Source organism: Oncorhynchus gorbuscha, linkage group LG25 (genome assembly GCF_021184085.1).
Source record: "Oncorhynchus gorbuscha isolate QuinsamMale2020 ecotype Even-year linkage group LG25, OgorEven_v1.0, whole genome shotgun sequence".
In the NCBI taxonomy this organism is placed as follows: Eukaryota; Metazoa; Chordata; class Actinopteri; order Salmoniformes; family Salmonidae; genus Oncorhynchus; species Oncorhynchus gorbuscha.
The window spans coordinates 12481159-12542106 of record NC_060197.1 but is presented as its reverse complement, the minus strand read 5'-3'; the positions used below and the strand labels follow the sequence as shown (position 1 = coordinate 12542106).

Here is a 60948-nt window from a genome sequence, read left to right as displayed (position 1 = left end):
CAGTACATTATAGTTGTGATTCTCTTAAACACGTGCATACATGGATCTGTGTATCAAGATTTTGATTGTATGACTTAATTGGCCTTTTTCTTATTTATTTCTTATTTTGATTGTATGACTTAATTCGATTGTAATGCAAAAAAATGAAAGGGAAAATTAAGTCAATCAAAATGTAACACAATGAGTTCATAAACAACGCCATAAATCTTTGTACATGTCGCAAACCAAAATATTGACCTGCTGTGCACGCCTGCGTTACCGTTTCCATGGTAACTGCGACGCGAAAAGAGTTTACCTATCCCTCCAAGAGAAGATGGTGAGCAGTTTTCAGTTTATTATATAACTAGTGAGTTAGAACATTAATATCTGGTTAGATATTAAGTAGCAAGATACAGATAGTTGCTTTGGCAATGTTAACACATGTTTCCCATGCCAATAAAGCCCTTGAATTGAATTGAATTGAATAGTTGCATAAGTACTTGCTCTGGCAAGTAACAAATTGGCTAACGTTACATAGCTAACGTTAGTTAGCTAGCTAAACCAGAGTTAGCTAAGTAATCAAGCTATCTTGCGAACAAGTCACAGCTTTCTCATTACGGCAAGTGCTACTGCAAGTATGTTGCTGCTGCAAGTCTGTGTTTTTTCAGCCTTATCTTGCTACAGATAAATACTCTATCCCCTAACTTTCTATTCTGTATGTTCTCTCCTTGTTAGCCACCCAAGGATGCAATGGTAACGCTGTTAACTACTGTTATGAACAGCATAATATTGATACATGAGAGATATAACAAGCTAGACCTAGTAGATATAGCTAGCTAGCTAAATTGAATATAATATCATGTTCTCAATTTCCCCCCAGCTTCTCAGTCTTTAGCTTCTCAGTCTTTAGCTTCTCAGTCTTTAGCTTCTCAGTCTTTAGCTTCTCAGTCTTTAGCTTCTCAGTCTTTAGCTTCTCAGTCTTTAGCTTCTCAGTCTAAGTTCTTTAGATAGCTATGTTCTTTACCTTCACACTCACTTCTGTCATGTTTGATGTGCTTTGTAAGTATTTTTGTTGTTGTAGAACTGTTTATTCTAAATGATAGGAACACTGTGGACAATTTTCAGCAAGTTGCAACATTGAATGCCCACATCTTGCAAGAATTCAGTAGTTTGCAAATGTGTCTATGATCACAATTGATTGCATTTACATCTGTTTATTAAGTACAAAGCCATTTTGGGTTTACTACCTTTTTTATTTGGGCATTTTTATTGTTCAGAAATGTGGTGGGTACTCTCTTCGTTCACTGGACTTTATCCTGCTAACTGTTCCAAATGTCCTAACTGAATTTGGTAAAGGGCTTTTATGTACTCTGCGCCATACAAAATACTTTTACACTGGAAAACTTGTCCCGATTGGTATTTTTAAATCACTGATGGATGATCTTGAGACTGATTCCCTGACATGTCGATGTTTTTAATTTGCTGTCTTTGATTTTGTTATACTCTTGTGAATTCTATGGTTTTTACTAGATTACTTGTAGTTTGTCTGTAATTTTTTGTAATAACTTGGTGCTGCATATCTTGGCCAGGACACTCTTGAAAAAGAGATTTTAAATCTCAATGAGCCCTTCCTGGTTAAATTAAAACAATTCAATAAATTGAATTGTTGATTTGGTTCAAGTCTGCCCAAAAGAAAGGAGTCAAGCTCAGTATGGCTGAAAAGGAGCAACTTCAGAAAGAGGAGGATGAGAGAAGACAAAAGGAACAGTGTACTGGTCATTTCTCATAATTCAATCCATGACAAAACGTCTGTCGTATGCTAATGGTTGTATGTCTGTCTGTGCAGTTGTACCATTTGATATGTGTTATTGAACTGCCATTTGTATTATGAGATGCTTCAATAGTATGCACAGTGATACATCAGTAATAGATACAGTACATGGCTACATGCTATTGAAGTAGCCCCATGAGTGTACGTTTGACCCATGACTCCTTTTCCCCTCTGCTGTGTAGAAGAGGCTCGACTCCTGGCTGAGAAAGAGGATCAAGAGAGGCTGGAGAGAAAGAGGAAGGAGCAGGAGGAGCATCAGAGACTGGAGCTAAAAGTGTTACCATCACTGACCTTTATCGTTCATGGTTATCGGTGTGTTTGTGTACGGAGAGGGCTCTTGAAGTTAAACCTGTTCATAATGTCCTAATGAAAAAGAGTGATCATTGCTGGCTTTCTGTGACAGCACAAAGATCACAGAGAGGACGGGCTGAACGAAGTGCGTCATCTAGTGGAAGAGAACCAGACTGCAGTCACCAAGTGGGTGACTGACTCCAAAGCGAAAGCCAAGGTGTGTGATTGTTCTAAGCTCTAACTCTGGAGTTTTGTGTAGTTACTGAAGACTAGCCATTCTAGTCTTGTTATGGTTTTACCAGACACCGTGTCCAAGAGACTACCATAATGGCAGGCCTTGGTAGACATAGATAAATAAATCAGATGTGCCCCATTTGACATAGTTAAACACTGCTTGTTTTGTGAGACAGGTACATGCGTTGTGACGGGAGTCCAGACCCGTCAGTCCAGCAGGAGATCAACACCTTCATCAACCTGTGGTGGGAGGACCCAGAAGTCCAGATCAAACCGGGTTCTAAAGGAGTGTGCCCTGGCTCTACGGGTAGGTTTGCTATTAAACACCAGGGTCACATTATGGAGACATGAAACAGGAGAAGGGGGTTCTACCGGTTCTGTATGTGTCCGATAAGAACGCTCATTTTTTGCATTTGAAAACACTTGTTCCTGTTTAAGCCCACTTAACGCGACTCTGTCAAGAGCACTTCTATTTGAGACCGGTATTGATCTGTATAAGGATTCTACCAAATGAATGATGAACATAAACACGGCTGCACTTTATCTCTGCCTGCAGCTGCTAGAGGAGCTGGAGGGTATGCTGAGGGACCAGCCTGAACCAACTGATGCCCTGAGGTACCAGGAGACACTGCTCTCCATCCAGACTCTCATCCAATCCAAACATGACCACAGCACTGAGGAGATACTCAAGGTAGGGTTACTGATGATGTTTAAGACATGCACAAAACATGTCTGCCAGTTTGTTTAGGAAATATCTGTGTTTAAGTTTTGTAATGTGAGATGAGCATGTTTTGCTGATGTCTGTTTGTTTCTCTCTGGCCACAGTGGGCTCACTCAGATGTTGAGATGAGGAACATGCAGACAGTGGTCCAGGATGACATCATCGCACTGTGTCTGTGGGACAACCTTAACAAGGCACGGCACAGACGTATGTCTGACTTTCGTTCTATTCACTTCACACAAATAGACTTTCTATCTAGTCTCCTTGCTAACAGTCTTGTTTCTACTCAAAGCCATTCTCGTGGATGTGTTAGGTGAAGTGAAAACAGAACAATTTAGTATTTTCAATTTGTAACGGTGTTTCTCTCTTTGTGGCTCTCCAGGCTGAAAGGGTTCCAGTTCGAGGAGGTGGGGCTGGGCTTTGAGCTGCCCAAACAGCTGGCTGTCAGTGATATCGCTGTGAGAATCCTCCACACCTACTACAACCACTTGTCTCACCTGGCCAACCTGAAAGCCAGACTCCCAGCAGGATGTCCCTGGGCCAGTGAGGAGCCCCTTCTGGAGAGAGCAACCCCTGCGGGGGAGCGTGGAGAGCCGGTGACAGGAGTGGGAGCACACAGCAGGGAGGTAAAGAGGTGCAGTCTGTCAGAGGGTCCAAAGGCTGGAAGGTAAGCTGGAAACAAGTCATAGGATTAATGGAAAGTTGTTTTAAAAGTGACATAGGCTAACGTCTGTGTGTGTGCATACGTGTGTGCATGTGTTTGTGTCAGAGTGCGGTGAGTGTGAAATCTATAAAGGAGGAGAGGTGTGGTCAGAAGCAGCTGGAGGATGTGAAACAGAAGCTGGAGGAGAAAGGGAGTCAGATAGATACCATGCTAGTCGGAGATGACTCAGGTGAGAGACTACAACTGGCTCAGAGGACAAAGTGGTCAAATATCATTCCCATGATATATTTCACTGTTCTTTTTGGATTATTTTTAGGGTCATGTTTAGGGTTGAAAAATTCCTGGATTCAGTAGGGAATCCGGGAGTCCTCCAAACAAGATTTCTGGCAAAAATTGAATTTTGGGAAAGTTACCAGAATTTTACAACCCTAGCCATGTTACTATAAACACTGCTTGAGAATTAACCAGCCCCTTTCATTCCATATTGTGATTCCCATGTTCACCTGTATGTGTGTCCTGTCCAGGAGAGGTAGACTCCCCTACCCCGATGGACCTAGTGATTGACAGCTATGAGGGTCAGGTGGTTGACCTGCAGCAGTACACACCCCTGGGAGGAGTCTTCTACTGCGATGTGTTCCGCCTGCCGCCACAGTCCCAACAACTCAACGGATGGGAGATGAGAGAGGTGAACCAGAACCACCAAGTACGGCACCTATGCTGAGCAAAAATATAAACGCATCACGTAAAGTGTTGGTCCCATGTTTCATGAGCTGAAATAAAAGATCCCAGAAATGTTCCATACGCACAAAGCTTATTTCTCTCAGATTTTGAGCACAAATTTGTTTACATCCCTGTTAGTAAGCATTTCTCCTTTGCCAAGATAATACATCCACCTGACAGATGTGGCATATCAAGAAGCTGAATAAACAGCATTATCATGATCATTATCATAATAAAAGGCCACTCTAAAATGTGCAGTTTTGTCACACAACACAATGCCAAAGACGTCTCAAGTTGAGGGAGCATGCAATTGGCATTGACTGCAGGAATGTCCACCAGAGCTGTTGGCAGATAATTTAATGTTAATTTCTTTACCATAAGTCGCCTCCAATGTTGTTTTAGAGAATTTGGAAGTACGTCCAAACGGTCTCACAACCGCAGACCACGTGTAACCACGCCAGCCCAGGACCTCCACATCTGGCTTCTTCACCTGCGCGATCGTCTGAGACCAGCCACCCGGATAGCTGATGAAAGAGTATTTCTGTCTGTAATAAAGCCCTTTTGTGGGGAAAAACAAATTCTGACTAGCTGGACCTGGCTCCCCAGTGGGTGGGCCCCTGCCCACCCATAGCTGCGCCCCTGCCCATTCTTGTGGAATCCATAGATTAGGGCCTAATGAATCTATTTAAATGGACTGATTTCCTTATGAACGGTAACTCACTGAACTCGTTGAAATTGTTGCATGTTGGGTTTATATTTATGTTCAGTATAGTTCAGAAAGTGCCCTTTCTGACAGAAGTTTCCCTTCCGACTGCTCAGTGTAATGTACTCCATGGACTGTCACTGGGCACCCCTTCTGTGGGTTACTGAATGTGTAAACTCCTCTTTGCAGTTGTGAGATATGATGCATTAATCAAGGGGACTAGATAACCTTGAGGAAAGTATGAACCACCTCTGCCATTATTTCTCTTAAGTTAACATTAGTGTCTCTCGCCCCAACCCCCAGCTGTTGGACACAGGGCTGCAGCCGTTCCCTTACCCCACGGAGCAGTCCCAGATCCAGGGCTCTGCCTCCATGAAGCTGGAGGAGAGTGGGGTCCTGACCTGTCCCCCTGTAGGGGTCACAGTCACCCTGCCTGACTCTGTACTGTTCCTGGAGGACCCACCGGTGGCCCACTGGGACCCTGAAGGTGAGCGACACCTGGAGAACTGGACGGGCCCCACATCGACTGGGACTGATATACATGTTTTTAACATCTGTAGCTCAGTTGGTAGAGCATGGCGCTTGTAACACCAGGGTAGTGGGTTCGAACTTCTTTCAAATTCTTTAAATAAGTCTACAGAGGGACTTATCTTTAAAAGGTAGAGTCCTAATAACCAAGGCTGAAGGTATCTCTAGACTAACATATGGCGCTCTATCTTTATATCTTCACAGTAAAATAAGCAAGGAGATAGACCAGATGCTTTTCAACTTTCTGTGGAGAAGCCGTACACATTACATTAGGAAAACTGTTGTAATGAACAATTATGAGAATAGTGGGCTTTTAAGATCAATTGGATAAAACAATTCCTAAGAAGACCCACTTCTATGTGGAATTTTATTCCTCGTGTCTTCTCTACTTTTGGTGGCCTTAACTTCATGTTGGTTTGCAATTATAATATTGACAGAGTTCCAGTGAAACTTTTGGCTTTTCATCAGCAGGTTCTCTTGTCATGCTCCTTAATTTATAAGCATCATTTTTCTCCACACAGATATTATATATGGAATAAACGGGATATATTGTATAAAAATACGTTGTTTTTAGAATATTGGTTCAGAAATAATATCCTATTGGTGAGCCAACTGGTAAATGCAGAGGGTATTTTACTTAGTTATAAGGAATTCTTATCACTTTACAAGGTCCCTGTAACACCTAAAGATTTTGCAATTGTTTTAGATGCCATTCCCTCAGGTGTTGCTTTATTATTCAGGAACGTGTCAAGACCTGACCCTCAGAACCTACCTTCTGTTGACCCTGTTGACTCATCAGTAGGAAAGATTTGATACTCTTTTGGTCCATCCATTCTGTTTTGCAAGGAGGAATGGGAAAAAAATTCAGTCTCTCGATGTGCAAAACTGATAGACATACCTAAGGGGGCTGAATAATTTTGCACGCCCAATTTTTCAGTTTTTGATTTGTTAAAAGAGTTTGAAATATCCAATAAATGTCGTTCCACTTCATGATTGTGTCCCACTTGTTGATTCTTCACAAAAAAATACAGTTTTATATCTTTGTTTGAAGCCTGAAATGTGGCAAAAGGTCGCAAAGTTCAAGGGGGCCGAATACTTTCGCAAGGCACTGTACCTACTTGTTAACAAAATTAAGGAAGTTATCTATCATTAAAATGATTCATAAATATTATTCTGCCAACCACTATATGAAGACGTTTCAGGAAAACAACTCAAATGACCCCTTTTGTAATGACCAGCCAGAAACATTGTTGCATATTTTTCGGCATTGTATTCATGCAAGATAACTGTGGCAAGACATCAGTAGATTTATAATTGAACACATTTATGAAGGTCTTACACTATTTTGGAGAGATGTACTGCTTGGATTCTTTACCTACAATACAAATAAGCTGAAACCATTTTTTTGTAATTCATTTCATTATTCTTTTGGCCAAATGTCATATTCACAAATGTAAATTTGCAAACAAAACACCACATTTTCTTACCTTACAAAAATAAATTCAACTGTATTTTAAGACAATTAAATACTCTACTAACAAAAAAGCTGTTGGAATAATAAGTGTGTCCCTTTAAGGTCCTTGTGTAATGTGATGTTGTACCCACTGACTAGCCCAATTGTCTTTTGTATATTATTTATATATACTTGTGTTCCCACATGTACTTCCTGTACTGAGTTTACCAATTGATCTGAGATTTCTGCCCTGTGAGAATTACGACCAAGGGAAGGTCCGAAAACACATTACCGATACTATCATCGGATTTAGAATGTGCCAATGTTTAACGATTCCCTAAATTTGTTTAGAGCGCTTTGAATGGCGGGTAGTTAGAACGCAATTATACTTCTTTTTGCGAGACTGACCTTAAAAGGTCATGTCTCGTTTTGAATTTTCTTAATGGCAGTATTAATCTGACCATTTTTGTACCCCCTCTCCATTAATTTTCTTTGGGTCTCAACCAATATACCATTTCCAAATAATGATGTTAGGAAAGAAAACATGAGAGAATTTAAAATACTCTCCATGTAACCCACATAAAATTAGCATAGTCAGGAGCCATGGGGGATCCCATAGCAGTACCCTTCGTCTGAATGAAGAAATAATTTAGAAACATTAAGTAGTTGTGTGTGAGTAATATTTCAGCCAATGTTATGATGCATGCACTGGAAGGTAGTTCATTAGGGTCACGGAACAGAAGAAAATGTTCCATAGCTTCAATACCGCCCTCTTGTGGAATATTTGTGTATAACGACTCAACATCAAAAGTAACTAACAAAGTATTCTCAGGGAGAGGATCAAGAGATCCAATAATAGAGATCATACTGCTGGTGTCCTTTACAAAGGAGGGGAGCTGTTCTGCTAATAAAAAAACATCAACAAAAGTAGATAGAGGGGCCGTTACTGCGTCAATGCCCACTACAATAGGGGCCGTTACTGCGTCAATGCCCACTACAATAGGGGCCGTTACTGCGTCAATGGCCTCTACAATAGGGGCCGTTACTGCGTGCGTCAATGCCCGCCCGCTACAATAGGGGCCGTTACTGCGTCAATGGCCGCTACAAATAGGGGCCGTTACTGCGTCAATGCCCGCTACAATAGGGGCCGTTACAATAGCGTCAATGCCCGCTAATAGGGGCCGTTACTGCAAATAGGGGCCGTTACTGCGTCAATGCCCGCTACAATAGGGGCCGTTACTGCCAATGCCCGCTACAATAGGGGCCGTTACTGCGTCAATGCCCGCTACAATAGGGGCCGTTACTAGGGGCGTTACTGCAATGGCCTCTACAATAGGGGCCGTTACTAGGGGCCGTTACTGCGTCAATGCGTCAATGCCCGCTACAATAGGGGGGGCCGTTACTGCGTCAATGCCCGCTACAATAGGGGCCGTTACTGCGTCAATGCCCGCTACAATAGGGGCCCGCTACAATAGGGGCCGTTACTGCGTCAATGCCCGCTACAATAGGGGCCGTTACTGCGTCAATGCCCGCTAATGCAATAGGGGCCGTTACTGCGTCAACCCGCCCCGTTACAATAGGGGCCGTTACTGCGTCAACGCCCGCTACAATAGGGGCCGTTACTGCGTCAACGCCCGCTACAATAGGGGCCGTTACTGCGTCAATGCCCGCTACAATAGGGGCCGTTACTGCGTCAATGCCCGCTACAATAGGGGCCGTTACTGCGTCAATGCCCGCTACAATAGGGGCCGTTACTGCGTCAACGCCCGCTACAATAGGGGCCGTTACTGCGTCAATGCCCGCTACAATAGGGGCCGTTACTGCGTCAATGCCCGCTACAATAGGGGCCGTTATTGCGTCAATGCCCGCTACAATAGGGGCCGTTACTGCGTCAATGCCCACTACAATAGGGCGCCTTGGAGGTTTTGTGACATTCTTGTTTAATTTAGGCAAAGTACAGAAAGTGGCAATTTTGAATCGCCAAAAAGTCATGTTCTTTTTTCGTTATCTGATCAGATCGTAAATACCCATCTAGGACAGTAAAGATCATGTTCTGAAATTGGGCAGTGGGGTCAATTCTGAGTTTCTTGTAAAATGTGTTGTCAAACAGTCTATGACACTCATTTACATAAACGGTCCTATCCACGAGTACCACTGACCCACCCTTATCAGCAGGGGGGGGGGGGGGGGGGGGTAAGGCCTGAGGTATTGGATTGTAAATCAAGCAAAGCTGGTTTTTCATCCTTATGTACATTATCGAAAGATATGTACTCAAGTTCGTTCTTAAGGAGATGAGCAACATCTCAACAAGTCTGCAATATGTCTCAATAGAGTGATTGCGATTGGCTGGAGGTACAAAATAAATTGTGCTTCTGAAAGGAGTCGGAGTATGTGCAGGTGAGCAACCTACTTGTTCAGTAGAAATATCACGATTCCCTTAAATGGATGTTTCTAAAAAAAAACATCAAACTCGTTGCAGGCATAAAATATATCCCTTTATTAAGCAAGGAGACATGGGCAGGGCTCAATATCTTGTTTGATAAATTAAAGACACTCAGACCCGTGGGTTCTCTCTGCCTCTGGTAGTCGTTTCTTCTTACCCCGCCCAGTCTCTCGTTGGATAAAAAAATTGGCACTGGAAGTGGATGAAGAGCTGGTTGTAGAGCGTTGGTCAGACAGGGGTGGATAGAAGTGGCATCCCTCCTGCGTCTGTCATGGAGAGGAGGAGCAGGACCTCTTTTGTCAGGGGTTCTCCAGAAGTAGATTTTGTCCTCGGCCTCGTCTTTTTTGTCTTGGTTGAATTTCTTGATTTTTAAGTTCCTATATTTCTGTAGACTCCTTGCGGAGCTGTGTGTTAGGTCAGCGCTGGAAGAGAGACTGCATCAGTGAGACGTACGACGAGGCAGAGCGGAAGATCTCGTTCAAGACTCGTTCTACGCCGTCACACTGCTACAGGACTCGTATGCCAACATGCCGTTCCACAGGTGGGAGCTCAGACCACTGGGCCAGGACTCTTGAGTTCTTGCCGTGATGGTGAACAGGGCAATCTGTCATGCTCCATCTCTTCCATAGACTGGGTGCGTCTCAGTCTAAAACAGCTTCCTTTATTTGTGAACATTCCTCAGTAATTAATATCTGGGGAAACTGTATTGTGGAAATCTAGCCACTGTGGATTAGATGAATGTTGAATGTTAGATGAATGTTACACAAAGCAATGTGGGCACACAATTCATGTTGCTTGTAACATTGTTGAACCCGTTTAGCTTTTTGCAACAAAAACCTATTAGCAACTCATGGGAAACCTACAGTGGATTGCTAGATTGGGGTGTGAAACATCTGATGCAGTAACCTTCTCCCTTGTAAGTTCAATAAATCAACTCTTGGAACAGAAAGTCCTGTTAGGCTTAAATGGTGTCAAGTTGAAAAGCTTGTGTCATAACCTTAGCCTTTTCTCCAGGACCCTCTGATAGAACACGCGGTGTATGAACAGATGGCGCTGCGCTCCTCTGCCTTCACCTTCTCCTGGAGCCAGTGGAACGCACAGTGTGGCCGGAAGCATCTGGTGCTGCAGGTACACACACACCTAGAGATGCATACTGTTTAAACACACTCACATCCTCTGTCACACACACACACACACACAGAATGAGGAAGAGTCCTTGGATAGAGGACCTTCCCAGATAGTAACAGAAGTAGCTTCAGAATCAGGATCAAAGAGCTGCAGTGGGGAAACATTGAGCTGGTTGACTGGACAACTGGATTTGATTGAGGTTCACCTCTGGTACTGACATTAACCTGCATAGTACTTTGTCCGTGCAGATGGAATGGATAGTTACTGTACTATTGGCACCTTCTCTCCAAAGTACGTGAGCACCTAGCAGCCATCCCAGTGTCGTAGTATGTGTACAGTAGGATTAACCTCTCTCCCAGGTGTGTGAGCACCTAGACCCGGTCCAAGAGGACTCGTGGTGTGTGTACCTGCTGGGGGCCCGGAGGTGCCAGAGGCTGATGAGCAAGGAACACAGTGAGGCGTTCTCTCCAGAGCTGGACCCCGGCAGTGAGTTCCACTCCACATGCTCTGAGACGACCTGTCCCGCACCGGACAGGAACAGGTGTGACGCTCTCACCACCTGTTCGTCGATGCCGTGTGCCACATGGCCTCTCAAATACCCCTGACTACAGTAGATACTAGACCCCCAAGCTCTATGTAGGAGTAGCCAACATCCACAGATCTAGGATCAGATTTGACTATTCCCAATCATAACTTTAACCATTAGGGGGAATATGTATATCTGATATCTGATCTTGTGTCAGAGGTTAGACTTCAACCTACTGCTCAGACTTCTCACTGTGAACTTTAACCCTTATAACAGATGGACCCTCAAGTAAAACCACAAAGTTAATTTCTGTTCCTTTATTGTGTAAAGTCCCCCTCTTTGGAACAAACAAAAGTGAATGAATTTCATAAGTGAGCACTTAAAGAAGTAGAGTAAAAACCATGTGTGAGTTTAACAAAACGCTGGTTATAACAAAAACAGATGCAATATAATAGATATTCCTATCCCCACACAGTCTAATGCTGTCAAACAATAAATTAAACATAAAAAAATGGCAGTGTATTACCAAGGTTCATAAATGTAATAAAAAAACAACTATTTCACCTACAACAACTTGGTGGCCTCTTCAGGCAACCGCAAATGCCATAGATTCAGAAGTTTACTATGAAATGTGTTTAAAAAAAAAAAAACGGATAAATCTACTGTCCATAAGCAAGCATGTTGATGGACCAACAAACGCTCAAAAAGGTGTGACGTGATTGGATAGCATGCGTTGAAGTCCATTACATGATTGGACAGCCCAACGCTGGTGTCCTCCTTGACTTGATTGGACAACATTGTGCCCACATATAAAACGGCCAATAACATTACAATCTCCCTTCCGTAATGGTGCGGCAGAATGTCTCCGGGCACAAATAGGAAATCTCCCTTAGCTGTGGTGGTCAGTGTTCAGAAACTTCAGTACCAACACACTGACTGATTCTGTCTTCAAGTGCTCTTTCTTCACACAATAACTAGTCTAATACACGTGATGGTTCAAGTTGCAGAAGACCTTCCAGGGGTTGACCATAGCCAGATGCCTGCCCGTCCATCTCTGTCTGTTGAGGCCACAGCCCCTCTAAACCGGTGGCTGTCCGTTGTGCCTCAGCCCTGTGTAGGGCCACAGGAGCTGCTGGATGGTCACCCAGGAGTCCCCTGTCCCCACGGGCGCTGCGTCCACGGCCGGCTGCAGCACCAGGCTGGCTAGGAGGGCCAGGAGGCCTGCTAGGACCACTACTAGGGCCAGCCACAGCCACAGTCCCCGGGACCCACTGGCTGCAGACACAGGCTGGGAGGAGTAGCCTGAACCCGGGGCTGCTGCGGCCTGCTCTGTCAGGATGGGACTGGAGAGAGAGTGGGAGAGAGGGAAAGAGAAGATTTAGAATGGATGCCAAAATAAGATTTAGCCTGGGTTAGGTGAAGCGAAGTTGATGTCTGGATGAGACAGTCAGTCTGCTTTAGCCAGCTGGTCGTCTGTCCGTATTCCCAAAGCAGTGATGTAGCGATGCAGAAACAGACGGGTGCCTAAGTGGCTAAGTTAGGATGGAGTTAGCAGCGTGGACTGACCACCACTTTTAAAGCACTGTGTAGCAAACACCTGGTACACAGACAATAGAAAAACAGCACTAAAGCACTGCAGCATGTTGAGCGATGCATGTCTCACATACACTCCCCAGGGCACACACACACACACACACACACACACACACACACAAGTTCTCCTGATGGGAATGGATGGAAGAGATTAGAACTGAAGGAGAGTTCGTTTGAAGCAGAAACACTGAACCGAGACCCTCACCACAACCACACATCCAGAGACTGCCCGGGCTCAGAGACCAAGGACCAGATTCATAAAGCGTCCGCTCAAGACCAGGTATATTATTCACACCTGTCTTTCTGCTCAGTCAATCTGGACCAGATGTCTGCTCCCTGGACCTAAAGCAGCACAGCCTGGAAGCCAGATGGGCTTATGATTTAACCAACTGCTTTACATTTGTCAAGCAGTTGGCTGAAGCAGAAAACAGACAGGAATCCAGGCTACAGCATCTAGAACCCTTTTCACACTACTGAGCTAAGCCAAGCTGTACTGCTCTGGCCTCGTTAGGCATCCACGGTAGTTGGCGAAAGAAAAAAAACTATCTGAGCCAGCACAGTACAGTTCAAGTGGGCACAATGGTGTGAAAAGCATATAAGCCTCAGGAGCAGCAGAGAAGCTATGAAGCCTAATCAGCTACGCAGCAGTAAAAAGCAGTGCTGCCTGGCTGTAGAAGGAAGCGAAACACTAGCGGTTGGTTCACTACTAACGTCTTGTTGGGCATAATCAGGGCGGTGATTTTGTTGCCCAGCTCAGTGAGACTGGACTTCCTCTGAACGGGCACTTCCCTCCTCTCCTCATCTGAAGGGGAGTCTGTGTCGTAGGCAGGCCTGTGGGACGGTGTGGGCATGCACGGTTCACACACACACACAAAAATACATACACACATAGACACTCTGTAATGCATGTCTCACACACACACACACTTGTTTAACACAACACACCCTAAGGACCCACATTGTTACATACATGCTCAGGGCATGCACACAAAAGCACACAGATACTCTGCAATCAATGTTCCACATGCGCTTGTTATGTGCACAAATTGTTCTCCTGCTGACTACGTTTAACCACAGACTTGTTACATGCATACAGTACACGGTTGGGCAAATTAAATGGGCACAGCAGACAGAATGTTTGTTTTCAGGTTGAGGTCAAGTGCGACACGCGCGTGTGCTTCTGACACACAGCCGATATCAGCACTTACCCCTTCATCAGCATCACGAGGGAGGGCTCGTCAGTCTCAACCCAAGCCCCGGAGCTAACAAAGCGCTTTAGAGGAGGACGCCCCGAGCTCTTCCCCGTCACATTCCTGTAACCGTGCCACATACATACACAATCCACACGTCACATTCCACACAACACTGGACACAGACTACACAGCCCGCAAGGCATGTTTTAACAAAAGGCCCCTAGATGGAAATTTCTCCTCTCAGAAATCTGAATGGTGTTTACTTTGCAAAACAGGGTCAAGACTGTGTTGAAATATTCTTCAACCACTCCCTATTTCCCCCACGGAGTGCTGTAGTCTACCTACCAGGGAGATCTGCGGGTGAGTCTCTCCGCCTCAGTCTCTGTGGTGTCCTGTGCTTTATTGGGCGCGTCAAAATGCATGGGTCCCCCTCCCCCACCGGATCGGGGGATAGCTGCTATGCTGACCCGTCGGGCTGATGCCTGAGGAAAGGAGGAAGAGAGAAACGAGACCGTGTACAGACAGTGACTAAAACAGCAGCACATCATATACACTGAGCCTAAACTGACCTACCTTATAGTACGTTGATCCAGATTGTTTCTTGCCTCTGAAATCATCTGAAGGAAACATATTCAGTATTAGAAAGAAACATAAGATAGAGGTGTGTGTGTGTGTGTGTGTGTGTGCGTCCCTCACCGGAGTGTGTTCCTCCAGAGTGGGAACCGAAGGACCTCTCGTTCTGCAGCATGTTCTCCCTCAGCTCAGTGAGCTCAGCGTGTTCCTTAGTGTACATCCTCCTCAGGTTCTCTACATGCTGGACCATTATCTCTACTGCCTTGCCTGTACGAGACTCCTGGAGGGGGAGAGAGAGACATCACACAGACGCCGACCTACACAGTCTACCTAGATGACTCCTCAAAAGAGAGGAGGACAAATCACGCAATTCAATTGTACTGTACCTGGTGTATGGCGCCCAGCATCTCGGAGCGACTGGACACTCTGGTCATGGACTGGATGAGGATGTCCAGGTTCTTCTGAAGTCTCTGGATGATCTCCATAGACTGGTTATCATCCTCACACAGAGGGGCCAGGGCCTGGGAAGAGCAGACACGAGGAAGGTAAAAAAGGAAATTGCATACCCCTCTCACCTGTAGCAGGTCCTGACAGCTACATTTGGACACCTCCCTCCTTTGTCTCCCTCTTCATCCTCTCCCTTCTCCCCAGTCCCTCCCTCCCACACATAATCACCTTTCTCTTAAACTTCTTACCTGTAGTAGTCCCTGGCAACTGGACACCTCCCTCCTTTGTCTCCCTCTTCATCCTCTCCCTTCTCCCCAGTCCCTCCCTCTCACACATAATCACCTTTCTCTTAAACCTCTTACCTGTAGTAGTCCCTGGCAACTGGACACCTCCCTCCGGACGTTCTCCTCGGCCAGGTCCCGTGACCTCTCCTCCAGCCTCAGCCTCTTCTCCAGGGTGAACAGGTCACACTTAAAGCCCAGGGACAGGCGCTGGAACTCCGTCTGACAGGTAGACAACACAGCCTTAGCTCTACGATGGTACATACAGAGAGATAGTCAAGAGAAAGAAAATGTTGGAAAGCTTACCACTACCTCAATCTCCTTGTCGTTAGGGGACAGGCTGCAATAAGGAAAACAGAGAGTATCACATTATCGGTCACTAGAAAACAAAGCTATGAGTGTCAGTACCTGAGAGCATTTATATTATTATCTTGCAATGCATCTCTAAAATATGAGGTATTGTACTGTATTGTTGAGTAGCCTACCTGCTTCTGTCACCTACGGTTGAGTCCTCAGAAACAACAGAGGTTTCGACTGGTATGGGACACAGAAACGTAGAGAGAGCAAGAGAAAGAGCTTCATGGTTTAAAACATCCAAACATTTTGTCTGGCTATTCATCTCTGTTTTAGAATAGAAAGAGAGAGATTAGAAAAACTATAAGTCGACCACACAATGTGACAATTGAATTTTTACTTAAGTCAGTAATTGGACTTATACAATCATCAAAATATGAGGAACGTTATCAGCTGAGGTATCTGGGGTTAACTCACGGTCCTTCTCTGTGGTAACACTGGTTTCACTCAGGTCCTCTTGTACCTTCCCTTCCTCGATGATATCCATACTGTGAGACAGCTCCTGGATGATTGTGGTTAACGTTACACACTCCGTACACACACACTCTTCCCAGTTCTCGCTCTTATCCTCCGCCTCAGACACACACGATTCTAACGATCTAACAGACTGTATCCAGGAACCGATTGTCACATTATACAGATCTAGCTAGGTACACTGCAGGACTGTCATTCATTCTGCCCGAGCACTGTGAAGTGCTTCCCTGTGTAGATAAGCACAGAGTTGACTAAAGTGAAAGAATGTTCACTCCCACACAAGGCAGGAAAGACAACATTTTCTCAATAAGTCACAAGGTCATGATACTATTTATGCAAAGTTCTCACTATCACAGAGCTCTCATCTCAAATGATTTGTGCACTAATTTTGATCAGAACCCCTTGTAGTGCACTAGGGATTCGGGTGCTATTTGAGACAGGGCGCCATATATCATTAAATAGACAGCTCACCAGTTCCTTCTTGAACTTGCTCCTGAGAACCAGGGAGTCAATTTTGGCTCCTGAGGGGTCAGGCGTCATAGCATCCCTTGGACCCTGTGATGGGTCAGTGGGTGCAACATTCAGTCCATCCATGGTCTGAGAGCCTACGTCCTCTGCCAGATTGACTGTCCCTGTAGAGACAGTGAAAGGAGTGTTACACACACACACACACTCTCCCTCACACACAATGTTGGCAGGAGGCCATAGAGCTCTTCTATTTCCTCCTACCTGCCAAGTCCACCTCCACTGTAGGCACCTGCACCACTGACTCCTGTATGCCCTCCTCCTCCTCCTCTAGTACTGGTAACAGGCTGGTGCTGGAACACACACACGAGCGCTGCAGCAATTCCACCATGCCAAAACAATTGCACAATTTGCCCTTATCACTACCGTGTGCCTCTATTGAAACTAAAAGCAAGAGTAATGTTCTAAACAATTCCAAACAAAGCCAACATTAACCTAACAGAAAATACATCTCAGCACACAGACAGCATATGTCGGAGGAAAGTACACCACTTCCATCATGTAACTAGGACACAGCCATGTATACACACACACACACACACACACACACACACACACACACACACACACACACTCACCTGTCCTCTGCTAACACTCTCTCAGCCAGCTCGTCCTGGGTTAGCTTCTGAGAAAGAGCGAGAGAGGTGAGAGATAAATGCAGGTGGCCTTGTAACATACTTTCAGCACCATTTGTCAGAGGAAGTTAACGATTAAAAAGAGAAACACGCACACAATTGCATACCGTACCTGTCCCATGGCATCAGAATGTTATCTCTGCTTGGTACAGTGAATATACAAGGATGGAATGGAGAATTCTCATTTCTTACATAATGTGCTGGTTGGTGGAGAGCCCTGCAGCGGAGTGTGCGGTGTGTGTGTATGTGTGTGTGTCGGGGGCTGCGAGTATGAGTGTTGGACAGAGTGTGGACAACGCATTTACACTGGCAGGGCAGTAAGTAGTGGGGGCGGTAGAATACAACACACACACTTCAGCTACGTAAGAGTGGAAGTCACTGACTATATAAAGCTGGACACTTGAGCGCAGGGCTATTATACAACTGGTGGGTCTAATCCTGAATGCTGATTGGTTAAAAAAAAAGGTAAATGGAACGGTGCATAACAATCAAGAGGAGAATGACACCATAAAACCAACCTCAAATCTCACTGCAAAACAGATGAAAGGGATCTGGATCCCTGCTGTTAAACTCTACACAACCCATGTTTATAAACAAAACGGTTATTCAGAAGGGAGGACACGGGACAACCGAAGACCAATTGATTCATGCAACAACCAGTCCCCGACATTGCTTAAGCAAACACGGTGATGAAGTCAAGCAGATTTGGGCAATAACACCAGTCTTCGTTTCCTGCCACTGAATAACTGCCAAAGCTGACGTTACTATGTGTCATGAAGTGTTCACCCAGGGATTATAAAGCTTTAAGTGTGTTCAACCACGACAGTCCCAGGAAATACCACAAAAGTCAGTTGCCAGGGATAGTCATTGCGCCACTAGCCTATGTAAAGACGTCACACCAAGTGAAATTGAGATTTAGCAATGCTAGAGTAACTTTGTTTGCCAATCACATTTTTTGTGAATTGCGAAACAGGCCGCTCATACATCCCAAGCGTTACGTTCCTCAATTCATTCAGCATATTTCAGTAGTAGGCGAGGCCTAGGCTGTCAACACAGAGCGCACTCTTCAGTTTGCAAATCATACAGACTTTGTAACGGCAGTCAAACAAAAGTGAAATGACCAAAGTTGCTAAGCTTGCTAGATAACCTCCAACGAATGACATAATATCTCCTATTTGGCTAAATCGAGTTGATGATTACACAGATAGCAGGTCAGCTCACGAATAACAGAGAAATTAAGAGAGGACATTTGAAGGTATCTTAAGTTAACGGGAAGAAATTGTTAAAAATGAAAAAAATCCCATATCTACTCGCATACCATTTGCTGATCACACGTTCTCTAGCGAAGCTCTCATATGGGCAGCAATAGGAGACAGGGCAGAGAAGCCGGGGAAATGTTCAAACGGTATTTTGACACTTATGAGACGTGCTTTAATAATGAAACCTCTGATGATAACTCTAAACGGCATTCCGTTCACTGTGTGCAGTCCGGCAGTGTCAATTATGTGCGTGACTTGAATTGATGGCGACTTTGTGTTTAGTAAACATGTTTGGCTTCCATGTAACAACCTGCTTTGATAATGTGCCATTTTATTTGTTGCCAATCTGATGCTGCTACATGTATATTTTGTGGAATTGAGTTAGTGCGACATTGTGGGAAAATATTGTCATTTCCTGGTTCTTGTCATATTTTGATTTCTGGAAATGTGAAGAGTGAGACAGTCCTGGGATCCTGGTTACTGTTGTTAACTGGGTTTTAAAAACTCACATAAGTCAAACTGTTGATTACTAGCCTACAAAGAGATACATAATAATAATAATAATTTGGTGGGTGCTTATTTCTCCTGTGTTTTTCTCCCCAAGACACACTCAAGGTCAGGCATCAATGGCTACCCTTCAGCAATTAGGGTTCACTGCCTTGCTCAATGGCACAGACAGATTTTTCACCTGGCTCAGGGATTCAAATTAGCAACCTTTCGGTTCCTGGCCCAATGCTCTAACCGCTAGGCTACCTGTTCTCTCACTACTCTCCAGTCTACCAAACTGATAGACAGATCCAGCTCTAACTGCTAGGCTACCTGTTCTCTCACTACTCTCCAGTCTACCAAACTGACAGACAGATCCAGCTCTAACTGCTAGGCTACCTGTTCTCTCACTACTCTCCAGTCTACCAAACTGACAGACAGATCCAGCTCTAACTGCTAGGCTACCTGTTCTCTCACTACTCTCCAGTCTACCAAACTGACAGACAGATCCAGCTCTAACTGCTAGGCTACCTGTTCTCTCACTACTCTCCAGTCTACCAAACTGATAGACAGATCCAGCTCTAACTGCTAGGCTACCTGCTCTCTCACTACTCTCCAGTCTACCAAACTGATAGACAGATCCAGCTCTAACTGCTAGGCTACCTGCTCTCTCACTACTCTCCAGTCTACCAAACTGACAGACAGATCCAGCTCTAACTGCTAGGCTACCTGTTCTCTCACTACTCTCCATTCTACCAAACTGACAGACAGATCCAGCTCTAACTGCTAGGCTACCTGCTCTCTCACTACTCTCCAGTCTACCAAACCGACAGATAGATCCAGCGCTAACCACACCACAGACAGAAGAAACGTGCACTCTCAACTCGATTGGAAGAAATGTGTTGGCTCCCCCTGGAAACATTTCTCACAGGAGTGCCACTCCGCTGTGCCTACACAGAGCAGGAGACTGAAATAACAGAAATAGCATGCCTGTCTCTGCGGATTGAATCACAGCTAACCCCTGTAACAAGACTGAAACAATCAAACACAAACCGTCTCAGAAAATATAGAGAAAGGTTTACAGTAGACTACACAATGGTATACACGTAAAGATAAAGACTACATTATTACACGGACATAACATATGTGCACAATCTGGAGCTAGGAACCAAAGCCATACTTGCCTCTTTTGGCAAAGTGTACAGTGCAGTGAAGCAATTGGGGCAGAATACTCACACAGGAGTTAGGGACCATGGTCCTCCTCCACCCTAACCCCTTCCTCTCTGGGCACAGCCCTCAGCCGACCAGCCCCTGTCCATACCCCTCCATCCCATCCACAACACCAATGAACAGAGAGAGTAAAAGACAGAGGAGAGGGAAAGAGCAAGCGATAGAAAAGGGGAAGTCAAGAGGAGAGAGATGGTGTCACAGTGGCTGTGACTGTCAATGAAGGAAGTTAGTTTCCCCATCCGTAAAATACTTTCTGTGTATTGTACTGACCTGCGCGTCACTCATATTGGTTGAGGTGATGTTGTCCTCTCCTCCTTTTCCTCTTTCACTGCCATCTGTCTGCTGGGGGCTGACCCAGAGAGAAAGGTGAAAAATCAGTGTCGCTTGGAGCCCAACCAGAGAAATTATAAATGTTTTGGTGGGTGTTTCTCTCTCTCTCTCTCTCTCAGATAGTAGGAAGCAGCTGGGTTCACTGACTGTGACTGAACCAACCTATGAGAGCGGTTACTGCCCCAGCCCCGATTACAGGTGCATCGTGGGTATGCAAAGTATCGCTAAAGGGGCCCAATTACACAGCCAACATTTCCCTCCTCACAGCTTGGAAAATACTAATTTGACTGGCAAATGTGTCCAGAGGAAGAGAAGCGTGCTACAGTGCACTCATACACACCGAAACTACAACTGTACTGTAAAAGCCACTGAGAGCTCTGTTCTCACCTTCCATTCAGTAAAATGGTCTCATCCATCACAGGGTAAGTGCAGCTGGGAGATACCATCTCAGCCAGCCTGGGGGGTGGACTGTTCCCAGCAGTGACAGTCCTGTCATGTTCTGGTGAGCCAGGCTGAGGTGTGTCTTGAAGAAGAGGCACTATGGTGTCAGGGCTCATTGTATCTGGACAAAAGGGTGAGTAGGAGTCATAAGTGAAATGGCATTGGAGAGGGCCATCCAACTGAATGCCTGAAGAGAAATACTAATTTGCTGTAGTTGCAGGCTAGAGTGAGTCAGGGATTGCATGGAGCAGAGAGAGAAAGACTGATCAGAGGGGAGGAAGAGAGGGCGTGATGGAGACAGAGTTGGCCTTACCCAATAGAGAAGAGTGGGAGGGAGGGAGTCGATGCTCCTCGGTGTCAACAGCCTGCTGGTGGGTGTCCTCAGGCCCAAAGCATTCTGGTAGTTTGGCACCCTGAGGCACAACACATACAGATAAGAAAAAAGAAAGAGTATGAATATGAATATGATGAACAGACGAGCATCAATACATAACAGCCACCTGTCCATTCAGTTAATGTGAAAGGATGCAGCGATAGACTGGCAAGCAACAATGCCTTTGCTTAACCCAACAACAAAGCATAAAAAACAACCTCTTATATCACCTCTGTGTCCGTGTGAGTCCCTGTCCATTCCCTATCGATCCGATTAAGTAAGAAAGCTTGACTTCAGAAGATGAGCCATTCTGTTGTGTCTATCTAGAACTAGTGACATTCGCAAATAAGTCCATTTGGTCGTCAAATAAAAGCAAGGTTTTAGGAGCTTTGTCATGTGGGAAGAAAGTAAAAAAGTATGAGAGAGGAAGGTGGAAGGAAAGAGTGTGTTCCAGCCTAGATTGGTCCATGTCCTGTTGTCTACTCACAGAGGTGTGGTTAACACTTCTGCTCCTGTTCCAATACTCTTAAAATGCTTCCTTCCTGTGCTCCTTCCTTGGAGTGGTCACTGATCAGACATGAGAGGACTGGAAAAAGCTACACAAAACCTAAGTGACCAGGATAGATAGGTGATTCATTCAAGGAAGAGGTGAGGGAAGGATACATGTTCAAAGCACTTGAACGGGGCTTATGACCGTTTCCCCTTTTCCTGCCCACCAGCACCAAAGGAAGAAGTGGCCTCTTAAAACTGTCATCGTCATCACATGCACTCCGACGACTACGTAGATCTACATCCCCATTCAAAGCAATGTTCCAAGGTGGGGTTCTACTCAAATGAACACCCATTATTTTTATAATGAAAAACAACCACCAGTCAAACCTTAACAGCGACAGAGCTGTGTTCCGTTCACAAAACGCATGACGAGGGCAACCCCTCAAAAACTTGCCTTTTTGATATGGTTATATAGTTCAGTCTTTTAAGTCTGGAGTGGATAACCACCAAACGAATCCAGAGAATCACTTTAAAGCACACTGACACAGTAAGAGTACATCCACAGTAATAGGTTTTAAAGACTGGCATCTACCTGTGGGGATAGACTGTTCACCCACTGGTCACTGTCTGTTGACGCTGTGGTTTCTGAGAGAAAAAGGCAGAGGGAGGGAGGGGGAGAGAGACAGGAAGGAAGAAGAAAAGCTAATTAGTTAAAGTTGATCAATCATCTCTGTGATATTCAGCTGGGGTCACTGGCAAGGTCAAACTAAGCCCCACCCACTACCATATTGGACCATAATATTAGACCATTAAACTCCCTGTCTGTGTTAGAGTGGGTTTAGAGGCAGTAATAACCACATTCTTTGGGTTCTGGCAGCCAGTGATGCAGGGAGACCACTGGGGATTACTGAACACTTCCACTAGGTTTGGATGACTTTAACACCCGGCCATAGAAGGCTGGGGCCTAGAAGACTTGCCAGCGAACAGCTACACACACACACGCACCAGGCTGGGCCGTCTAGGGGCTTTTAACCAGGACACACACACACAGGTCCCTATCTGGAGACCCTGGCCATCTATGGCTGTCCTTGCCACAAACCCCAGAGGGCTGTGTGGGTGTCTGGGCCTGATTCTTCAAGGGTGGCTGAGTGCTCTGTGACTCCGGGGATTACAGGGGTAATCCACACAAGCTTTTGACGGACTCACTAACCCCTGGTTTACCCAGTGTTTCACCCGGCTCAGTAACCCAGAACCAGAGAAAGACCTTACAGGAACTCCTGTAAACTCACTCAAATACAGCCCAATATGGAGTTATAATACGATATCAATGATCATTACTAATCTGTGGAATCCTACTCACCTCTCAGATCCTCTCCCTCCGCCTGGTCGGGTTCACTTTTTTCCGAGAGAGGAGAGAGAAGGGAGATCCCCCTCAGTCCCCCCTCCTGTCCCTCTCCCCCCACCACGGTCCACCTCTCCCCCACCTCCTCCTCCTCCCCCTCTCCAGGCTGATCCCCTCTCTCCGTCAGTCTGTCCTCGTCCGTCCTCCCGTCCGTTGGGCCAGTCTCCTGACTCTTGAAGTCTCTGTACGTCTCCACCCCCTCGTTCTTCAGGAAGTCTTGGAGGACAAACTCCTCGTCCCAGTCCAGGTCCTCCCCAGCCTGTGTAAATAAGCTGAATTAAAACCTGTTCAGGTAATTAATGTAAGGTCAATCAATCCAATCTATTTCTAAAGCATTTTTCACATCAGAAGTTGTTAGAGGTTTTCCAGTAACTCTGCCTAGACACCAAAGAGCACGTGATGGTAAACTGATCTTAGACCTGTGCCTATGGGCGATAGACAATAAAGGCACTCACAAAATAACATCACAGAATAGGAGAGAGATGAACACAGAACATTTTTTCCTGATCAGAAATTGTGCAAAGTGTCCACACAGCCTCCCACTCCATCCTTCAGCGTCTCTATTAAACAGCCTCTCCATCTGGATGGAAAACGTACTCCAAAGTTACACAACTACTCACCATCTGAATCAGAGTCCTATTCTCTGCTATGTTCCATGGCTCTCAATGCCTGTGTCCCAACAGTAGCCCAATATCCACTATACCCGACATCTTTCTCGCAGACAAGTTGAGTGAAAAGCTCACTTTTTCCTACAACAATATATTCTAGACATTCAAAAGCTACATGTCATCTGTGGCACACAGGGGACACCACCTCTTCCCCCATGTCGCCCCATCTCTCAATAAGTCCTACCTGTGGATCATCAGGGTCAGGGGTTTCACAGCTAGCCTCACTGCTGTCCTGTCTACCTCGTCCCTCCCTCTCCCTCCTACCTGTGGGTCTTCGTCAGGGGTCTGGCAGCTGGCCTCCCTGCTGTCCCCTGGGGTATTTAGCTGGTCCAACTCGTCACGCAGCTGCTGCTTCTGATTCTCCTGCTCCTGAACCCTGCATGGACGGACCCACGTAGATTACACACATATTTACACAAAGACACGTGAAGCAACACCCCCCCCCCCCATCAGTCTACCCTAAAGTCAAAGATAAAATGGTCACTAGCCACAAATACTTCTGAAACCATGGCAATCATGCATCCAGTGCCTACAAAGCAAATTAACAGATTCATCACTCTCACCCAGCCCATTGACAGCATATTGAAGGGTCCATAACATAACATACTGTACCCAATCCGCAGGCCCATGCAGTGTCCCATGCTGCTGTTGCCCAGCCTGTACGAGGATGGCAGGAGCTCTGGAGAGCCCCTAACTCCCAGTATCGGACAGCTCCTAACACCCAGTCCAAGAGTAGACCTGAGTAGTTTAGAGGGCCTGTGCACAGCTGGCTAGCCCAGACAACGTTCCCACAGCCTGGCCTGATAACGGCCCCCCCTCCCCCTTTTATCCTCCAGAGCAGGGCAGCTGTGTGGAACGGGCCCACGTGGCAGTGAGGCAGCTACAGACAGAGAGCCATACTGGGCCAGGACCCAACCATTACTTAGACAGGTTAGAGGTCACCCAGACAAACCCAGAGAAGCAGACAAATATGACCAGATTCCTCCCTAGATCCCTCCTGCCACAGGGTAGTATCTTAGACAATGACAGCCCCTCCCTCCACACTGTAAACCCTCTCTTATACAAGACCCGCAAAACCTACTTGACCAGTGAGAGAAGAGCAGCACCAGTTTCTCTTGACCCTCACTTCCAACAGGCACACACACACACACACTCAACCCCCACTCACCTGACTGACAGGTGTAGTATCTCAGTGCGGGACCTCCTTATGTTGCTGGCCATCTTGATCAGTTCTTTCTCCAGGGAGTCGGTGTACTGGTCCAACTGCTCCAGGCTGAGGCCCCAGTCCGACCTCCTCTGATCCAGCTCAGACTGCACCGCCTGGGGGGGGAGAAAGGGCAGGGAGTCGGCCTCTTTCTGGAGCTGCTGGGTCTCCAGCAGTCAGACCGATAGTCTATCCAGCAGTACTAGACATACAGTAAAGTGTGTCCATCTCTTAGTCACAGTCAGTGACACTACTGCACTCACTCTTTACCCATGAAGAATGTTTACTGTGGACGTGTCTGACGAATGCAGATTGGAGAGAGAAAGGAGGTGGGAGAGAGGAAAGGGAGTGAAGAGAGTGACAGGGAGGGAGAGAGGGGGAATGAAAAAGAGAGACAGAGGGGGGCAGAGGGAGGTGACAAAGAGAGAACGAGAGAGCAGGAAGAGGGGGGAGAGCGTGCGCGTGTGTGTGTTGAGAGAGACTGCATTTACGCTACAGCACACTAAGCCGCACAGCATTAATAGGCATTGATGGGCTAGAGATAGTTATATAACATTGTAGATTAGAGATCTCTGGAGAGAAGACAGCGAGAGACAATGGCCATATTATGTAATCTTATAAAAACTACGAGCAGAGAGAGTCCTATTCAGCTCCAAACTCCTCCCTACATTGAACTCAGTAGGGTGCATCTCAATAGCCTAATTGCTCTTTTCCTCGTCTCATTTCCTGTATCTGCATTCTGCACTGATCTGAAAGAACAGGATAAGTGAAAAGCAATATGATGGAAAACCAAAATGGATTTGCTTTCTTTCTTGCATCTCTGAACCTAGAGAAACACCAACCTCCGCTTTGGCACACATTTTTGACCCCCAGCATGCCTACGCACAGACAAACACCTACACACACAGGAGAATATGGAGAGTTCTCTGGTACAGAGTGACTCAGTAACATCCTCCTCTACCATCGGGCTAGATAGCGGGTTGATACACCCACTCTAATGGCTCTCTAGTGTGTGTGTGCGAACGCACGAGAGAGAAAGAGCTCAAGATAGTGTGTGGGTGGGTGTGGATGCCCCTCACCTGCAGTCTGGGGTCGTTACTAGCCCCTGGTCCTCCATAGTGGTGTATGAGTCCTCTGAGTGTTGACAAGACGGAGAGGCCCTCGTCCCTAAAATCTCTCTTCTGAAAACAAACAGAAAAACATGTGTTTCAGGCGTAACTACTTTAAGTATTATTCAAATTCAGTTTGCTATGGAAGAAAATTAGTAATGTATCTACACCGCATAGTCAAAGAACAATGACATCATAGACGCACAAAAAGTCATTTTCTCCATGCACACTGCTTTTAAAATGTGCTGGTTAGATACCAGTCCCTGCATATATTGAGTGCATAATTAGGACAGTAAGGGCTGAAGATATCTAATGAATTATCAGGACTGCTGTATCTATAGTGTACAATTGGGACAATGTCTGCTGTATCTACTGTATAGAGTACCAGTTTGTTGACGAGGCTCTTGAACTCCAGGGACATCTGGTCAGGTGTGGGGCCCTGCAGGAGCAGTAACACCTCCCTGTCCAGAGTCTCATCTAGCGCAGATGCAAAGCTCAGCGGCGACACACACTCCGCACCCTGGAAATAAAACAACACGACTTGGTCATTAACCCTGAAGGGGATAGGCTGATGGTGTCGGTATACTACAGCCTAATAGGGTCCCTTGAGCTGATGTTTTGGGTGAACACAGTGGGGTTGGTCCTCGAAGGTGTGAGCATACTCAAACAGAGAGAGCGGGTGTTCAACTCACAGGCCGCAAACATGGAACGAGAGGATATATTTAACTGACCTCCGGAGGTGTTTGAGCAAGGGCCAGTTCTGTCTGCAGGGATCCCGAAGTGCTCTGGTTCAACCTGTACGCCACCGACAGGGAGAGACCTGCACTGCAAGAGAGAGATAGAGGGAGCGAGAGCGAGGGAGCGAGAATGCAAAGAGACAGAATGAGAAAGGAGAAAAAAAAGAATGTCATTCCACAGAGAAAAGACTGCTTCACGGCAGAGAGAGCAAACCAAACAGAACAAAATATGAAGACTAAAGGACAACAGAGAGAATACACATCATTCCCCAATCCTGCTACTAGAATAGTCCAAGGCGCCATCTTTAGTACAGTGTACTTACACTGCCAAGTCTGGCTGCATCATGTGCATCTGTCTCTCCAGCTTGGTTTTGTCTGCTCTCAACAGCTGTCAGAGACAACAACAGACATCAAACACGGTTAGATAACAACATTACTGCTGCAGCTAATTCATATTCACTGCAGCTGACAGATAGACATGGATAATCATAGTGCTCTGCTGAGAGAGAGACAGAAATACTTTTAATACCCCCTTTTCACCCCAATTTCGTGGTATCCAATTGGTTGTTACGGTCTTGTCTCATCGCTGAAACTCCCGTATGGAACCGGGAGAGGTGAAGGTCGAGAGCCATGCGTCCTCTGAAACACAACCCAACCGAGCTGCACTGCTTCTTGACACAATGCCCACTTAACCCAGAAGCATCCATGTGTCGGAGGAAACACCGTGCACCTGGCAACCGTGTCAGCATGCACTGCGTCCGGCCCGCCACAGGAGTCGCTAGTGTGCGATGGGACAAGGACATCCCTGCCGGTCAAACCCTCCCCTAACCCAGACTACGCTGGGCTAATTGTGCACCACCCCATGGGTCTCCCTGTCGCGGCCCGGCTGCCACAGAGCCTGGACTCGAACCCACAATCTCTAGTGGCACAGCTAGCACTGCGATGCAGTGTCTTAGACGACTGCGCCACTCGGGAGGCCTGACAAATACTTTTGCAGAGCTCTCTGGTCGGCAGTTCAGAGCAGTGGGTTACAGTGTTGTCGCTTGTACCCATCCACTCCTTTATGATCTGGTGCATGGGAGTAGTGGCTAAGGGGAGATTTGGGATGGGGTAATGATTTCCAGACAGCCTCCTCACCTCTGTGACTGACGAGTACTCCACCACGGCACCCTTCAGCTCCTCAATCTGTCTGCACTTCTGTAGAGGGGCGACAACACGACAGCAATATTCTTGATTTTCATCAACAATATCATATTTCCCCCAGGACAATGTCTCGGAAACGTTCTGAATGTACGGTCATATGAATGAACAGATCAAAAAATGCTAAGATCAGAAGGCTTCCATGCCCTGAAGCCTGGGTTATTACTGATCTCAGGACCCAATCTACAATGCGACTTTCGCTTTGTACAGCCGTGTTACCATGGCGAATGTAGGGGACAGCACAGCTACAATAATGATACAGCTTTATTCATTACTGAACAGATACTGAACAAAAGTACTAGAAAGAAAATATTTCTTTTTTTATTCAGATGATACTGACCTGGAGTATGAGGGATTCCTTTTCACTCACGACCGCATCGAAGGAATGGTTTTGGACCTGTGGATAAGAGAACAGACACTCCACCATGACACCGCTGGCACTCATCCAGGACACAGACAGACCAATCAGAAGCAGGCGTTGGGATCACTTTGATCCTAAAAGGCCAATTACGTACATCCATAGCACTGCACTCCAGGTCTTTTCAGAAGACCATGAAAGGCAAAAACAAACATAAACACAGCCTTTACTTTACTTCTAGGAAGCAGTTGACCAGAAACAGATTGCTAAGAAGCATTCTAAAACGGAGAACCGTAATTGAAAGTGATTTTTGTTGTCGTTGTCGAGAACTAGGCTTAATCTGTTTCCAGGAAACCGCTTTCCAGTTGCCGACCTTGAATGGCTTATTCCCTCGACGGTACAATAGCTTGTACACTTTTGTTCACTGCAGACACACAACAGTTATGTGGACCCACCTGCAGCTCAGCGTTTAGGTCACACAGTTCAATCATCCTCTTCTGGAGGTCATCCATCTCCATGGTGACCTTGATGTTCTAGTCCAAAAGGTAGAGGGGGGGGGGGGGGGGGGGGTAGGAGGAGGGAGAGATGAGTAATTCTACCCAAAAGAGATGGCTTATTTTACCCTACCATGTCACCTAACAGCAGACAAGGTACATAAGACTAGATAGCTATGGAATGGCATTTCCTAAATCGATGTTTCCCAGCCCTGGTCCTCCAGTACTCCCAACAGTACACATTTATATTGTGACACAGAGTCATCTTGTCAACTAATCGTCAAGCCCACAATTAGTTGAATGGGGTGTGTTTGTCAAGGGCTACAACGAAACTGTGTACCGTTGGAGGTACTCGAGGACCAGGGTCGGGAAACACTGTCCTTGATCCTGGGAAAACAGCAGAGGGGGAAGTTCCCAGGGGAAGCAGGTAGTCCTGCTGCTTCGTTGTTGTGTCGCCCTAGTAGCCACTTCACTGATCAATGACACCGATTGGTCGGAAAGCACACTCCTGATGACTTGCCACCAGATCCATCTCTCATTAAAGGAATGACAACCACATGGAAGCACTTGAGGCACCTTCTAGATGCCTCCGATTAAATACATGATAAAGTAATGAAATGACCCAGGATCAATGTAGATCTTGCCGAAAGGGGTTCTGTGTGCAGAGAGAAAGGTATCCAGTACAGTACCTCATCCTGAAGACAGCTTATCTTTGCAATCAGACTCTGGTTCTCTCTCTCCTGTTGGGGAGATGTTGGGTTAGTATATGGCTCTGGACATTGTATAGTTGCATACAGGTAACTGCCAACTGAAACACCATAACGAGCCAGCTTCAGTGCACCTTGGCATAGATTCTACAAGTGTCTGGCACACTATTGGAGGGATGCGACACCCTTCTTCAACGAGAAATTCCATAATTTGGTGTTTTGTTGGTTGTGGTGGAAAATGCCGTCTCAGGCGCTGCTCCAGAATCTCCCTTAAGTGTTCAATTGGGTTGAGATCTGGTAACAGATTTTTTTTTAATTGAACCTTTATTTAATTAGGCAAGTCAGTTAAGAACAAATTCTTGTTTACAATGACGGCCTACCGGGGAACTGCAGATTAACTGCCTTGTTCAGGGGCAGAACGACAGACCGTGTCAGCTCGGGGATTTGATCCAGCAACCTTTCGGTTACCGGCCCAACGCTCTAACCACTAAGCTACCTGCCATGACATATGGTTAAAATCGTTTTCATTCTCATCAAACCATTCAGTGACCACTCGTGCCTTGTGAATGGGGGCATTAGGAACCACACCTGTGTGGAAGCACCTGTTTTCAATATACACTGAACAAAAATATAATGTAAAGTGTTGGTCCCATGTTTTATGAGCTAAAAATAAAAGATCCCATAAAATGTTCCATTCCCATGTATTTGTCAAAAATGGTTTACATCCCTATTAGTGAGCATTTCTCCATTGCCAAGATAATCCGTCCACCTGACAGGTGTGGCATATCAAGAAGCCGATTAAACAGCATGATATTACATAGGTGCACCTTGTGCTGTGGACAATAAAAGGCCGCCACTAAAATGTGCCGTTTTGTCACAACACAATGCCACAGATGTGTCAAGTTGAGAGTGCATGCAACTGGCATGCTGACTGCAGGAATGTCCACCAGAGCTTTTGCCAGAGAATTGAATGTTAATTCCTCTACCATAAGCCGCCTCCATCGTTTTAGAGAATTTGACAGTACGTCCAACCGGCCTCACAACCACAGACCACGTGTAACAATGCCAGCTCAGGACCTCCACATCCGGTATTTTTCACCTGCGGGTCATCTGAGACCAAACACAGACAGCTAATGAAACTGTGGGTTTGCACAACCGAAGAACATCTGCACTAACATTTTCAGGGAAGCTCATCGGAGTGCTCGTAGTCCTCACCAGGGTGTTGACCCGACTGCAGTTCGGTGCCGTAACCAACTTCAGTGGGCAAATTCTCACCTTTTTGATGACCACTGGAACGCTGGAGAAATGTGCTCTTCACGGATGAATCCCTGCTTCAACTGTACCGGGCAGATGGCAGACAGTATGGCTTTGTGTGGGCGGGGTGTTTGCTGACGTCAACATTGTGAACAGAGGGCCCCATGGAGGAGATGGGATTATGCTATGGGCAGGCGTACTGTAAGCTATGGACAACGAACACAATTGCATTTTATCGATGGCAATTTGAATGTACAGAGACACAGTGACGAGATCCTGATGCTCATTGTCATGTCACTCATCAGCCGCCATCACCTCATGTTTCAACATAATGCACGGCCCCATGTCGCAAGGACATGTACACAATTCCGGGAAGCCTAAAATGTCCCAGTTCTTCCATGGCCTGCATACTCAGACATGTCACCCATTGAGCAAGTTCGGGATCCTCTGGATCGACGTATACAACAGCGTGTTCCAGTTCCCGCCAATATTCAGCAACTTCGCACAGCCATTGAAGAGGGGGACAACATTCCACAATCAACAGCCTGATCAACTCTATGCGAAAGAGATGTGTCTCGCCGCATTAATGGTGTCACACTAGACACCGACTGGTTTTCTGATCCACGCCCCTACCTTTTCTTTAAGGTATCTGTGACCAACAGATGCATATCTGCATTCCCAGTCATATGAAATCCATAGATTAGGGCCTAATGAATTTATTTAAAATCAACTGATTTCCTTATATAAACTGTAACTCAGTAAAATCCTTGAAATTGTTGCATGTTGCGTTTTGTTCAGTGTCGATGGTTGAATAGCATAACAGTGGAGATGGTGTGTGTATATATACCATATGTTTGCACTGAGCCGAGGCCCTGGCTCTGCCCTCCTCTGTACAGCTCAGACTCATCTTCATCTCCTCCACCTCATCCTTCAACATCTTTTCCTTCTGGGCCAGCTGCTGGCCTCTACAGGGGGGAGAGGGGGACATTATAATTGGGGATGTGTGTGTGTGTGTGTGTGTGTGTGTGTGTGTGTGTGTGTGTGTGTGTGTGTGTGTGTGTGTGTATGAGGCCTAATAAGAGGTTAAATTAAGGATAATTGAATAGGAAGATAGGCATTTTAAAAAGTGCATGTGTGACCGCGTGTGTGTCTGCATCTGTTGGTGTGTGTGTGTACAATCCTTACAGTCTGGCCTGTGACTTGAGCTCCTCGTTCTCCTCTGCTAGTTTCTGGTTATGGTCCTCCATGGTCTCCACGCTCTGCTTCAGCTTCCTCACCTCCTGCTGAAGCTTCTGGTTACTGAACTGCAGGTCGGACACACAGAACACCAGGTCTGACGTCTCACTGGGGAGGAATACACACAACAACAGGGTAAAACACGGTTAGTCAAATGTAGAAATTGGACAATGTCACGCACGCATACCCGAACGTTACTTACAGATCTGCTCGTGACACCTCCCCTCCGAATGCCTCCAGACTGCCTGAGGTCATGTTCAGCAGGACAGACCTCTTAGCTAATGGAGAGAAGACGAAGAGAGATGAGTGAGAGAAGGAGAGAAATTATCTATGTTTAGAGAACTTGGGGGAGAACTTGCACAATTGGTGGCTGACTAAATACTTTTTTGCCCCACTGTATTTCTTTCATCACATTCCCAGCGGGTCAGAAATTTACATACACTCAATTCGTATTTGGTAGCATTGCCTTTAAATTGTCTAACTTGGGTCAAACATTTCAGGTAGCCTTCCACAAGCTTCCCACAATAAGTTGGGTGAATTTTGGCCGATTCCTCCTGACAGAGCTGGTGTAACTGAGTCAGGTTTGTAAGCCTCCTTGCTCGCACATGCTTTATCAGTTCTGCCCAAATGTTCTATAGGATTGAGGTCAGGGCTTTGTGATGGCCACTCAAATACCTTGACTTTGGTGTCCTTAAGCCATTTTGCCACAACTTTGGAAGTATGGTCATTGTCCATTTGGAAGACCCATTTGCAACCAAGCTTTAACTTCCTGAATGATGTCTTGAGATGTTGCTTCAATATATCCACTTAATTGTCCATCCTCATGACGCCATCTATTTTGTGAAGTGCACCAGTCCCTCCTGCAGCAAGGCACCCACACAACATGACGCTGCCACCACCGTGCTTCACGGTTGGGATGGTGTTCTTCAGCTTGCAAGCGTCCACATTTTTCCTCCAAACATAATGGTCATTATAGCCAAACAGTTCTATTTTTGTTTCATCAGACCAAAGGACATTTCTCCAAAAGGTACGATCTTTCTCCCCATGTGTAGTTGCAAACTGTAGTCTGGCTTTTTAATGGTGGTTTTGCAGCAGTGGCTTCTTCCTTGCTGAACAGCCTTTCAGGTTACGTCGATATAGGACTCGTTTTACTGTGGATATAGATACTTTTGTACCCGTTTCCTCCAGCATCTTCACAAGGTTCTTTGCTGTTGTTCTGGGATTGATTTGCACTTTTGGTATCAAAGTACGTTCATCTCTAGGAGACAGAACGTGTCTCCATCCTGAGCGGTATGACGGCTGTGTGGTCCCATGGTGTTAATACTTGCGTACTATTGTTTGTACAGATGAACGTGGTACCTTCAGGCATTTGGAAAATGCTCCCAAGGATGAACCAGACTTGTGGAGGTCTACAACATTTTTTCTGAGGACTTGGCTGATTTCTTTTGATTTCCCATGATGTTAAGCAAAGAGGCACGGAGTTTGAAGGTAGGCCTTGAAATACATCCACAGGTACATCTCCAAATGACTCAAATTAAGTCAATTAGCCTATCAGAAGCCATGACATTATTTTCTGGAATTTTCCATCCAAGCTGTTTAAAGGCACAGTCAACTTAGCGTATGTAAACTTCTGACCCACTGGAATTGTAATACACTTATTTATAAGTGAAATAATCTGTCTGCAAATAATTATTGGAAAAATGACTTGTGTCATGCACAAAGTAGATGTCCTAACCGACTTGCCAAAACTATAGTTTGTTAACAAGAAATTTGTGGCGTGGTTGAAAAATGAGTTTTAATGACTCCAACCTAAGTGTGTGTAAACTTCCGACTTCAACTGTATATGTCTGTGTCAACTCACTTGACAAGTTGACACGGAGTCTGACAGACTATATGTCTGTGTCAACTCACCTGACAAGTTGACACGGAGTCTGACAGACTATATGTCTGTGTCAACTCTCTTGACAAGTTGACACGGAGTCTGACAGACTATATGTCTGTGTCAACTCACCTGACAAGTTGACACGGAGTCTGACAGACTATATGTCTGTGTCAACTCACCTGACAGGTTGACACGGAGTCTGACAGACTATATGTCTGTGTCAACTCACCTGACAGGTTGTCTCGGAGTCTGACAGACTCTTGAGTCAGGTCCTCTGGTGTGTCGTCCCTGTAGTTGTGGTGAAGACAAGGAGACAGACACCCAGAAACATGACATTACAGAGTCACAATATCCCAGGCTTATTTACACACACAGCCAGGAATGCAGAGGTTAATGTATCGGTTACCACACTAAAAGTGGCAAAAGCTTATCTAACAGACAAGCTCTTTGATAAGAATATTCGGCTGCAAAAATTGGTATCCATTTGCCCTTGCAACAGAACACCTGAATTAGAACACAGCACCCTCTACAGGAAAATGTGGGACAAGATGACAGGCACTACGTTTGACCAGAGCCCTGGTTAAAAGTAGTGCACTATAAAAAAGGGAAGAGTGCCATTTGGGGGACACAGAAAACCACTCCAGTACTCATTCTTTCTGCAGTCATCTATCCACTCCTTCATGATGGCGTGGTAGGTGTCCAGGTCTATGGAGACATCTTTGTGCTCCGGATCCAGCATATTACACAGGTCCTCCAGCCCACTGTCCTCAGAACCACGGCTGGTGGTGTGGCGCAGGTAGTCCACAATACAAGACACGTACACCTTACCTGAAGGAGCAGGAGGGGGCCAGGTTACTGCCTTTACCATAGTAATTTACTGGGTTACTGTGGTCAGTTTGTTGACTAGCATGGGAAGGGACCTCCCAAGGCCCGGGCATCATAGCAATCTCCTTCCTCCGCCTGAGGTTCTTCAGTAACAGCTTTCAGTAAACAAAACAGGACAGTAAAGAGAACCACCCACAGGGAATCTAGAGCACCTGTACCACGTCATTGACTGCTTCAGAAACAAAGAAAAGAAAGCAGACTTGGCTACACCCCAGTGGAGCAAATTATTGACTGCCTTTTTTTACAAAACATTATCACAGTGAGTGTGTGTATGAGATTGTGCCTCCTACGGTGTGTGTTCGATACTGTGAGTCTGGATAGAAGAGTGTGTACTTCACAATGTGCTAGATTTGATATTCCCAGTGTACTTCTGTGTTCAATATATATTGGATACTTTGAGAGTTCAGTACTGTATGTGAGTGAGTGCGTACCTCTGCGCTGGGTGTCACAAGCGTGGAAAATGGTGTCTAGTAAATCCTCTTCGCAGATCAGACTGACCTCAGCCATCTCCTTTTGGTTCTCAGGGGACATGGCTCCTACACACACACACACACACACACACACACACACACACACACACACACACACACACACACACACACACACACACACGCACACGCACACGTTCTGTAACTACACTGGCCGATCGCCAATCCATCAACAGACCAAGAAACATGATCGCTCTGTCAGTTGCATAACTTTCCTTGAGGCAAGATAATAAAATGTACATCGTGTGTGACATAAGAGATGGCGAATGGAAAGGAGTGTGTGAGAGGCCTGAGGAATGCTGTGATCAATAATCCACCATTGATATCATTGTTCACTGAGAACTGAGCAGTGCTTTCATAATCCAACAGTGAGTGTGTGTATCCCCCTTACCATCTCCCATGGACAGTCTCTTGACAACCAGGGCCGGGTAAGGCAGCTCACTCTGCAGCAGGTTGGCAGTGGCGTCCGAAGAGCAGAAGTTGAGGTTATAGGACAGCAGGCTATGTGCAGGTGTGTGAGTTTTGGACAGAGATGGGGTCCTGTGCCTCTCACTGTCGTCAGACCCTGTCCCCTCCTCAGGCTGAGTAAACTGGGGACCATGAGAGAAGCTAAAACCCGTGTCTCCAGTCTGGACAGCTGGGGTGGAGCAGATCCTCTGCCATCCTCTCCCTTGCCCTCCTAACCCCACCCCTACCCCCCTCCACTCCCCGGGATTACTGGCGATTGTGAAAGTAGAATTGACTGGGGTTGGGGGGTTCATGGTGGGGTTGGGACAGTGGGAGCTCCTGGGAAGCTGGGGTGAACCCTTGGGGGTTAACAGCCCCTCCCTCTCGCGCTTCTTCATGATAACTTCCAGGTTGCGGTGCAAGCCGGACTGGGGGCTGTCGTAACTGCTGGAAGTGAATTTTGGGATCTGGAAGGACGAGGAGGGGTTAACCTCACGGTCGTGCCGCTGGATGGTCTGCAGCTTACGACAGATGCTGTCAACAGGGTTGTGGCGTTGACGATGGGTCACTCCAAGGTCCATGCTGGAGCAGGGGGTGACAACAGGACAAGAGCTAGAGAGGGGAGAGGCTGTCATTGGAGACCGACCGTCATTGTAAATATTAATTTGTGCTTAATTGACCTGCCTGGTAAAATAAATCATTAAAAAGGAGACGGGCATGGTGAAAGGAGAAGAATTATACTGATAGTCCATCACACCACATACGTCAAGTTCATCACATTTCAGACATCCCAAATAGACTAGTTGTTGCTCGAGGTTGTTGTAGTCTATCTTTCTTGTGTGTAGACTATAGGGTCATAGTTTTTACATGGGAGCAACAGAGAACAGCACACCAGCAGTCTACCTGGATAAAAAAATAACGAGCTTACTTGAGCCACTAACTGAAAGGACACTTATTATTAAATCAAATATTCTGTAAACTAACAAATGTTTCTAAAAACATGAAACTAACTAGAGTGATTGTTACCCTAACATATATTTTGTTGACAAGACAAAAATGTTGTTGCCTTGTGTTATGCAAAATAGCATGACAACGACTACCATGAATAATTGACGCCAATTTTCTTTTCATTTTTTCAATAAATATGAACGACAGACTGTCGTAGTTTATACTTGGATTTTGATGTAGGCTACTAACCTCTCTTTACCGTGTAGCCTATCTTTTGTCAACGTAAATAGTCCTCGTTGAAGTCTCAATTCGCTTGATAAAGCCTTCAAAGTCAAACCACACTCGGGAAATCAATCAAAGCGCTTGAGCGACGTGAACGCAATTTGAAAGGGACGAGGTAGATCCCTCAACTAAAACCAAGCCAACACTGACCCTATGTGGCCAATAATATTGTTGCATCCCCATTTGATCACAGACCTACAGACTCACCAGTCGAAAGTCAGTTATTTTGCAGTGTAAAAATTCACAATTGGAGATGTGTGATTGGAGAAAGTGGTAAAAACCAACAAATACGTCGTACCACCGGCCAGGTGTTGTCTATGAAGTTGATTACAGTGCCCTGCTGTGGTGTAAAGTACTTAAGTAAAAATACTTTAAAGCACTACTTAAGTCGTTTTTGGGGGGTATCTGTATTGTACTATTGATAGTTTTGTAACTTTTACTTCACAATATTCCTAAAAATAATAATGTACTTTTTACGCCATACATTTTCCCTGACACCCAAAAGTACTCGTTGCATTTTGAATGCTTAGCAGGACAGAATATTATCCAATTCTCACACTTATCAAGAGAACATCACTGGTCATCCCTACTGCCACTGATCTGGTGAACTCACTAAACACAAATGCTTTGTTTGTAAGTTATGTCTGAGTGTTGGTGTGAGCATGGCTATCTGTAAAAATTAAATACAAATATTACTTTTACTTTTGATACTTATGTATGTTTTAGCAACTAGATATACTTTTGATACTTAAGTATATTTAAAAACAAATACTTCTAGACTTTTACTCAAGTAGTATTTTACTGGGTGACGTTCACTTTTACTTGAGTAATTTTCTATTAAGGTATCTTTACTTTTACTCAAGTATGACAATCGGGTACTTTTTCCACTACTGCTGCCTTGCGTTGTTTTGTATCTTTAGCTAATAAAGAGACTGTATCCTGTCTTTTGATTAGAATAGAATAGAGCTGAGATAACTCTGAAGAATAGAATATCGTGCCAACTAATGCCAAATCCATGTAACTATTTTGCAGTAGACATGCTGTGATCCAATGTAAACATCACACTTCAATGTAAGCTAATGGATAACTTTCAAAGTGTTACTGTTTATATCAAAACAAACAAGGTTCTGATGTCTGTGCAATAGTACAATCAATCATTACCAGGGTTATGCATGGAGAAATGTGTTCTAAGAGTGAAGAAGAGGTTAGGTCACGTCATTTCCTCAGAGAGAGCGTAGAGGCTAGTGACGATCTACACCCGTGTACTGGTTGGAATATGTTTTGTACGATACAAATTCAAATCTCTCACTCTCTCTGACAAAGTGCGTCTCTTCAGACCCATGCTAAGGATTGGCCCCTTTTTTTCAATTTTCGCCTAAAATGACATACCCAAATCTAACTGCCTGTAGCTTAGGCCCTGAACCAAGGATATGCATATTCTTGGTACCATTAAAACGGAAACACTGTGAGGTTTGTAGAAACGTCAAATGAATGTAGGGGAATATAACACAATATATCTGGTAAAAGATAATACAAAGAAACATTTAAAAAATATCTATATTTGTTTTGTACCATCATCTTTGAAATGCAAGAGAAAGGCCATAATGTATAATTCCAGCCCAGGTGAAATTTATTTTGGCCACTAAATGGCAGCAGTGTATGTGCAAAGTTTTAGACTGATCCAAGCAACCATTACATTTCTGTTCAAAATGTTGTATCAAGACTGCCAAAATATGCCTAACTTTATTAATAACTTTTCATATCTCGTCCCGTGTTTTATGATTCATGTTCAAAAATGTGCACTCTCCTCAAACAATAGCATAGTATTAGCATGGTATAGCATGGTATAGCTACCATGCTATATGGTATAGCTACTGTAAATTGGACAGTGCATTTAGATTAACAAGAATTTAAGCTTTCTGCCAATGTCAAATATGTCTATGTCCTGGGAAATGTTCTTGCTACTTACAACCTCATGCTAATCGCATTAGCCTACATTAGCTCAACCGTCCCGCAGGGGACCCACCAATCCTGAAGAAGATTATTAACATGAACAGTATGTCCAAGTCTGCAGAGAGAGCCTGCCTGCCGGTAAGAACACACACAGAGAACATAATATGGTATCATACCAACTAAAGTACAATAATAATAGTTAGACACACTGTATTACGTATATCATGTACACTGAAGAATGAAACCCAGTTTAACACTTTTCACAGCATATTTTGTGTTGAATGTTCTGTCCTCATTCTCTCTCTCTCTCTTCCTGTTTGTGTCTTTTGAGACGTCTCTGTATCTTTTAGCATCAACAATGGTATGCTCTTTATTGTAGTAGGCTTTGATAAACTTAGGGTAGTACATGCATGTTGACGTCGGAAGTTTACATACACCTTAGCCAAATACATTTAAACTCAGTTTTTCCACAAGTCCTGACATTTAATCCTAGTAAAAATTCCCTGTCTTAGGTCAGTTAGGATCACCACTTAATTTTAAGAATGTGAAATGTCGGAATAATAGTAGAGAGAATGATTTCTTTCAGCTTTCATTTCTTTCATCACATTCCCAGTGGGTCAGAAGTTTACATACACCCAATTAGTACTTGGTAGCATTGCCTTTAAATTGTTTAACTTGGGTCAAATGTTTCCACAAGCTTCCCAAGATAAGTTGGGTGAATGTTGGCCCCTCCTGACAGAGCTGGTGTAACTGAGTCAGGTTTGTAGGCCTCCTTGCTCGCACACACTTTTTCAGTTCTGCCCACAAATTTTCTATAGGATTGAGGTCAGGGCTTTGTGATGGCCACTCCAGTACCTTGACTTTGTTGTCCTTAAGCCATTTCTGCCACAACTTTGGAAGTATGCTTGTGGTGCTTTGGAAGTATGCTTTGGAAGACCCATCTGCAAGCAAGCTTCAACATCCTGACTAATGTCTTGAGATGTTGCTTCAATATATCCACATAATGTTCCTACCTCATGATGCCATCTATTTTGTGAAGTGCACCAGACCCTAATGCAGCAAAGCACCCACACAACATGATGCTTTCACCACCGTGCTTCACGGTTGGGATGGTGTTCTTCGGCTTACAAGCCTCCCCCTTTTTCTTCCAAACATAACAATTGTCATTATGGCCAAGCAGTTTTATTTTTGTTTCATCAGACCAGAGGACATTTCTCCAAAAAGTACAATCTTTGTCCCCATGTGCAGTTGCAAACTGTAGTCTGGCTTTTTTATGGCGGTTTTGGAGCAGTGGCTTCTTCCTTGCTGAGCAGCCTTTCAGGGTACGTTGATATAGGACTCGTTTTACTGTGGATATAGATACTTTTGTACCCGTTTCCTCCAGCATCTTCACAAGGTCCTTTGCTTTTGTTCTGGGATTGATTTGCACTTTTTCCACCAAAGTATGTTCATCTCTAGGAAACAGAACGGGTCACCTTCCTGAGCGGTATGATGGCTGCATGGTCCCATGGTGTTTATGTAAGTCGCTCTGGATAAGAGCGTCTGCTAAATGACTTAAATGTAAATGTATGTAAATGTATACTTGCGTACTATTGTTTGTACAGATGAACGTGGTACCTTCAGGCGTTTGGAAATTGCGCCCAAGGATGAACCAGGCTTGTGGAGGTCTACAATTTATTTTCTGAGGTCTTGGCTGATTTATTTGGATTTTCCCATGATGTCAAGCAAAGAGGCACTGAGTTTGAAGATAGGCCTTGAAATACATCCACAGGTATCCTACTACTCCTCGTCAGAGGAGGAAGAAGACCATTACAGAATCACCCACCACCAAAGGATCAAGCAGCGTGGTAAGGAGCAGCGCTATCTGGAGCAGGTGACAACATGGGACGAGATAGAAAGGTGGTCGAGCGACCCAGGGAGAGTGCCGGAGCCCGCCTGGGATTCTCTGGAACAGTGCGAGGGGGGATACCGGTGAATGGAGTTGGCACGGCCATCAAGGAAGCCCGAGAGGCAGCCCCAAACATTTCTTATAGCCCAGTGCGTTACATCGCAGCGCCTCGTATATGCCGGGCTAGAGTGGGCATCGAGCCAGGTGCCATGAAGCCGGCTCAGCGCATCTGGTCTCCAGTCCGTCTCCTCGGGCTACATGGCACCAGCCCTACACATGGTGTCCACAGTTCGCCAGCACAGCCCAGTGCGGTAATTTCCACCTCGCCGCACTCGCCGCACACGGTGCTCAAGACCTCCAGTGTGCCTCCACCACACACCAGCCCTCCGGTGGTAGCCCCCCGCACCAGGCTGTCTCTCCGTCTCCTCCCTGCAGGTGCTCCCGCCTGTCCAGCGCTGCCAGAGTCTCCCTCCTGTCCAACGCTGCCAGGGTCGCCTGTCTGTCCTGAGCTGCCAGAGTCTCCCGTCCGGTGCTGCCGGAATCTCCCGTCCATTCGGACCCGTTGCTAGGGTCCCTAGTCCGAGGTCTGCGGCTCTAAAGAGGCCACGGAGGACGGTAAAGAGGCGTGCAAAGACCATGGTGGAGTGGGGTCCACGTCCCGCGCCAGAGCCGCAACCGCGGACACCCACCCAGACCCTCCCCTATAGGTTCAGGTTTTGCGGCCGGACTCCGCACCTTTGGAGAGTCCGTTCTGACCCTAGTTCTTTTGTTATGTCTTTGTTTTAGTATGGTCAGGGCGTGAGTTGGGTGGGTTGTCTATGTGTTATGCAGGTGAGTGAGGACCCAAAAGCGGTTTAACAGAAACAGAGTCTTTTAATGTCCAAACACAGGGAAGACATATATCCTCTTCAGATGTATCGATTGACAAAATAGACAACCCGCAGAGAGGGCGACAAATAAATCATAAAGTCCTCTGATCTTTACAGGAGAGTCCCCTTCTAGCAGCAGAGGAGAATAGCAGGGTTAGCGGAAACTGACTGCTGGTCTCTCCGGGTAGGCGCGGGTTGTAGAGGACAGAGGTACCTGATCACACGTAGCATCTGATGAAGAGGCAGATTACGACAGGACGGGACAAGGGTGAAGCAAACGAGAATCTGACAAAGACAGAAGCAGAAACAGAGAGAGAAATAGAGACCTAATCAGAGGGAAAAAAGGGAACAGGTGGGAGAGAGTAAACGAGGTAGTTAGAGGAGATGAGGAACAGCTGGGGGAAGGAAAGGAAGAGAAGGTAACCTAATACGACCAGCAGGGGGAAACGAAGTGAAGAGAAAGAACAGGAACAAGACATAACATGACAATACATGACACTATGTTTGTTTTTCTATGAGTTGGTATTCCTGTGTTTGGCCTGGTATGGTTCTCAATCAGGCAGCTGTCCCTGATTGAGAACCATACTTAGGCAGCCTATTTTCACCCTTGATTGGTGGGTGATTATTTTCTGTGTCTGTGTGTTCCACACGGAACTGTTTCGTTTTTTGTTATTACACGTTGTTATTTTGTATTTTTCTGTGTTCTATTAAAAGTATCATGAACACTTACCACGCTGCGCATTGGTCCTCCGATCCTTCCCACTACTCCTCATCAGAGGAGGAAGAAGACCGTTATAGAAATCTTTCTTTCTTTAAACAATTGTTGGAAAAATGACTTGTGTCATGCACAAAGTTAGATGTCGTAACCGACTTGCCAACTACAGTTTCTTAACAAGAAATTTGTGGAGTGGTTGAAAAACTAGTTTTAATTACTCCAACCTAAGTGTATGTAAACTTCCGACTTCAACTGTACATTTAATATATAAATGAGAGAAGAATAGTAAGTGAAAAGCCATAAACAGCTGGGATAATCCAGGGAGGAAAAACTGTTTGTTGTATATTACAATGCATATTATACACTGAACACAAATATAAACGCAACATACAACAATTTCAAAGATATGACTGAGTTACAGTTCATATAAGAAAATCAGTCCATTTAAATAAATTCATTAGGCCTTACAGATATGCATCTGATGGTCACAGATACCTTTGAAGAAAAGGGTAGGGGCGTGGATCAGAAAACCAGTCAGTATCTGGTGTGACCACCATTAGACTCATGCGGCGCGACACATCGCCTTGGCATAGAGTTGATCAGTCTGTTGATTGTGGCCTGTGGAATGTTGTCCCACTCCTCTTCAAGGCTGTTCGGATTTGCTGTATATTGGCGGGAACTGGAACACGCTGTCGTACAGGTCGCTTCAGAGCATCCCAAACATGCTCAATGGGTGACATGTCTGGTAAGTATGCAGGTCATGGAAGAACTGGGACATTTTCAGCTTCCAGGAATTGTGTAGAGATCCGTGCAACATGGGGCCATGCATTATCATGCTGAAACTTGAGGTGATGGCGGTGGATCTCATCACGGTATCTCTGGGCATTCAAATGGGAAGCGGCTTATTGTAGAGAAATTAACATTCAATTCTCTGGCAACAGCTCTGGTGGACATTCTTGCAGTCAGCATGCCAAATGCACGCACCCTCAAAACTTATGTGACCAAACTGCACATTTTAGAGTGCCGTTTTATTGTCCCCAGCGCAAGGTGCACCTGTGTAATGATCAGGCTCTTTAATCAGGGTCTTGATATGCCACGCCTGTCAGGTGGATGGATTACTTTGGCAAAGGAGAAATGCTCACTAACATAAATATAAACAAATTTGTACACTAAATTTGGGAGAAAAAAGTTTTTTTGTCTGTATGGAAAATGTATGGGATTTTTTATTTAAGCTCATGAAACATGGGACCAACACTTTACATGTGTTTAGCTTTTTCTAAAATATTTTATGAGATTGGAGAACACATTGGAAGGGATATTAGACTGTTCCTCCATACAGGATATTTCCCAATATCCTTTGTTTGCGCTTATGGACCACTCCATTCAATTCAAACCACAGGTTTTCAATGGGGTCAAAGTCCAGAGACTGAGATGAAAAAATGATTTAACATATCTATATTGCTTAGCCTTATGTGTTTTGAGATGGCAGCTGTAGCATAAGACGACACATTTTATATCACTGCATCACGCCGACGGGATGTTCTGTTATTCGCGTGTCGCTCTTAAAACCAGCCTGTCTATTTATTAGCTGCCTACCAATGGCTCATAATAACTACAAAGGTTAATCAATGACGTTATTTCACAGTATTTACTGCATGATCATATGTTAAAATAGCTTGTATTATATAATCTCATCGACCACCATTATTGTTATGATTATTATGCCTGTTATTATTATATGATTAGGCCTTTGCTTGTGGAGTCATGGTAGCCTAATATAAATGCAAGCCTACAGTTCACCTAGCGACAGACTACCGTCTTGCTGTAGGTCAAATGAGCTCCTGTGCTGTTGCTGAGCAGAGCAGGGAATTCCACCCTCACAGACAATACCTAGTCCTATCCTCATTCAATTTCCGTTAGCAAATCTCAATGTTCTTTCCAACAACCCCATCTCTCCCTGCTCCCCATCCCATGATGTTGCCAATTATAATTTTTAAATAACTAACCCTGTTACTCTCTCATTGTCTGAATACACTACCCGAGTGTGAATGTTTTAATAAGCTTAGGCTTATATGTAGTTGATTACATCCCATGTAAAGTTGTCATCTATATAAAGTTGTTTACAATGTCCTCCCAGGGCTCCGGTAAAGATGTATCCATCAGTAGTGGCGTGGAAGACAGCGTCCACAGCTTAAAGGTAACATTCTAATCATTTACCCGGTGGTACAATGTGCATAGCAATGAGCATTATTCTTCGTTCATTTCAAGTGTGTGCAAAGCCATGTGGTACAGCAATGGTATTTTAACGTGGAACAGTTCAGATATTGCACATATTGCATAGTACACTGCTACATTAGAGAATTTATATTGCGTGTAAACTGCAATCTCAAGACATTTGAAGCTTGTCAGTGTATGGCTAACTGGAGACGCCATTCCCTCCAACTGCCCATTTCAGTGTGGGGAATCAGATGAATCACTTGCCTTCAGCGAGGAGTCCAGCTGCACCATCTTGATGTTTCCTGGATATGATTCTGATATTCATAAAACCTCCCCTGGTTGTCAATCAAAAGGTCCAGGTCACACCAACAGCATGGACACCTCCCCCCACAAACATGGCTCTCCTAATGCCTCTCAGTCCGTTAGATCAACAAACAAAAAAACACATCCCCCTACAAAAATAACAATACGTCCGCCTCAGCAAAACGGAGTCAAAGAAATCCACCTGAGATCCTGAGATGTTCGTCTTATAGATCCATGGGGGTTAACTCCTTCTGGGGCCCCTCGTTTGGCTTGTGCTCCCCAGACCCCTGTGCTAACCACATACTCAATGTTGTGGCCCTTTGTGGCCCTCCGAGAGGTATAGAGAAAGAGAAGGATGAGGGCCCTGGTCTATCTAGGAGGTCCTGTGTCGTTTCCGCAGAGAATCCACTTTCCCAGATAAAGCTAAGCACCACCTGTCAATCAGGCTGTGACCTGTGATCTGCCGCAGGCTTTTAGCTCTGATTTACTCTGCTCTCTAACGTTGCACAGGGAGGAGACAGCCAGGCAGGCGGCAGTCGCAGGTGGTGATTTGGTGATTAGGAGAAAGAGGGGGAGAGAAAGGGGTGAGAGCGAGAACGAGAAAGAGAACAAGAAAGAGATGCACAGCTGGATGCACAGCTGGATTAAGCCTGTTATTAATGAATCAATGTCTGAGAAAATGGCCTCATAGATGCTACATCCTCATAATTGCATCAGGTCTGTAGTCTTGAATGACAAGCACCTCTGTAGTACTGTATCTGAGCCTAGCTTGTGTACACTATAGACCTCTGTGTTGTTACTGTACACACTTGTAGGAATCTGACTCCTGTTTTGTGACCCACCTGAGCTGGATGTAGAGTATTTATAGTTTGGTAATCCCTGACCAATGGAGCGTGTGATGTTACGCTGAACATGGATTACTTGAAACTCATTCACCTTACACATCTAAGTCGTTGTCAAGCTCGTCTGAATGAATGGACCAAGGCGCAGCGTCCTTAGAGTTCTACATGTTTAATAAATATGCAACTCACCAAAAACAATACAGAAGGAAACCATGCGTGACATTCTGGGCTGCTCACAGGCAGCTACACAAAAACAGAAGATCCCACCACAAACGGACCAAGCAGCGTGGCCAGGAGGAGCAGACATCTTGGACATGGGAGGATATCTTGGACAGTAAGGGATCCTGGAAGTGGGAGGAGATCCTGGCCGGAAAGGATCGCCTTCCATGGGAGCAGACGGAGGCAGCGAGGGAGGAACAACGACGACACCGGGGTTCGCGACCACGACGGAAGCCCGAGAGGCAGCCAGGGTTTGGCGGAGGTGGTTGGCGGAGCCAGGGTTTGAACCAGAGTCAACTCCCCGTACTCACCGTGGTGAGTGTGTGACCGGTCAGGCACCATGTTTTGCGGTGATACGCACTGTGTCTCCAGTGCGCATCCACAGCCCGGTGCGTTCTATGCCAGCTCCCCGCACTTGCCGTGCAAAAGTGGGCATCTGTCCAGGACAGGTGGTGCCGGCTCAGCGCGCCTGGTCTCCAGTGTGCCTCCTCGGTCCAGGATATCCTCCGCTCTACGTGCTGTATCCTCCGCTCTACGTGCTGCCAGCTCTACGCTCCAGACCTCCAGTGTTCGCCTCCACGGCCCAGTATATCCTGCGCCGGCCATACGTACTGTGTCTCCAGTGCTCCTTCACAGCCAAGTGCATCCTGTGCTAGCTCCCTGCACTTGCTATGCGAGAGTGGTCATTTGTCCAGGACGCATTGTGCCAGCTCTACACTCCAGACCTCCAGTGTGCCACGGTCCAGTATATCCTGTGCCAGCTCCATGCACCCGCCTCCAGTGCGTGTCTCCAGCCTGGTACGTCCTGTGCCAGCTCCACACACATAGCCTCCAGTGATGATCCATGGCCCGGAGCCTCCAGTGATGATCCATGGCCCGGAGCCTCCAGTGATAATCCATGGCCCAGAGCCTCCAGTGATGATCCATGGCCCAGAGCTTCCAGTGATGATTCATGGCACGGAGCCTCCAGCGAGGGTGCCCAGTTCGGAGCCTCCAGCGAGGGTTCCCAGTCCGGAGCCTCCAGTGAGGGTTCCCAGTCCGGAGCCTTCAGCGACAGTTCCCAGTCCGGACGACTATGGTCCGGAGTCCCCCGGCGCCGACCTACGGTCCGGAGTCTCCGGCAATAACCCACGGTTCGATTCCTCCGGCGATGATTCACGGCCCGGAGCTTCCGTTGACGATCCCCGCACCAGAGGCGCCACTGAAGTTGGAGGAGCCACGAGCGGAGCGGAGTCTGCGTCCCGAACCGGAGCCAACAACAAGGGTAGATGCCCACCCGGACCCTCCCCTATAGGTTCAGGTTTGCGGCCGGAGTCCGCACCTTTGGGGGGAGGGGGTACTGTCACGCCCTGACCTTAGAGATCCTTTTAATTCTCTATTTGGTTAGGTCAGGGTGTGACTAGGGTGGGCAATCTATGTTTTCTATTTCTTTATTGGCCGGGTATGGTTCCCAACCAGAGGCAGCTGTCTATCGTTGTCTCTGATTGGGGATCATACTTAGGCAGCTTTTTCCCACCTGTAGTTTGTGGGATCTTGTTTTGGTACTGTGCTGTTTAGCCCTACTAAACTTAAAATGTTGTTTGTATTTGTTGTTTTCGGTGTTCATTGAATAAAGTAAGATGTACGCCTACCACGCTGCACCTTGGTCCGTTCCTTCCATCGACGAGCGTAACAGTCGTGCTCTCTTGTGCTATTACATTAGTTAACAGAGTTATCAGGATCTCTGTAAACGTCAAATTCTTCACAGCAGGTCTGAAGTGATTTGTCATGCAATGCACTTCTTATTAAAAGATGTGTGCATTCTGAACTAATGAGGAGATATAGTCACTAGAAAATGTACCTTATTTTATCCAATTTTATCACACTGAAGTTTTAAAATATCAATATATCAGATTCATGGCTGGGTAAGTAAATGGCGATATTAGGCCAAAACATTGGTAACCAAAGCTGTAGTCAGTGACGTGTGACTGTGAGAAAGAGAGAGAGTAATCTGACAGTGCTCTCTCAGACTGTTGGCCAGCACTACCCCTCTGTAATCTGAGATTACACAATGCTGCAACAGGTCTGCATTTACGCGGGCAGCCCAATTCTAATCTTTTGTCCTCTATTTGGTCTTTTGACCAATCCCCCTTTTCAGAGCTGATTGGTCAAAAGACCAATTAGTGAGAGAAAAAAATCAGAATTGGGCTGCCTGTGTAAATAAATGCAGCCCAGGAAGGGTAGATCTGAGACAGGCCTAATCCAGACAGGCATTGAGAGCAGCCAGCCACAACAGAGCATTTGCCTTTAGCTACTGATCTAGACTAATATTTACCTCCACCCTCATGGTTAATGTTAGGATTGGGGGAGAGTTATCTGATCCTAGAACTGTGGTAAAGGCAACTCCTACACTGAGAGCAGTTGTGTCAGGTGTTCTCTGTGGTTGTTTGTTTATTGAGTGGCTCATGTTCCTAGAAATTAAAAGCCTAGAGTGTCCTCTACTGGCCAGCAGGAGAATTGCAGAACTCTGAAGCACCTGATGAGACACAGTGCATTTGGAAAGTATTCAGACCCCTTGACTTTTTCCACATTTTGTGAAGTTACAGCCCTATTCTAAAACCAATTAAATAGTTTTCCCCCCCCTCATCAATCCACAAACAATACCCCATAATGACAAAGCAAAAACAGGGTTTTAGACATTTTTGCTCATTTATTAAAAAAAATACAAAACTGAAATAGGGAAAGGGAAAAGGCATCAGTTGAAGGCATTCAGTTGTACAACTGACTAGGTTATCCCCCATTCCTAGTCAGTTGTACAACTGAATGCCTTCAACTGAAATGTGTCTCACATTTACATAAGTAATCAGACCCTTTACTCAGTAATTTGTTGAAGCACCTTTGGTAGTGATTACAGCCTTGAGTCTTCTCGGGTATGACGCTACAAGCTTGGCACACCTGGCTCTGTCCGGATATACTGTCCCCGTCCACACAGCCAGCTGGGTTCTCAGTACATCGCGCAGACAGGAATACAGAACTCTCTGGGAGAAAGAAAGGTGGTGTTGTTAGATAATACTGCACTTTTGTACCTAGGAACACAAGCATTTCGCTACACCTGCAAAAACATCTGCTTAAAATGTGTATGTGACCAATAAAATTTGATTTGATTTGGGGAGTTTCTCCCATTCTTCTCTGCAGATCCTCTCAAGCTCTGTCAGGTTTGATGTGGAGCGTCGCTGCACAGCTATTTTCAGGTCTCTCCAGAGATGTTAGATCAGGTTCAAGTCCAGGCTCTGGCTAGGCCACTCAAGGACATTCAGAGACTCTTCCTGAAGCCACTGCTGCGTTGTCTTGGCTGTGTGTTTAGGATCGTTGTCCTATTGGAAGGTGAACCTTCAACCCCGGTCTGAGGTCCTGAGTGCTCCGAGGCAGGTTTTCATCAAGGATCTCTCTGGACTTTGCTCCATTCATCTTTCCCTCGATCCTGACTTGTCTCCCAGTACCTGCCGCTGAAAAACATCCCCACAGCATGATGCTGCCACCACCATGCTTCACCGTAGGGATGGTGCCTGGTTTCCTCCAGACGTGACACTTGGCATTCAGGCAAAAGAGTTTATCAGACCAGAGAATCTTGTTTTAGGTGCCTTTTGGCAAACTCCAAGCGGGCTGTCATGTGCCTTTTACTGAGGAGTGGCTTCCATCTGGCCACGCTACCATAAAGGCCTGATTGCTGGAGTGCTGCAAAGATGGTTGTCCTTCTGGAAGGTTCTCCCATCTCCACAGAGGAACTTTGGAGCGCTGTCAGAGTGACATTCGGGTTCTTGGTCACCTTCCTGACCAAGGCACTTCTTCCCCGATTGCTCAGTTTGGCCAGGCGGCCAGCTCTAGGAAGAGTCTCAGTGGTTCCAAACTTCTTCCCCTTAAGAATGATGGAGGCTGTGTTCTTGGGGACCTTCAATGCTGCAGAAGTGTATTGGTACTCTTCCCTAGATCTGTGACTCAACATAATTCTGTCTTGGCGCTCTAAGGACAATTCCTTCAACCTCCTGGCTTGGTTTTTGCTCTTACACTGTCAACTGTGGGACCATATATCGACAGGTGTGTGCCTTTCCAAATCAGGTCCAATCTATTGAATTTACCACAGGTGGACTCCAATGAAGTTGTAGAAACAAGGATGAACAATGTAAACAGGTTGCACCTGAATTCAATTTCGAGTCTCATGGCAAAGGGTCTGAGTACTTATGTAAATAAGGTATTTATGTTTGTTATTTTTAATAAATTTGCAAAAATGTCTATAATCCTGTTTTCAGTTTGTCATTATGGAGTATTGTGTGTAAATTGGTGAGGATTTTTATTTATTCAATCAATTTTAGAATAAGGACTGATAACAAAAGTTTACATTCCATGTACAATGGCAAAGGTGTCTAAAGATGTCGGAATTTAGGTATGACGTCATTGTTTTTAGCACTATTGTCATGGCTGTTGATAGAACTTAACCAAGGTGCAGCGTGGTGAGCGTACATATTTCCTTTTTATTTGGGTGACGCAGACAAAACAATAAACAATACAAAACAAACCGTGACGCTTAAGGCTATGTGCCATCAAACAAAGTTAACTTCCCACAAACACAGGTGGGAAAAAGGGTACTTAAGTATGGTTCCCAATCAGAGACAACGATAGACAGCTGTCCCTGATTGAGAACCATATCCGGCCAAAACCTAGAAATAGAAAATCATAGAAACACAAAACATAGAATGTCCACCCCAACTCACGCCCTGACCAAACCAACATAGAGACATAAAAAAGGATCTCTAAGGTCAGGGCATGACAACTATCCACAGATTTTTTAAAACTACGGCACACGACATGGTTCAATGCGCCAATATATCAGCACCAAATACTTTTTCTAAATGCCGGCATCTTGGAGCTAGAATTGGGATCATGTTGGCCTACACTGTACTAATGATGATACAAAAATTAACGCAGAATAAATTCACTTTGAAATGTCCCCAAAGTGCTCCTTTATTAAATGGACATTGTTTTGACCTATACATTTTACAACAGTGTTTGTGGGCAATGACATACAGTATATTACACCTAAAGCAGTGTGAATGAGTTTACATCTAAACCATGTCCTCTATATCCTCCCCCCCAGGCAGCTGACCTGGTCATTGAGCTGTCCCAGACCCACAAGGCCAAACCTGACCTGACCAATCTGGTGTTTGGAACTGTGTTCTCTGACCACATGTTGACCATAGAGTGGACCAACGCTGGAGGCTGGCAGAAACCTCACATCAAGCCCTTTGGTAACCTGTCTCTCCACCTGGCCTGCTCAGCCATGCACTACGCTGTGCAGGTAGGAAACACCACCTTGTTAGGCCTTGTTAGAAAGTTAATGTATCTCACGTTGTCCATTCCTGCTGCCCACCTGATAGTCCACTAACAGTGGAAATATGTTTGTAGATTTATTACATACATTTAATTTATTTTGTACTAAAATAACTTAGGCAATCTATAAGTATTTTAAATATGTCTAATAACATCAATTATTTCAAGGATATGACAAAGCAGCAGGAGACAAAGTTAAAGGTGCAAAATCAGGTGCCGGTTCATGAAATTATAGTGTTCGAAAATGAATGATGGCAGAAATATTAACAAAACGTGCGAAACGACTGTCAAAACAAACAAAAGGTCTGAAAACGTCCCGAATGAACGGCTTAAACAGGCACTAATGTAACATACCTGGCACCAGCCTACCAATGAGCAATTCCAACACTGGTGTAAATGTACAGGTCCAGCATCTACACTACAGGTATGTATAGGACCTTCCCCATGGTCGTCACATCTTACAGACCCAATGTCAGTGTCTTCAATCAGGAAACAGACTGTGCTGCTGAGATGCTGAGAGTTTGTGTTGAGAGCTTAAGATGTACTACACTTTAATTGTAGCTAGGATAAGAATAGGCACAGCTAGGATAGTTGAAAGACAGTGGGTTGGACATAAATGGCCAACACATGTATGCTCATTTGTACTGAAACTTACACACACACAGACACACATAGGTTCAGGAAGCCAATTTCCCATTCTGGACCTCATTCATTATGTTTACATTTTTCCTTTTAGTATATTCACTCTGTTCAGAGAATGACTAGAGGTCAGTGGTTCTTCCTGTCTGCCAGTCTTAACCCCTGTCTCTTTCCTCTCCTCTGATCTCTGGTCAGTTGTTTGAGGGTATGAAGGCATACCGAGGTGCTGATGACAAAGTCCGACCCATGCTCAACATAAACCGTATGGCGAAGTCTGCAGAGAGGGCCTGCCTGCCGGTAAGAACACATACAGGCTGTGGTACTGAACAAACATCCCTGTTAGTGAGTATTTCTCCCTTGCCAAGGTAATCCATCCATCTGACAGGTGTGGCATATCAAGAAGCTGATTAAACAACATGATCATTATGCAGGTGCACCTTGTGCTGGGGACAATAAAATGTATCAGATTTTGACAGAGCCTGTAATTGGAGCTGTTGCCAGATCATTGAATGTACATTTTTCTACCATAAGCCGCTTTTGGCAGTACGTCCAACCTCACTCACAACCGCAGACCACGTGTATGGTGTCATGTGGGCGAGTGGTTTGCTGACGTCAACATTGTGAACAGAGGGCCCCATGGTGGCGGTGGGATTATGGTTTGGGCAGGCATACTGTAAACTATGGACAACGAACACAATAGCATTTTATCGATGGCCATTTGAATACACAGCGATACCGTGATGAGAACCTGAGGCCCATGTTTGTGCCATTCATCCGCCGCCATCACCTCATGTTTCAGCCTGATAATGCACGGCCCCATGTTGCAAGGATCTGTACACAATTCCTGGAAGCTGAAAATGTTCCAGTTCTTCCTTGGCCTGCATACTCACCAGACATGTCACCCATTGAGCATGTTTGGGATGCTATGGATTGATGTGTTCGACAATGTGTTCCAGTTTCCACCAATCACATTCCACAGGCCACAATCAACAGCCTGACATGCGCTGCATGAGGCAAATGGTGGTCACACCAGATACTGACAGGTTTTCTGATCCACGCCCCCTACCTTTTCTTTAAGGTATCTGTGACCAACAGATGCATATCTGTATTCCCAGTCATGTGAAATCCACAGATTGCTTTTCCTACTAGCACTGACTTTGCAGATAACTTTTTAATCGAGAAAAATGTACTTGCGACAACTGCGATATGTGGCTGTCTCACTAAGCTGTCTTAAGATGAATGCACTAACTTTAAGTCACTCTGGATAAGAGAGTCTGCTACAGGACTTTCTGTAGTGTCTGCTGCAGTCACTGCATGTTCTGTTTGTTCATATGTTTGTCCCATTTCTCCTTTCCTGGCTCAACCTTTCATTGGTCATCTCTCCATCTCCCCCCTCCCTCCTCCAGGCCTTTGACAGGGCAGAGTTGGTAGAGTGTATCAGGAGGCTGGTACAGGTGGATCTGGAGTGGGTACCCCAGTCAGACTCTGCCAGTCTCTACATCCGACCCAACTTCCTGGGTACTGAGGTGAGGAGATGACCAACCAACCACTCTCTGTCTCCTTCTGTGAGGGCCTTTCTCATTCACTCTCATATGCTGTGACAGGGCTCTCCCTCTATCTAGCATCCCCTGTACTTGTTGCTGAAGTAGCAATAATTTATTTGTGAATAGTTCAAGAGTTTGTCAACTACACTAGAAGCTTAGCAGTCTCTAGGAGTGAAGAAGCCGTCCCGCTCTACTTTATGTGATCCTGAGTCCTGTTGGTTCCTTCTTCAGTACAGGAGCTAAACCTGTCTCTCTCTGGGACGACTTCAAATACATCAGAGCCTGGAGAGGAGGGACAGGAGACCGTAAGATGGGAGGGTAAGAGGAGGGACTGGAGACTGTAAGATGGGAAGGTTAGAGGAGGGACAGGAGACTGTAAGATGGGAGGGTAAGAGGAGGGACTGGAGACTGTAAGATGGGAAGGTTAGAGGAGGGACGGGAGACTGTAAGATGGGAGGGTTAGAGGAGGGACTGGAGACTGTAAGATGGGAAGGTTAGAGGAGGGACGGGAGACTGTAAGATGGGAGGGTTAGAGGAGGGACTGGAGACTGTAAGATGGGAAGGTTAGAGGAGGGACTGGAGACTGTAAGATGGGAGGGTTAGAAAAGGGACTGGAGACTGTAAGATGGGAGGGTTAGAGGAGGGACTGGAGACTGTAAAATATCCAACATATCACAAGTTAGGATTGGAATTGGTTACTGTACCCTTTGAGTAAAGGAAGAACAGACATGGTAGTATTCTTTTGAGATGCAGTAAAAATGCTTGCTTTGCAACGTGTTCTACTAGTTTGTCCTGACCCTAATATCCCCACCCTGCCAACACTACTAATACAGCTTTACACCAGATTCAACTCTAAAGAGCTTTGGATTTCATTGTGACACGATTTATGTACAGTACACAATAAGATCACGCGCTTGGTTACTCTAACGAACGCAACAGTGTCAAATCCTTTTGGATTACGACACATGGAATTTAAATGTAAACGGACAACTCTCGTTTGTGGATTAAAATGAACATGAACATGGTGGTTTGTTTACAGGAACTACGGAGCATCTATCTGCGCCCAGCATGAAGCAGTGGATTATGGGTGCCAGCAGGTCCTCTGGCTGTACGGAGACGACCATCAAATCACAGAGGTCGGAACCATGAACATGTTCCTCTTCTGGAATAATGAGAAAGGAGGTAATCATGATCACTTTCAGTGTCATGGCCAATGAGATTAGAGATAATACCTTTGCTTTAATCGGGCTTTTGCAATTGTGCAAGGCCAAAGGAAATATGGGTTGCGTTCCCATGTTCAGACATTATATGCATCAACCAATGGTTGCATGCCACACAATTTCTAGAACATATGACGTGGTTAGCTGATACTTAAAATACCTATCCAGTTATTGAAAGATCTGTCATGCGTCAGCAATGTCTGAGCAGGGGAACACGGCCATCCTCTTCTAGATCTGTTGATATGGACATAATGTTACTGAACAGGAAACGGATCTTTGTGTCTGATTGTACAACAGCGACATCTAGTGGTTAGAGTGTATATCACCCCAGCTGCAGTCTTACATAGCCAGTGCTGTTCTTCACCTCTTCACCTCATCTCTGTAAACTGGGTCATATTGGATATTCCATTGACACTAAAAGATCTGTTAAATTCATTTATTCATCCAACGTTTTTCTTTCCAGAGGAGGAGCTGGCAACGCCACCTCTGGATGGAATAATCCTACCTGGGATCACGCGGCAGAGCATCCTGGAACTCACCAGGAAATGGTGAAATAACCTGATTCAAAAATGGATTAAATCGTTTTTTTCCCCTCATTAATCTACACACAGTACCCCATAATGACAAAGCAAAAACAGGTTTTTAGATTTTTTTTTTGCAAATAGGGCTATCTTCTGTATACCACCCCTACCTTGTCACAACACAACTGATTGGCTCAAATGCATTAAGAAGGAAAACAATTCCACAAATGAACTTTTAACAAGGCACACCTGTTAATTGAAATGCATTCCAGGTGACTATCTCATGAAGCTGGTTGAGAGAATGCCAAGAGTGTGAAAAGCTGTCATCAAGGCGAAGGTGGCTACTTTGAAGAATCTAAAATCTAAAATATGTTTTGATTTGTTTAACATTTTTTTGGTTACTGCATGATTTCATATGTGTTATTTCATAGTGTTGATGTCTTCACTATTATTCTACAATGTAGAAAACAGTCAAAATAAAGAAAAACCCTGGAATGAGTGGGTGTGTCCAAACTTTTGACTGGTACTGTATATAGAGAGGGTAAGAGGGGGGCAAGTACAATGTGTTCTCTAAGGGTAGGACATAAGATAGTTCAACAGCAACACAGGGCACAAGTTAGGGGGCAACAGAAAGATAGAGGGTTGAACTTGCCATGGCACTCGGGGTTTAATTAAGGGAAAGATGGACTTGACACCCGCATGGACATACCACCAGGGGTGCTTCCATCTGCTACAGGGGCACAGGCACTATACCAGCGGCTATCACTGGCCATTAAACCAGTAGCCTGGTTGCCAGATCAGATACATGTATAGCATGACAAGGAATCTTGGAGGACTTGGCTAAAGCACAAGCAGATCTGGCGACTAAGATGCCACACTGGGGTGTGTGTGTGAGAGAGAGAGAGAGAGAGAGAGAGAGAGAGAGAGAGAGAGAGAGAGAGAGAGAGAGAGAGAGAGAGAGAGAGAGAGAGAGAGAGAGAGAGAGAGAGAGAGAGAGAGAGAGAGAGAGAGAGGGGCATAGAGAGGGGGGATAGAGAGAGAAGGGGGATAGAGAGAGAGGGGGGGGAGAGAGAGAAGGGCTCTCTAGCCCTGTTCTTAGAGAGCTACCATCCTGTAAACTTTCACTCCAACCCTAATCTAGCGTACCTTATTTGAATAACTGGGGTTGTCCCTCTCTCCTCCTCCACCTCCCTCCCTCCTCATCCACCTCTAAGGTGTGTGAGAGGTACCTGACCATGGCAGACCTGTGCTGTGCTCTGAGAGGGCCGTGTTAAGGAGATGTTTGGCTCTGGTACTGCATGTGTGGTCAGTCCTGTGGGACGCATACTCTACCAGGGAGAGGTACCACAACCACAACTCACTACCCTTACAACATATGGATGAATGAATGGATGGATGACTGAATGGATGGATGAATGATGCAATCAAGCAAGCGATCAAAACATTAGAATCAAGCACTTTCACGTTTAACACTTTGTCATAAACCGCTGAACAGCTACTCCAGAAAGTAGTATTTTTAAATTGTGTGTCTCTCTCTTTCTAGAACCTACATATCCCCTGCCAGGACGATTTCCCCCAGCTGGCCTCTAGACGGATGAAGGAGCTCACAGATATACAGGTAAGGTGGTCACAGACATCGATGCAACGTCTATTCCACGTTGGTTCAATGTCATTTAATTCAACCAGAGTGTGCCCAGTGAGACACGTGTGACAGAGGTGGATTGTCTTGTAACCTCCCCTCGCGCTATCAATTTGGATCCTTTTCGGAGGCGCAGCTGGCGAAGACGTTGTCGAGTCGGCGGTCACGTGTGTTGGCGAAGCAGTGGGTCACTCATTTGAGCCCAGCAAGTGGACAGGGACAGTGAAGGAAGCTATACAGTTAGGCACAGTGTCCTCTGTCACGCAGGCAACCAAACAGGTACGTAATGCAGGCACTCACAGCAGATGTGGCCTCTCCCACAGTAATGGTAACAGCTGGATGGACGTCAGGGCCTGCCAACTGTCTGACCTAGACTGATGTCATCCTCAGCACACAGACTATTCCATAGAGATACATACTGGATTCATCTCGATTCTGTCTCCTCTGTGTTAGTGTATCAGGGCGGTTTCGTATTAGTAAAGTGTAGTGGGTGTTCTGCCCTGTAGCTTGCCACATATCTGTATGTTCTACTCTCCATCGCCTTGGTTAAGAGCTGTAAATGGATACCATCCCACTCCCCCTGCCTGCCTACCAGAATACCTTTGCTAGTGGGGGTGTTAAACTGAGTGGGTCATTCATTCAGTCTAGATCTTTGTCAGTATCTCTCTCTGTCTGTCTGGCCGTCTCTCTGTTTACGTCTGTGAGTTTGTGTTCCTCTCTGCCTCATATCATTTCACCCTGTCAGGTCAGGTGATTATCGTTTTCCCTCTAAATCTCCTCATCGCCACGGCTTTGTGTGAGAGCTTGTGTGTGTCTCCTCTGCCAAACCACTAGTGCTGTGTGTGTAGCTGTGTGTGTGTGTGTGTGGATCTGTGTGTGTGCGTGCCTGCCTGCCTTTGTGTGTAAACCTTATCTGAGTGTATGTGTGGCCCTAGCGATAGCTTCTCTCCCCCTGTAGCTCATTGTGGCGCCGACACACAGCTAGACAGAGGAGATAGGAGGAGGTTCATGTAGTAATGGCTGGGCAGGGATGGGAGATAGAGCAGACACACAGTCCTGAAAGCTCTCATTAAGATGCCTGCTGTAATTACACAAACCTAATTATTGTCTCAGCCTTTGTGATCAAAGCCAAGATGCCGCAAATTACGCTGCTTGACCGAGAGAGAGAGAGAGAGAGAGAGAGAGAGAGAGAGAGAGAGAGAGAGAGAGAGAGAGAGAGAGAGAGAGAGAGAGAGAGAGAGAGAGAGAGAGAGAGAGAGAGAGAGAGAGAGAGAGAGAGAGAGAGAGAGAGAGAGAGGAGAGAGAGAGAGAGAGAGAGAGAGAGAGAGAGAGAGAGAGAGAGAGAGAGAGAGAGAGTGGAGGGAGAGAGAGAGAGAGAGAGAGAGAGAGAGAGAGAGAGAGAGAGAGTGAGAGAGAGAGAGAGAGAGAGAGAGGCGGGGAGGGGAGAGGGAGAGACGGGGGAGCCTAAATGAACAATAACATCGACAAAATGCAGAAAAAACTCCAGCCTGATGTTAAATCTGTTGACATTTAATTTGGATGAGAAACAGAATGGTGTCCGCCTCCCCAAGAAGAAGACATTGGGCACAAACAAACGCGTTGTCTAAGACGAGGGGAGCGAGGGATGAGAAGAGGGATGAAAGACGGGTTTACTAACACGGCCCTCCGTTTCTCTTTCATGTTAATTAGAAATTGCATTTCTTTTGTTTCTCTTCGCGGGTGCTTATTTATTTTCACGACTCCGTCCATTACAACTAATTTGCAACATGAGACGTAAATAATTGGATTTGTCTCCGCGGTTGTCGCAGTTCAGGAACATTCTGTTTTGATTTGGTCGTTGTTTTGTGTGTGGCTGAGTTCGCAAGATTTCTTGGGATATTTGTTCTTTTTTGATTTGTGTTTTTGGATACGCCATTCACTGTGTTGTAGGCAAGGAGTTACAACAGTTTGCGAGCACATAAACTATATATGCATACAGTATACACCAACATACATGCACACGCACGCAAGCACGCACGCACACACACACACACACACACACACACGCACGCACGCACGCACACACACACACACACACACACACACCAAATAACCAGCCATCAGGGTAACCTCTATATCAGTAAAATCTTGTGTGTGGGCAAACTCTTTCAAATGTGCAATAATGTTACTCAGATTGCAGTATACTGGATGTTCAGTTTGAAATCCCATAGGGTCAGTAGCAATATTATTCCACTCTAACACTGCTCAAAATGTGCACGACCTCGGCGTTCACACGCTCTGCCCTGCACATCTCAATAGTCTGCCCTGATGTGGCAGCCCTGCTAAAGTGGGAACCCTAAAATATTACCAGCTGAAGATTTAGAGGAGTTACGTTAGCAATGACCAGCAACTAATGTTACACCACTTTGACTCAATAGACCTTTAAATGGGTCATGTGACATAGGCAGAGGTTATGTAATTTCAGTATCGTTACACGCAAGTGTGTGTTTGAACCCGTGCCATGCGAAAACCTTCTTTTTGAGTATGGTATTTCTATTTTGAATAGAGCATTTTAGATTTTTGTATTTTGAACAAATATAACCGTTTTAAAGTGAGCTTAAATGGCGGACCGAGTTTCTCAAGGAAAGCACTTTTAGTGCTGCTAAGATAGAATGATGAGTGAATTCAAAGAGGACACTGGAACGAAGCCCTGATATATCAGAGGGAGAGAGATCCCTGACGTCTGAAGCTTGGAACCTAGAGTGGTAGAAGGATACACCAACCACTGGTATCAAAGAAAGCACAAGTCGAAGTAGCATTGCAAGCAGTCATATCATTCCAGGCCAGTTGCTGTGCACCAACAAGTGTGTGATGCTTAATGTCAAAATGTATGTTTATATCTACGATCTGTCGATAGTGATATCTAATCAAACATAATACTGGTCATTTGTGTGGTGATGTACTATCTTGGACCAATGTCTGTCATCTACCGTAGACCTGGATTGCCATGATTGACAGATGTCTCTGTACCTAGAAAAGGGAAGATCTGTTTCTATATATACTTAGATGGAAGAGATATATTTATGTCCTCGATGCAATGCGTTGAGTGATACAATATTGCCTGTTCTGTTGATCCAAATAAGAAATATGCACCAAAACATTTGTGTCTACTGAGTCTACTGCATTATGTTCAGTACAGTGTGTGTGTGTGTGTGTGTGGTTCCCCAGGGCAGGGCCCATGGTTCCTGGCTGAGCTGCCTCCCAGTGAAAATAGGGCTGTTTGGTGCTGGTTCCAGCCCTGTGCCCTGCGGCAGGCTGGTATAGAGCCCAGCACACACATCTTACCAACTAACCCCATGGTACAGCTCTCAGCTCCCAAGGCCTTAGATACAGTCCTTTTCCCCTTGCACTGTAGTCCTTTTTAACTGGTTGTTGATCACATGCAGGACAGGAAACTGTAAACAAATTCTCTAACGTGTGGCTTGCAGGAGCATTACTTCTCCTTTCCATCCTATCTCCTTCTCTCTCTTCTCCCTCTTCTCCCTCTTCTCCCTCTTCTCCCTCTTCTCCCTCTTCTCCCTCTTGACTCTGAGGATACATCTCATCTCCCTCTATTCTCTCTCTCTTCTCTCCCTTAGTCCTCTCCATCATCTCTGTATTTTCTCTCCTTCCCCACTTTATTGTCACTCTTCTTCTGTTTTCTTTGCCTCCCTGCAGAGTGCCTTGGAGCGGGGAGCTTACACCCACCCACCCCTCTCTCTCTCCTCTCTCTCTCTCTCTCTCTCTCTCTCTCTCTCTCTCTCTCTCTCTCTCTCTCTCTCTCTCTCT

General features: G+C 45.6%; 1 protein-coding gene and 2 pseudogenes across 1 annotated transcript; 2 read left to right on the top strand and 1 right to left on the bottom strand.

The window, feature by feature from the left end:
* The first annotated feature begins 214 nt into the window (after positions 1-214).
* Positions 215-11335, top strand: LOC124013574 (annotated as a pseudogene).
* Positions 11336-11523: 188 nt separating this feature from the next.
* On the bottom strand, positions 11524-37319 carry LOC124013573 (inositol 1,4,5-triphosphate receptor associated 2-like). Its single transcript, XM_046327892.1, has 38 exons — positions 37176-37319; positions 35923-36590; positions 35475-35579; positions 34806-34986; positions 34388-34446; positions 32479-32554; positions 32226-32384; positions 31888-32005; positions 29769-29819; positions 29041-29118; positions 28568-28624; positions 28165-28224; positions 27351-27415; positions 27022-27115; positions 26676-26810; positions 26261-26362; positions 25146-25297; positions 24242-24353; positions 23392-23568; positions 23268-23352; positions 22500-22552; positions 21356-21455; positions 20989-21163; positions 20542-20620; positions 17240-17286; positions 16866-16954; positions 16608-16768; positions 16080-16164; positions 15794-15842; positions 15621-15648; positions 15390-15530; positions 14967-15101; positions 14704-14860; positions 14581-14624; positions 14353-14489; positions 14023-14127; positions 13526-13645; positions 11524-12564 (listed from the first exon to the last, which is right to left on the bottom strand). The coding sequence occupies exons 2-38, from the start codon at positions 36557-36559 to the stop codon at positions 12300-12302; spliced, it is 4473 nt and encodes a 1490-aa protein (XP_046183848.1). The 5' UTR covers positions 36560-36590; positions 37176-37319; the 3' UTR covers positions 11524-12299.
* A 3723-nt stretch (positions 37320-41042) lies between these two features.
* Positions 41043-58126, top strand: LOC124013572 (annotated as a pseudogene).
* The last annotated feature ends 2822 nt before the right edge of the window (positions 58127-60948 follow it).

What these genes read in the sequence shown, in the direction of transcription:
- LOC124013573 (XM_046327892.1), bottom strand. Translation starts at nt 36,559, where the DNA reads ATGGACCTTGGAGTGACCCATCGTCAACGCCACAACCCTGTTGACAGC. An exon ending in CGGCTCAGTGCAAACATATG is followed by an intron (nt 29,820 to 31,887) that starts GTATATATACAC and finishes TCTCCCCAACAG; the next exon opens with GAGAGAGAGAACCAGAGTCT. An exon ending in TGTTACCACAGAGAAGGACC is followed by an intron (nt 15,843 to 16,079) that starts GTGAGTTAACCC and finishes GTCCCATACCAG; the next exon opens with TCGAAACCTCTGTTGTTTCT.